General features: G+C 35.2%; 1 long non-coding RNA gene across 1 annotated transcript; it reads right to left on the bottom strand.

Annotated features, from left to right (window-relative positions):
• Nucleotides 1-41,620: 41,620 nt before the first annotated feature.
• LOC138347223 (uncharacterized) lies at nt 41,621-45,438 on the bottom strand. Its single transcript, XR_011219980.1, has 2 exons — nt 45,350-45,438; nt 41,621-41,895 (listed from the first exon to the last, which is right to left on the bottom strand). It is a non-coding gene; the product is annotated as an uncharacterized lncRNA (long non-coding RNA).
• Nucleotides 45,439-72,089: the final 26,651 nt, after the last annotated feature.

The raw sequence follows: 72,089 nt of genomic DNA, 5'->3' as shown, positions 1-72,089 counted from the left end.
TATATTCAGCAAAGAATTACCATTAAATACAGCAGCATTACACCACTTTTACACCTCCTGATTTACACAACCATTCGCACATAAAATTCAACCATAAAAACATATCATTTTTGACATACTTTCGGTTGACATAACTTAACATGCTTAAAATATCTAACACATAATCATTCACACATTGTAACGAAAATTACACTTTATACATAAACTACCATCAAATATATCAAAAATATGATTTCTAACCTACTTCACATTGAGATCAAAGGGATACTATGGACAAGTAGTTCGACAAGAACGGGAACAACCCTCGTTTCAAAATTTGTTAAATTCTTGGGAAAGAAAATTCTCTTGGAGAATGGAGTGCAGGATAGAAACCCATACATGATTTAAATGTTGTTCAACCCATGACTTGGTTTCCAAAATCATTCTCCAAAGTCACGTCTAAATCATGAAACTCCAACACAAATCCGATGGAACTTTGCTTTACGTTTTTTGTTTGCTAGTTTGTTTATATTATTCGTGTAAGTTCTCCTAGCTTGAAGAACTTTTGTATCTTTTCTGTTCATGTATTTTTTTTGGCAGAGAGAACGTTAAATAAAGAGAGACAGAGGCTAATATGAGAGTGGATGAAACGTGAAAAAGACAGAGGTTCCTTAGGATTAGTATTCTAGTTGAGACTTAGTCAAAATAAGGTTTGTTCAAGTGTTAACAATCTGATTTCTTTAATTGAATATTAAATGAACATAATGACCTTACAAAATAAGATTATAAATTTAATTTTAATCCACTTAAATGTTGCTTCCATCGAGGTTCAAACAAGTGACGTACACATCGCGAAAACGGGTCCCTCCGGGTTGACCCAATCCAAACCACCCCATTAATTATTTAATGAATAATAATAATTGTCTGATTTTCCTTTTGTCGTATATCAGAATTTAAATATTATTTAATTAAATTAATTCACCAATTTAAATAATCTAATTAAATCATTGGTCCAACCAAGGATCGAACCCGGGTGGAGCAAGATTTTTTTGAAAAGGAAAATTTCGGCCCTTTATACCATAAATTCTCCCCCACCTAATAAATTAAATAATTAATTACATATTTAGGGTCATTAGGATACTACCCTTAGCCTCGAAAAAACAATTTTACTCCTAGACCGTTCAAACATAGATTTTCTTAAACAAAACAATCCTTAGGAAGAATATATCTAACCCCTTAGATGACATCTTTTTGGCCTTAAGATTTGAAATTATATGGATTTATTTGATTTATACACACCCTGTTCATTTATACCCTATCTCTTTTGGCAACTGAAACATCACTACCCTGGGTTTATAGTCTATGGTAGCATAACACTTACAGAGAAAATCTATACCTATATTATTCAATTCTTTTTGTTGGTAAATATCTTATTCACATATTAGTAGGTTGGTGCACATCCTTGAATCTTACGAGCAGCCTCACATAAATAGACTAAAGAACTCCTTCCTGAAATAGTTACATCAAAGCATACAACATAAATAAACATATAAGTCACATACATCAGCAATAAACATGATGACTCCAACATTTTAACTTCAAACTAGTGCATAAAACCATAAACATGAACAACTAATTGAGGATACGCACCCGAGAAAGCACCAGAGGTGTCTTCCCCTACACCCCTAGTTTTTAGTGCTAACAATCATTGCCTCCTTTGTGACTCTTCACTTGGACTATTCGACTGAACTTTCTCCTTTCCTTTTTCTCAATCTCTCATATATGGACAATTCCTCATCATGTGACAGTTTTCTGCAACTGTAACAAGCGCTAAAGCACTTCATACATCCTCCTCCATGATGTTTTAAATAGTCTCTACAATATGGACTCTCCAGAGGTCTATCTACTTCACTGTTTCTATTAACTCTTGGCTCAGAATCCATATCATAGAGACCCTTGGACGAACTTGACTCCCCTTGGTGCGATAGTCTCTTTGTATACCAAGGCTAATCTTTGAATTCAGTTATACTCTTCGTTGAAAAATTCTCCTTAGCTTGTCTTGATCTGTTCCTTACCCTAGTGTGCTTCCTCTTCCTTATTTTCCCCACTTGTTTGACATGTACCATAAGCCTAGAAAAGTCCATGCTACCATGCAACTTAGCTGGCCTACACTCTTCCTTGAGAACCTTAGCGAACATACATCCAGTGTAAACATGAGTATTTTTCCTGTTGAAGTCCCTGAACATGTTAGCCATGATGCTGGCAGGTGGGTTTTCCATGGAACAACTTATTGCTCCGCCTGGGCTATCATAGCCCGAGCTTGGAAAGTGATGGCTTGGGCCATCTCTACCAAGGTTGTCCTTACTTATCCATCTCTCAACCCACTTGGGTTAACAGGCATCTCTATCCCAGCAGCTGGAGCCTGGCAAGGAACTTGATTTACCCCTGCACCTTCTCCTCCCATATGTCTACCTGCGTTTTTTCTCATATTCATCTTTCTGAATCTCAAGAGTGGATGTTAGATACACTCTTAACACCAAGAAATCATACATTAGATAAGGAACGATAAGATCAGAAGAAGGAAATTTTCCTACGCATCATGAATTCTCTAATTGAGTATAGTGGTGCATTTCACTACCATGAATTAGAAACTACTCAATGTGGTTCCTGTGATCTTATTATCCTTGGATATTTACCTAAGGATCTTATACAAACTTCTTCATGACCGAAGTCTAGACCTAGACGAGACCGGCATCGTTGACCTCTCAGAGGTCACATACAAGACTACCTATGTCATCGTTACTTCATCTAGGTTAATCTTAGAGGAAAATTTGAACTTTTTATTGATTAACATTCATATAAGACATTCTACTTAAACACAGAAACATTCACAATCAACTATCTAATATTAAGATCATCAAATGAAAGAAATAGTTCCATACTACATTATGTGTATACTCGCCCAAATGGTAACAATACATTGTCAGAAATATGATGAGAAAGAAGCGCTAAAATAATGAGGGCAGGTGTCCTCGAAATAATGAGGGACTACCAAATACGGATGAATGCTCCATGTCCAGATAGCTTCATCGTCTATCTGTAAGCCATAACGTCCACCTATGCCTGCACCTCAAAATGTAGAGTTGTATGGGATGACTACATACTTGTAGTAAGTATGGGTATATGCAAGCACACACCAAGGACATGCATGATTAAGAAGAGCTCTTTACTATCGATATGAATTATGGAAAGTCAAGTCAGTGGAGTTGCCAAATATGTTTTAGGAAAGTCATGCTTTGAGAGTAACATACATCATCATACTTATCATTTTGCAAAAAGTACATAACACATTACACATATCATATAACATAATTCACATCATTCTTTCATATGCCATGAGACCTTGGAATCATGGAATTGACATTAGGACTTCCCAAAATGAGGGCTCAACATATGGGACCTCAACTAAGGAGCCTTCTTCTGTAAACAAAGAGTCTGCTTCATTCATTAATACGTACTTTATTTTCATTTTTTCATTTACTAGTAGAGCCACCAGTCATACCTAGGATGTAGTTTAAAAATCTCATCAGGTCAATCGCTCTGCAATGACCAAGAATAACCTAGTGTTATTACTTAAATATATGTCACATCTTGATTATCCTATCTTAACACCTTTCATATCGTTAATATCATTATGTGCATTCATTGAGGTTGGCCTCATTCATTCTTTGGGAACTTTAACCTTAAAAGACATAGATCATATGAGCATTATGAAATCCACTGTGTATTTCCCACTTGAAAAAAAGGTGGAATCACTGGCCAAAATGAACAAAAACATGCTAGTGTATATAGGGAATTTAAAGCTGTTAGATTCCTATATTGGCAGAATAGGTTAAAAGACTAGGAGATATAAGGAGACCCACATCCGGCATGCCGGATAGTCTCACTCATGAGAGTTACTTGAACTTCCGCCCTTCCCAAAGGAAGGCATCACTGCTAATTGCTGGCCTATCGGTGCTCAAAATTAATTTCCATTACATTTAACTCATACATCATGGAAGTTGGATTCTAACATAAGGACATCATAGCTCATTAGATGATTTCTAATCTCATGATTAGTATGGATTATGCATTAACTTCAGTACTTTCATTAGAGTGTTCATAAAGACTTGTCTCTTCATTACCTTTACACTCTCATAGGTGAGTACATTGTGGTAGCATTTACTTACGCTTGTTTGAGATTTCTCTAATCTTCAACATTCGCCTCTTGTCACACTGTCACCTCATTTTCTAACTTTAACACATTTGCTTTTCATAATACTCACCCCTTCACGTGAATGTTCATTGCAATCCATTTTTGTATCAATCTTTTGTTCATTTTTTGTACCATTCATGTAATGATGTCTTGGGTTCATTACTTAGTGATATCACTTAGTTTATATTCATTTTTCATTGTATTTTGTACCACTTTGTTTGGCCGAACACAACCTTCCAAATGATGGATATTTGTTCACTATTTTTGGCTTCTTTTTATCATCATTCATACTTTAATTCTTAAGGCATTTCGTGGATCATTTGGTGCATCTTTAAGTGTACTATTTTTATGATTATATTCAGCGAAGAATTACTATTACATCAAGAAACATTACATCACTTTTACTCCTCATGATTTACACATACATTCACACATAAAATTCAACCATAAAAACATATCATTTTTCACCTATTTTTGGTTGACATAACTTAACTTGCTTTGAATTCTAAACCCATAATCATGCACACATTATCACAAAAATTACACTTCATACATTAACTACCATAAAACATACAAAGAACATGATCTCTGACCTATTTCACATTGAGATCAAAGGAATACTAGGGAAAAGGAGATTGACAAGAACGGGAACAACCCTAGTTTCAAAATTTGTTGAATTCATGGGAAAGAAAATTCCAGAAGATAAACCCATACCTTATTCGATGTTTTCCAATCCATGAATTTCTGTCCAAAAACCTTCTCCAAACTCACGTCCAATTCTCGAAATTCCAACACAAAGTCGACGGAATAGCGCTTTACGTTTTTTATTAGCTTGTTTGTTTATACTATACATGTAAGTTCTTGTATTTTTGTTAGGCAGAGAGAACGTGAAATAAAGAGAGTGAGAGGTAGATCGTGAGAGTTGATGAAACATGAAAAAGAGAGAGGTTCCTTAGGATTAGGATTCGAGTTAAGACTTGGTCAAAATAAAGTTTGTTCAAGTTTGAAATATCTGATTTTTTGAATTACATGTTAAATGGCCATAATGCCCTTAAAAATTAGGTTACAAACCTCAATTTAATCCACTTAAATGTTGCTTCAGTTGAGGTCTGAACCTGTGATTTTCCCATTGCAAAAATGGGTCCCTCCTGCTCGACCCGACCAAAACCGCCCCATTAACTAACTAATTAATAATAATAATCTGATTTCCCTTTTCCTTAAGTCAGCTTTAATTAAATTTCTTCACCAATTTAAATAATTAAGTTAAATCATTGCTCCTACCTAGTTTCGAACCTGGGTGGAGCAAGATTTTGCTCAAAGGTCAATTTCGTCCCTTTCTACTTAAAATGCCTCTACACCTTATTCATTAAAGAATTAATTACATATTTAGGATAATGACGATACTACCCTTAACAAGGAAAAAGACCATTTTATCCCTAGACCCTCCAAACTTAAGATTTCCCCTTTTTAAGTCTAGTAAAGACTCATCCGGGTAAATCTTTATATTTGGGAGCCCTACATGTCTAGAACGAACATTTCGTAGCTCAATTAACTTACCAAGTTAGTTGGCTTGGCTGTGGCAAGGGTTTAGAGGTCTGTTTCTGCGTGCATAAATCTGTGTTAAGCCAGTCTTATCGTTGATATTCTAGATACATTTAGCGTTACTTAGAATAGTAATTTTAGGGTTCTTACAATGAGTCACTAGCAACACAGACGGCAAAGTTGCGATCTAATGTAATGAATTATCTGTCGAGGATCAGGACATGTTAGCCCACAAATAGTTCTCCTCCCGCTCCAGCACGAAATGTGGTCTTAGTACCACAAACAAAGGGTGCTCATCCCAAATCTATGAAAAAACTAAACACGAACGACTAAGGACAATTATCAAGGAGAAGCGTATGTCCATTTGTGAAGTTATTGATAGGTACCGAGAGATAATGAATTTAATAAAGTTGTACAACTTGTAAATATTAACAAAGCCTCAGGGCCTTTACATTCCTAATTCTGCCTTGGAGTTCTCGCTGCTTATGGAGCATTGGTACCACAAAGGAAAGAGTTATGAAGCTACATTAAAGCCATTTGACTATGTAGTTGTCTAGGTAAAGAACATCATATGTGATAGTAAAGATATTAATGATGTGTGATGAATAAAGTATTTAACCTCATCAAAAACACATCATCCGATCTAAGCATCGACGGTCGTTAAGTAGTATATATTCCAACTAAGGGTTGGGGTCAAGTACGAAGCGAGTTGTTCTTTGAGAATTAGTAGCCAACGATAAATTAGTTCATGGTAGTTATAGATAAAATAAATTATCAATTAAAAAAATAAGAGGGGAGTGACACAAGATTCAATTAACAATGTGGTTTTCTAGAAAAATTAGCAACTGAAACCCAAAAAAAAGAGATAAAAATATGGAGAAAAAATTCTTTGGATTTGATACGCATAGGAGCTTTAAAAAATAACATTATATATGATATTACTAGTAAATTGCTGCAAATTTGTGACTAAGCTAGATTTTAGTCAGGGTAAATTCTATCTCGAGAAACTTATCCAAAATTAATTTTGTTTCGCTCGAAGAACGATGTAGCGCTATTATGACCGTCCTTCTCCTTAGAGAATGGACTCTCTCGAGCTGATAGTGTGGGAAAGGAAATATGATTAACTCTATCAAGCTAAACGAACGACAACCCAATAACCATCGACTATTGATTGAGTAGTTTTATTCTAAATACCCTTCTCTCTCACAAGACCATGACACTGACATAAAATCATGTTTTGCTACTATGATGTTTTTATGTTCAAACACAAAAACACAATGAAATCACATTTAAACAACATAATTACTACTTACTAGAAAGACCGACAAGTAAATTCAAATAATATTCACATAATCACACCACTATAATTGGGGTTTTAAATACACATAGGAAAGATAAAGAAATTGATACCATAAGGTGTTTCCAAATGATGCGTATGACTAAACTATCTTTACATGAGCTAAGGATGAAGATTCTTCAATACCCACTTCCAATTTCTTAAAATTCGGAACCTTCAAATCATCAAGGTTCAAGAACAAAGTATACAAAAAACTCTTAGAACTAAAAATCGAGAAAACTATAAATAATTACTATTAAAATACGAAATATTTATAAAAAGATAGAAACAATTATTGAGTATTTATAGTTTTCAAAAAGTTGTGCTCCGAGGACTACTCGTTCTAGTTAGTTGGGATCGTCGATCAGCTCGGCGGTAAACCCCTCGTAAGTTTATCAACTTTCATCACACAACATCTTTGAATCATTTCTATATTAACCTTTTACTTATCAACTTTATGCGTTTCTTTAGTGTTAAACACTTTGGTACATTAGGATAGATTAAGGTTGTAAAGCCCCAAAATGAACTTACGTAAACTTAAGTCTTATGAGTGTTTCTTGATTTAATTTGAAGTTTAAATGAGTTACTTTAGTTTTTTCGTCAATTTTAATGTTTAGTTATGTTCGGAGGTCAAACATCCAAGACGTTCGGAAGATGTGCCTAAGATAGCACTTGTGTGTCTTTAGGTGTTTGAGTGAGTCTTACATATTTATTATTCTTGAAACTAATGTAGAATGTTCTTAATACCATGAAGACTTAGTTTTGGGGTTTAACGTCCCTCACATACCCCACATAGTACCCACATGGGGCCCTAGATGAAGGGCCCAAGACTTGGACCAAACTGCCAAAGCAGTGACCAAACGACGACCCTAAGGACGGTTCGTTGGTCCACCAATGGCCTGTCGACCTAGGCCATCGATTAGCCCTTCAATTTGGAATTTTGCAAGCTCAAAAAGGATATATTTATCAACAAAAGAAACCTCAGCAACTTCTCGTATCTTGACACATGGTTAGTTGGTTTGTCCATTGGTAAGACTTCCCAAAATGTTGTAAGTTTCCTGCCAAGTCTTGGGGTGTTTGGTAAATTCACACCACGTATTTTATGACCCTAGGGTGTTATTTTTTGGTTTTATTAAATATAGTTAAGTGTTCTAAACCCTAAGACCTCATTTTAGACCACTATTTCTAAAACCCTCTTTTTAGACCCCTCTTTATAAAACCCAAAACCCCTCTCTCTTAGAAGACTCTCTCAAGTCTCCATGGAAGATAGAAGTCAAGAAATGCTAGGAGGGATGTTGATGGTTGTTTCTTACTAAATAATCATTGGTATTTCTTCAACTTGAGTATGGCACCCATAGTTCAACTATCTTCTATTAGAGGATTCTGTTCTAATAAATTTTCAAAATGGGTTTTCAACACTAGTTTCTTCTATCTTCAACTCTAAATATGGGTCTTGAATGAAAATTTTTTAATGACTGTATAATTCTATTCCTAATGTTAGTTGATTATTTTAAGGTTAAAACTTTAATGAAATCATGTTAAAGATTTTCACCTAATGTTAGCTAAACAAATGGACTAAATGAGCATGAATTTGTAGTCTTTGAGCTTTGGTTTGTTATTGTTTTTTTTGTTGTTTAGATACAACCTAAAGGTCTTTATTATGGTGATACATATAGAAAAAAATTATAGTTGATGAATACTTGGATTAAAGGGTAAGTTGGTTATGTTATTTAGTTACAATTTCGAAATGCTCTTGAGTGGTATGTTCCACCCTCTTGGTGGCATTGTTTATTTGAATTGTATGAATGTGAAGTTACTTATTTATTGTGAATGAGGTTATAAGTCTTGTTATGTGATGTAAGATGAAAATGATTCTATTATGATTTAATGTTCCTTATGAAGCTATTTTGTGAAATAGACTAGAGAGTATGTTTAAATGAAGTTATTATTGTTGAGTGTTTTAGGAAGGTTGTTATAAGTAGTTTGTTAAGGATTATGTAAAAGATTACTTATATGATTTTTTAAAGCATGTTAAAGTGTGAAGATATTAAAGCAGGCCTAAGTATGTATAGAATCAATTGATTCTTATGTGCAAGGTGTGCTCAAATGTATACACACACTCACACTTAAAAGAGTGTATAAAGCTAAGCTGAGTAAAAAGGGGAGCCTTGGGGTGGACACTCTTCATGAGTTAAGATGAAGTGTCTAGTAGCAGCGTCACTTTTCCTAATAAGCTTTCTAAGATAGGTTGCAGCATGAATGCCTTTCGTGAGTTGAAATGTAGTATTCACTAGCTATCCTTAACGTATAGATTATAATGTTTAGAATCCATTGGGAGTTAGGCTTAGCAAGGAGAGGATAGTGAATTATACTTCGGAAGTTGACATATTTGTAGTTCCAACGTACCTCTAAAGATAAGTACTCCTTGTTAGTAGAGAATCAGTTACTTAGTAGCAATCTCCTTATCTCTGAACTTTGTTCGCACATAGGTGTAGCTATTGGGAAAGCCATGTACAAGCTAAAAATAAATATGTTACTCTAAGCAAGTGAGAATCCATCATCTGTGGGAATTCCATGTGTAGCTCTCATGGTATATGTCCGTTAAGCTAACCCCCCACAAAAGAATTGATTAAACTAAGTCTTCTAAAAGAACGTGCTACTTAGTGTCAGTGGTGGTATGGTACACTTTTTTCTCATTGCACTAGCTAGGACCTTACAAAAGGTAAGACTTGGTGTAAAACCTTCTAAAATAATGTACTACTTAGGGTAGGCTGTGGTATGAGACGCTATCTACTCATTGCACTAAGTATTCGTTACGCAAGGGAAGACTTTGGTGTTTTTTGGGTGTATTTTATGGTCTTGGCATTAATTGAGGGGCTTGTTTTTTCCGAGTTAAATAAGTCGAAAGGGGTAGTCATGAGGATTTCTTTGATGTGTATTATTGAGGCATATGCATACTTCCTTCATGTCTTACCCCTAAGTGAGTCTTAGGATAATCCCGAGGTAGGTAAACTCTTTCGGAATATGAGTTCACTTTCTCTTTCGCTTGGCCTTTGAAGTTCACTCATTTAGAATAGGATGGTTCATTGTAATAGCTCAAGTTGAATACATTGTAAAAACATGAAAATATTTATTGTTAATGATCAAATGGTTTCACTGTAAATTCTTAAGTAATTCACTGTTATGACAAGTTGAGTTCATTGTATGTTTTGGAATTTTACTATATATGGTCTCTTTTGCTTTACAATTATGGAAACTCTTATCTAAACGTTAAATAATGGTTCTTATGATGTTTTGCTTCTAAATTCATAAATTTTTTATTTAATTTACATGAAATTGCATTTTACTAAAATATCCTTTGTGGCATACTAGTTAGACATGATAATTTCCACATTATTCATAATATTCATTTGAGGAAACTACTAATCTCAACCTTGTATAGGAGTAAGAGGAAAAACATGAGTGTAGCGGGATTTCATGTCGGCCTCACCCTCCCATTTTGCACCCTCAACTAACTTGTTCCTCTGTTGAACTTTTACGGAGGAAATGTCATTATTACTAATTTAAGCTGAAAATCCAAGATCTCAACCTTAGACTCTTCGTAAGAAAGGTTATCATTTACCCCTGAACCTTCTAGAGGGAAAATCGACACCAGATCACCTATAGACTTATGGACCATAAAATGATGGAACGCCAGAAGAACCGTAGCCAATTAAACTGGCAACATCAACTCATATGCCACTTATCCAATTCACTTAAGATTTCATAAGGGACCAAATAACAGGGACTTAGTTTCCCCTTCTTCCCAAACTGTATTTTCCCTTATAATGGATGAAATATTAAAATAGATTAAAACTCCTACTACAAATTTGAGGTGTCATTTTCTATGGTCCACATAAGATTTTTGCCAATTATAAGCCGTTTTAAACATGTTTGTTACTAGTGAAACTTTCTCCGTGACCTCATATACTATGTTTGGACAAAGAAGATCAAAATCACCCACATCAAACTTTCATTTTACCGGAGACTGGAACATCCAACCATGAAGTAGTTCAAAAGATGCCATGACGATTCTCGAATAGTAGCTATTGTTATAGGAGAAATAAATCAAAGATAGGTGATCATCTCAATTTCATTGAAATCTATCACACAAGACCTTCAAATATATTAAAGGGTTTGAATGGTGATATCCGCTTCTCCATCCATTTGGGGAAGGAAAGTGGTGCTAAGCATTACTTAAGTGCAATAACCATTTCGGAAAGGTTTCCAAAAATTTAAAGTGAATTGGGTACCCTTATCCGAAATGATTAACTAGGGGGACCCATGCAACTTCAATCACGCCTACTCCTCTGCGGAATAGGAAACTTTAAGGGGAAGAGAATAGGCTGACTTAGTCAATCTGTCCACTATACCCAAATGTAGTCTTGTTGTCAACATGTGTGAGGCAAGCCAACCACAAATTCCATGTTGTAATCTTCCTATTTTAAAGTGGGCATATAAATATCTTGAGTAAGACCTCCTGATCCTTGATGCTCAGCTTTCACATGTTGAAAATTTGATCACCTATCTACAAAATTGGCTACACCTATTTGCATTTCATTCCACAAATATATCTCACAAAAGTCATGATACAGTTTTTTCATTCAAGGATTAATGGAAATGGGGATCCATGAGCCTCTTCCACGATTTTCTCCCTTAAAACATCCACATTTGATATACATATGCTTTCTTTTGTATCAAAGTACCCCATCCACCCCTTTGGAAAAAGACTCATTATTCTTTCTAAGGACTTATTCCTTAAATTCCATCTATAGGGGATCAAGATGTTGCATAGACTTCACATCCACAACTAAAGACGAATCAGAGTTATGACGAACCATAAAACCACTGGTTGAAGTTTCTTTTAATTTGACACCCAACAAGGTCAACATATGGTAACTCAACTTAAAGCATCCGCCACGACATAAGCTTTCCATGGATGGTAAAGGATACTCACGTCATAATCCTTTTTAAATATCTAAATATCATCTTTGGAATAGATTCAATTCTTGTACCCCATAGAGATAGTGTCTCAAAATTTTAAAGGCAAATAGTACGGCAACATGCTCGAGGCCATGAGTTGGTTAATTTTTCTCATAAGACTTGAGTTTCCTATCAGCATACGCTATCAACTTGCCAAGTTTCATAAGGACACATCCTAGTCCTACTCGAGAGGCATCACAATAGACCACAAACCCTTCGGTACCCTTTGGTAAGATTAACAACAGAGCGTAGGTGAGTATATTTTTCAATAATTACAAGCTCTATTCACACGACTTTAACCATTTGAACATGGAATTCTTTTGGGTTAAAAACATGTAATTGAGATGCGATGGACAAATATCCCTAAAAAAACCTCCTATCGTATTCGGACAACCCTATAAAACATCTTTGTAGCCAAAGAAATTAAGGGGAATCCCTAGACAATTTTGTAGCCACCACTTGAGTCAATCAATCAATGGTCTTTATTATCTCCATATTAGTCATAGCCCCTTATTAAATAGGAACTTGAGGGTTTTGAGAATCTTGATGCGGAACCACATCATTCTCGTTCTACTCTCGGGCCTTTTAAACGTTGTTCCTTCTTGTATTCATTTCCTATGAGCACAAGAAAAGGATTTCAAGAAAGGACTAGATAGACCTAAGACTATAAGGTACGACTTAAGATTAACAAAAGAGTGAAAGTTCCTAAAAGTCTCATAGTCTATTATTCATAAGTGTGGCGTGCTACACACCCATGAATAACACCTTACTTGATGTGGTTTAGTGAGACATCAAGTTACGATTTCTCAACTTAATACTCTTATACAAAGTTATTAATAACCCAAAGTATCCTGTAGGCGTTACCGATGTCTTTGTCTTGGAAGAGGACTTTGAGTAGACCCTACATTCATCATAACATATCATAGGTCAAAAATGCGGAATATTTTAAAAAAATTACATATTGAGGTATATATACCACTTACAAATCCTATATGAAGTTTATTTAGATTTCTCGCATATGAATCTTAGATAGACATCTCCTTTAGTCAACATAATCAATTCATACAAATTAATCCAATCCATTGACTCACATAAAATAATCTAAATTAAAGTAAAATATTCAGGTATAGACCTCATAGAAATTCGTATTTGTCACATATAGCACTTACAACAAATGTCTTCAAGAATATGGAAGAAATTAATGTATTTAGATAATGGCAACATTAATAATGTAGAGTAAATTGTACCATCCTCGAAGGGGAGGACTCACCAGCTACTTGGAGAAAAAGTTCAAGTCTTCTTGCAAAGTGGTCAAAAAGGTCAACAATGGCAGGAACCTATAATATTTGGGAATAGGGGAAAAACATATGGGTTAAAACAAACCACATGTACTACGTATGGTTCCTATGAATAAAATCATAAATGCATGAGAAATGACACAATTTTGTCAAAACCATGAATGGTATCAAATAACCTTAACATGAACATATATGAACAATCAAAGTAAACCCAACAAAGTTTCACCCAACACATAAGAAACTCAAGGGTACACTTTTGTAATATTAATAATAGAACCCTATAATCCTATCCAAAGCTTAGTATCACATTAAGTCACTGTTTCATACATATGTCATAACCTCATATTTAATCATACCTTGCTTGATTCATAGGTTCATATATATTTTAACCTATATAGAAGATAATTATCTTAATCATACAAGAACATTACAAAGACTATCCTTGTCATGCCTCGAGCTACCCCGAGTAGCAGAGACGAGACGTAGGACAACAATTGGTCCTAAGTTAACCCTGTTTGCATGATAATAGGCATATTAACAAAAATAACTTATGCGTAAAAACATCATAATTCAAAATGAAAAGATTGGTAAATAACCATATTCTATAAATGAGATATTTGAAATACTGATGAGTTTAATACGAGGAATTTATAAATAGTAAGCTGAAACTATCTACGTCTTAAAATAGCCTCTAAAAAGACTGGAAATTCTGGGACACGCCCCTGCTATGTCAAGCAAAACTTGCAATTAAGGGACTAAATACTAAAAAGAAATTCATGACTATGTCCTTGTATAATGAGGAATCACCACTAAATTTGCTGAACGGAAAATTAGAAATTTATCTACGCACGACTTACATGATAATAACCTGAACCTACATCACGAGACGATGCAGTACATGTATGCGTCAGTACTTGAAGGTATAGAGAATTTAATATAGAGTAAAGCTGAAATAAAACATAAATGAATAAGAACAAACATAAGTATAATAATCAGAACATGATATATATTGAATTTTGACCTAACTAGATGCAATGACAAAATTTATAACATGCTGAGACTGATTACTAACTGATCTGTAAATATGGTCAATGCAAGAGAGTCTGACTAAATTTTGGGAGTTACTAATAACTTGTACTAAAACCACATGAGCTAAATGTGGAGTCCAATTTATACACACCATCGAGAGGACGCAATAAACCTTGTCAGCGGTATAAAGGCATGATCACTAAGCTGCTGCACACAGAGGGGACTTACAACTGACTTGGCTAGTAGTTTGGGACTAATTGAGTACGCTAAATCATAGTCCAACTAGGTATTATGTTATTACCAATTATTTATGTAGTTAATTGAATATGACTGAACTTTTGTAAATACTAGATAGGTCAAAAATGAACATGCGAAGAGAGAATACAATAATTAATCTAATAATGATGCATTAATAATAGAAACATGTATATCTAAAGTAACTGAAATATCTTACCTAGCATATGTTATTCAAAAACTAAATAAATACATTGGTAGGGTTCTAAAATCCATGTGATAAACTCAATAATAACTTCACACTTTGATTTGTAACATATATTTTACTAATTTAAGATTATCTTCTATAATTTTAGAAACCCTAGATTTAATCATGATAAGAGAATCAAGAACTGACTGAAAACTAGGAATTTAATGGGTAAAACAAACCCACTAGTTAAATACCATATACCTTGTCATGAAATCCATTGAGAAATATTTAGAAATTGGGTCTGGAGCTGAGGGAACCTTTCAGCATTCTTGAACTAGGGTTTTCACATTTTTTTCCTTTCTTGCTTATTATTTTCTAAAAAACATTTAATGATTTGACATAGGTATGTTTTTGTTATGTTTCTAGGGTTAAAATAACTAAATTCTAATGATTTAGGGTAAAAACATGTGTCTTAGGGTTTAAATAAATTTGGAAATTACCAAAGACCCCTGAGTTAATTGTTGTTTTACCAAATGACGAGCTCGATAACAGGCCATTATTCAATCGATGGTTTGTCATTTGATTCCATAGGTTGGGTTTGTTTGACAGAACTTCACTAAAACAATCATAACTTTTTACTTAAAGGTAATATTTTATCAAACTCGATAGGTATGGAAACTTAATTCATTTTGTGCTAAGACTTATGATCATTTTTTGTTGACTGCTAATTTTAAACTACGGTTTATAGGTCTGATAAATCATAGTTCATATTAGAGGCTGGGTAAGTAAGGTATTGATCGACAGATAAAGACCACGGATCATAGTCTAACTTACAAACCGCATGTCTATTCATAGATCGACTCTTAGAAAACTATTCTAGGATGCGTCATAGGAGATTTATAGTCACAAAATACGATTGTGCAGTACAAGTCATAGGTCAGGCTATGGTCAGTCGATGGTAATCATCGATTGCACTTGTAGATTTCTGAAAATTTGATTTTTGGTATGTTTGGATACGGGGTATTACATTCTCTCCCACTTGAGAACATTTATCCTCTAATGAATAGTATAATATATAAAATAGGAGGAGGGAGTTGCAATCCCTACTACTTAACACTGAGGACTGAGTTTGTGACACGATTAAGATCCAAGAACATGCAAATACACTGATAATACAAGTACAAACTGAGGGAACATGATTCTATGACTAAATTCATGAATGACGGAAAAGTTAAGAGAAACCTCATGCTGGAGCAGAATTGGAAGGAAATAGGTGACGATACTTGTCTTTCATAACTTCTTCTGCTACCCAAGTAGATAATTCAACATACTGAATCCTCCACAAAACCTTCTCTGAAACAAATGTTTTGTTTCTGAACCATCAACCCTAATAGTCAACAATGTCAATTGGTACATCCTCATCAGAAAGAATATCTTTCACATCCACAATATCTAATGGCACAACAAATGTTTGATTACCTACGCACTTTTTCAAGAGTGAGATGTGGAATACCGGATCACCTGTTGCTAATTCTGCTAACAACTCTAAGTAATATGCAACCATGCCAACTCTTCTCAAGATCTTACATTTTCGTAAGATTTCTAGCGACTCTAGGCTATCTTAAGTCTCTCTATAATGAGTTGCACTTTTCCAGAGCATAAATTACTGAATGGAAGATCCACATCTACGCCTACACAAGTCTTTATAAGGGGCCATCTGAATGTGGGAACGGTAGCTATTGTTAGTGACAAATTCATCAGAGGTAGGTGATCATCCCAACTACCCTTAATATCTATCACACAAGATCTTAACATTTATTGTAGGTTCTAAATAGTAGGCTTTGCATGTCCATCTGTCTATTGATGAACTGTAATGCTAAGGTTAACTTGAGTACCAAGACCTTTCAGAATTGATTTGCAAAAATTAAATGTAAACTAAGGACCTCTATTTGAGATGATAGAAAAAGAAACCCTATGTAACCTCACAATTTCATTAATGTAAAGATAGGCATAGTCCTCTGACGAATCTGTAGTCTTGACTGCTAAAAAAGCGAGAAGACATAGTCATCCTATCAACTGTAACCCAAATGGTGTCATGTTCTCTGTGTGTGTATAGGAAATAACCCTATGATGAAATCCTTATTGATAAAATCCATCTTCAAAGTAAGAATATCGATAGTTTGTGTCATACGTTCTAGTGCTGATGGTAGGTCCAGGAGATTGTTTCACTTATTTTATCTTCTATGAATCCACTTGGATCCCTTCACTAGATATAATGTGACCAAGGAAGGAACGAATTGAACCCAGAACTCACATTCGCTAAGCCTAAAGAATATTTATTGATCCTTTAGAGTGTGTAGAACAATTCTTTCATGATTCGCATGTTCTACCTCAGTCCTAGAGTAAATGGTGATATCATCAATAAAGATAATAACGACCAAGTCCAAGTACTTCTTGTATACCCTTTTTATCAAATAAATGTGTCAGGAGCACTACCTACTCCAAACTTGATAAAATAAACTCATAGTGACCATACCGAGTTATGGAGGCTATTATTGAAATGTCGCTATCTCTGAATCCAAGCTGATGATAACCTGATCTGAGGTCTATCTTTGAGAAGTGACTAGTACCATGATGTTGGTAAAACAATTCATCAATTCTATGGATTGGATAATAATTCTTGGTTGTGACCTTGTTCAACTGTCTATAGTCAATACACATTATGATAGAACCATCTTTCATCTATAGGAACAACATTGGTTCACAACATGGTAAGATACTAGGTCTGATGAATCCCTTATCTAGAAGGTCTTTCAATTCCTTATGCTCTGCTGGAGCCATTCAGTAAGGAAGAATAAAAATAGGCTGGGTATCTAGAAGGAGATAAATTCTAAAGTCGATTTCTCTTTCAAGAGGAACTTCAAGAAGTTCTTCTGGAAATACTTCTAAAAAGTCATAGACTACTCGAAGATGCTTATGATATGGGGTTTCAGAGGTGGAATATTTAGCCCAAACTAGACGATCATGATAACCCTTAGAGAACATCGTTCTAGCTTTAGGTAAGAAAAGAATCGACCCGTTGGTGATAAGATAATATCAATCCACTCTAAGATTGTTTCATTTCAAAACATAAAACCAACAATCGTTGTTATACAGTTTACTAACAAAAACGTAACCAATCCATTCATAGAATGACATCAAAGTCTACCATTTCTTACTCTACGAGATCTTCTGAGGTATTTTTCTAAGAGACTATGAACGACATTTTGTGTATACCCCTCTAGCTATAAGTGGGTCACTGAATGGAGTAGAGACTAAGATCTCATTAGAGCAATTCCAAGTAATTGGAGATGCAATTGTACCCCTATTTTCTTTCCAATGAGTGTACAAAATATGACCAAAATCCTTCAATTGCTATGATGCCAACTAAACTGTATCATTCCCACTGACTTGCATTACCCCAAATATCATCTAGATTCGTCCAAGAAATTTTTGAGGATCGTCATTAGTTTGTGATCCTAAGAACCCAGGGGATTCATCCTAAAAATGTCACGGAACCTTGCTACTGCTGATCCACCATTTGCATTCATAGGAGCATGAATTCGATTATCATAGTTGGTCATACTCTGAGAAATCTTCTTTATGGAATTCCTAAGCAGCATTGAACACTTCATGATCTGGGACTGGAGGATCTATGTTTTCATTCCCTGCGTTAGCTCTATTATGAGGCATGATGTGAAATAGAGAATCTCGACATAAAATTGAATCAGATCAAACGTTACGCAAGATAATAGTAACAACCAATGCAAGTTCTTTTTCCTAAAAAACTTTGTATCATCCCTCTCATTAGATGTAGTGTACTTCACACCCTTTGAAAAGGACTCTACTTCGTGAGAATTTTCACACATCCTAGGACTTTTTAACCTAGTGCTCTCATAAAAAGTTTTTAATGCCCCCAGCTACCCCTAAGATGCAGACATGGGACCTAAAACCACAAGTGATCCCAAGCCAACCCTACTTGCATGATAATGAGCATACTAAAGAAAATAACTGATGCTGAAGATAAATCATAATTTTAAGTAAAAAGATCGGAAAAAACCCATATTTTCTAACTGAGATATATGAAATACACATGAACATGATACAAGGAAGTTAATAACTCAATAGTAAGATGAAATTATGTCTTAAAATAGCCTTTAAACTGACTAAAAATTCATAGCTAGGCCCCACTATGTCTAGAAAAAATCAAAACTAATGGAATAAATACTTAAAAGAAACTCATGACTATTGTCCTCGGATAATGAGGAATCACCACTAAATCTGCTAAAATGGAAATTGTAAATCAACCTAAGTGCGATCTGGATGTTAAGAATCTTAACCTACTTCACAAGAAGATGTAGCACGCTTATGCATGAGTACTTGTAGGTAATAAGCATGTAGAATAGAGTAAAGATGAAATAAATAATAACTGAACAAGCACATAAGGAATTATAATAATCGAAATATGATATATATAGAATTCTAAGCTAACAGGATGCAATAACAGAACTTATAACATACTGAGACTTAATACTAACTGATTTGTAAATATGGTCAACGTAACAGAGTTTGACTGAACTTTGGAAGCTACTAATAACCGATAATAAAACCACATGAGCATAATACCTCTTGTTGTGTCTATAATATGGTATTGATTTAGTTTATAAGAGTTTAGGTGCATTGAAAGATAAACATTAAGGGATGACTAAGACACTCAATGACTAATTTACCTATATTCCTCATATGTGGTTATATGCCTATACGTGTGTTTTATGAGGTAATGATGTCCTTATCTGAGTTATTATAGTGTTTATAGGTGGTGTGTAAAGTTTCGTAAAGTTTGGGTCAAACGTCTAAGAACATCTATGACATTCGAAAGATTTTCTTTGAACGAACCTTGTGTTTCTTAGCATGTTTCGTTATGTTGTACGTGTTCGTTTTTGACAAAATTCGTGTGAGAGGTGAAAAACTCATGTGTGAACATATTAAGGTTTCAAACGTTCTGGTGAATGTCACCGAGGACCAATCACGGGTCTTTGAGGAAGGACCCTTTGCTTGAAGCAAAGACTGCCAAGACAGCCCAAAATTACAGAGGCAGAAGACGGCTCCTGGGATAGTCGACGCCCCATCAATGGGTATCGCGGGTTGACACTTAGGTGTAGGAGAAGTCCAGAAAGGACCAGTCTCAGTCCCAAACCACAGACTAATAGAACGGTCCATTTTTTTGGAGACGGTCCGTTGGTGGCCATCTGTTTGCGAGGTTGTGTCCTGTGTACGTAAATTTTTGGTAAATAGGCTAAGTCAATCCATGTACAAACGGTTTATTACGAGTCTTTTTGATATTTTAAACACTTTTATATCCATCTACATATGTAGTAATGTGAACATATGTGTTATTTCATCAATATTTTTAGGTGAGTATATTAAACTATTACTATGTCTTATGTGTGTGCAGTCTTAGAGTCGATGCATGATTCATCCTACATGACTATACGAGTTGTGATTGTTATATTGGTGATAATATAGTAATGTATAAAATGACCTAAAGAAGATAAGGGTCATTCCTAAGTGCTTCAAAGAATGATATGATATATGTGATAAAGGAAAGTATTTTGTGTCTTGTTTTAGTAGGCTTGTATCCCTTTCTTGATACATGTATGAATGGTACATGAATATTACATTTCTTGAATAGGTAAGCTTAGTGAACCCTTGTCATGTATGGATGATCATATGTGAGACCTCAAATAATGATAAGAAGGTCATGTACGTGGAACCTTAAAACTATTGGTAAACTTGTGTAATGAATTCGAAGTCGAGAGTCGTACTGGTATCCTTCATGTAAAGGATAATGGACTTAGGGTCAATTCGCTGGAACGACATAATATAATGCTCTAAAAGACATGATGAACTATCTAATTCGTCATTGTAAGGTAGCCCGAGTGGACCTCTTTAGTAGGATAAATGTGATATATTAAATAGATAAGAAACATTTTCATGTGATTCTTTAATGTAAATGACTCAATGAGAACAAAGACTAGCAGCGAGTGATTTGAGAGGTTGCTCTACTTTAGAAGGAGAATAGAGTACATTGTATATCTACTTATGAATAAGACTAGACTTCATAAATAGCCCTTCACATTTCCTTAAACATGTTCGTACATGGGATTTGTCCTAGTTCTACTGTTGGCAAATAGAACACCCTCATCGATGTATGTTAGAACAACGGATTCCATGATTATATACCTTGGTATATGTAATTTATTACATATTCTCATCATATGGGATACCTAATATCATTAGAGAAGTTATATAAAGTTTAGATACTTATATGAGACTCTATCTAGACATTGAAAATAGGCATAGAAGGTGCTAGTTAGAGTCCCTAGGTGTTTGTAAATACCATTACCTTAATGCCTCATATGTAATGAATGAGTCTTAGTTAAACTAATGAATTTAATGGCTTAAATTATGAAATTATGTTAAATGAATAAGTACTTATCTAGAGTTATTAAGAGTTGTCTAGTTATGGTGTGAAGGGGACATAGGAATGGTTACTTTGTATCTTACCTAGATTAGTCTTAAGAATGACTCTAGTTAGGGAAGATGATTTATTATGTGGACATGATCTAAGCCTTAGGTAATTTAAAGCATTATTTAGGTAATCTTGAAGAGGTAATTCATGGATATTATCTTCTTTATTTACTTAAGTTTTTTGACAGCCTTCGGAATTAGAATGTCATATGATCTATATTTTGATGTGTTAAGTGAGAATGATTCTATCTTAGGTAGTCTATAGGATCTATTAGTTATGTGTATAAGGGATTTTATAGGTACTCGCTTCACAACTCACTCAAGTGAGACGTAGAATCACCTTTAATAGATTAATCTCATGTTCATATGTTTTGTGTCTTGTAAGTGTGTGTTGATCTCATTATAGGTGGTCTTAGGGATCATTTAAGTGTGTCTAGAATGATTGTATAAGTGGTCTCTCTTTGTCTTACTTGTGTGTGTCATAGGATATTTTTTACTGAGTAAATTGCATGCTAGAGAGTATCCAAGGTAAAATTAATAGGCTTCACTATAACAGTTAAGGAATTCACGTAATAATGAATATAGTTCAATGTAACTTGACATGAAATACTTTGATGTTGCTAAAAACATTCTAAATTTTTTAAGTGCTTTTTTATGTGTTTCTGAGGTGCTAAATGTTGTTCTTATGATTATATATGTAATGTTTTAATAAAAAAGATTTGTATTTCTATTAAGTATTTGTTTTCATGATTTTATGCATTATGCCATACCTAGTACGTGTTTTTTTTACAAATTCCAAGTTTTTATCTATCTCTAAAGTGATTTTTATGTTATGGTTCTTTCGGACAGATAACCTTGGATAAAAGATCATTCAAGCAACTGGAAGTATGTCATCAATTGACTCGAGGGTATAGATGTCTTTTATGTCTCTTATTGATGATTTATAATAGACTAAGTATTTCTATATTCGGACTGTATGGGCCGTCTCCCAAAGTATTCTCGTCTCTATGATTTGATTAAATGACACTAAGTATGTCCTATGCGTTTTATATGAAAAATATAAAGACTTATAGAATTTTTATCGATATTTTTAATTCTGCACTACTTTCCATATGTGTATATGCGATGAACAATACGGAACGGCTTATACAAGACTTCTGAGCGGTCAAATATGCTGATTACATTCCGAGAATGCCATATCTTCTACGTTGTTGTTTGGGATAGGACAAGTTTGATATTAGAGCAGAGGTTATGAAAGTGGTCTTAGGAGTAAAAAAGTCTCAGCAAGTCACGTTTAGTAGAGTGTTCACCATCGGCATGAGTCGCGACACATCTATGGGAGAGAGGCTATAGGACGATAGAGTTTCCTTCTTTTCTACTTCTATGTCATTCTGTAGAGAAAAAGTTATGTGTACTCTTTTCTTATTGTAGTCCTTCTGTTTCTAGGAAGATGAATACAAGGAGGACACCGGCTAGGAGAGTTTAGGACAATGATGTGAATGAGGACATTACTCTTCAAGTTGATCAAGTTGAGAAATTTGATGAAGATTCTCAAGGTGATTAAGTCTCTATTGTGGGTTGAGGTAATGAAATCCGGAGGTTTCCCTGGAAATGACCAATGATGAGATTAAAGAGGCTTTGCATAATTTATCACGAGCTATCACTACCTATGTCAATATGGGTCTTGCGCCTAGAATGAATGTTGTGAAGAGGCCTACGAAATATTGATGAGAGACTTTCTTAGAATGAAATCCTCTTATTTTTCTTGGCTCTATGGTGGAAGAGGATCCCCAAGAGTTTCTAGATGAGTTGTATAAGATTGTGCATGCTATGGGTGTGACTTCTAGGGATAAAGATGTGTAGGCTTCATATTGATTGTAAGATTTTTCTCAAGTGTGGTACACACAATGGAAAGGCAATAGAAGGTTGAGTCGGGTCCTATTGAGTGGGAAGAATTTAAGAAAGTTTTTCTTTGAAAGTACTCTCCTGGTAATAGGAGGGAGGTTAAGGTAGATGAGTTTGTAAATCTCAAGCAAGAGAGTATGATTATTGAGGTATACTCTTTGAAGTTGTCTATGTCGTCTAAATATGCATTATCTCTTGTGTCTAACACTAGGGAGGGGATGAGTAGTGTCGCCGATCTAGTGAGTGAAAAATGTTGTACGGACATTCTACATGATGATATGACCCTAGCTAGACTCAGGGTGTATGCTCAATCCATAGAGTAGTCCAAAGTTTAGAGGATGTCTAGATAATTGAAAATGAGTGATTCAAATGATCAACATAACCCGAGGTTCAAAAACAGGTCTCAAACACAAAATGGACCTAGTGCTCATAAGAAGAAATTTGAGAAAGGTATGGTTCTCAAATGGCAAACCTACACGCACAACTTGTGGAAAGAGATATTATGTGAAATGTCTAACCGGTACTAGTGGTTGCGTTAGTTTTGGGGAGGTTGATCATCAGGTGAGCGATTGTCCTACCATTGCGGCTAGAAGAAGAGAGGCTAAGCAAGTTCCTCCAAATGGCAGATTATGATGATAATGAATGATGGTAAGTCCTTGCATTTTTCTTTAGTCTTATGAGTTCCTTCCAAGTGGGTGAGTATGGTGAGTAAAGGATTTTTGATTGATTGTCTCATCTCTCATATTATACTCAAGCTTGAGAGCTGAATTTTATAGAAGTATATTGCATGTGCATTGTGTTTAGGGGTCTTGTTGAAATTGAATTTCATTGATTCCTTGCATTGTGCATTTTATGAAGTTATGATTATGTGGTGAGAAGTGTTTATGTGGTTCTACGTTGCATATTAGCATGTTTCAATCATGAATTGCGTAATATTTGAATTTCTGAAAAATGTAAAAAATTCCCTCTAAAGGCTGCCAATTACTGTAAATTTTTGTGAAATTGACTAATTCATTATGTAGTCCAAAATTTTTGCAGAATTGTTACAACAGATGAATATGAGCATTATATTGAATATAGAATGAGTATTTGCTATTTGGAATTAAGGATGTAAGTTTTATGGCATGATGACTTTTAGAATTAATTTTTGCTTCTTGTTGTGTTGGAATGCTCTTTATCATGTGATATTGATGTTTATGTTTAATAATGTGTTATATGGTATGGACATGTGCTTTTAAGTTGAATCTTATTATTGGATGTGGGAGTGGAAAGTGTCATTCAAGGATGAATGTTATCCAAGGTGAGGATGTTGTAATACCTAGAAAATGAATTAGGTGAAGCTATAACGTCCAAAAGTAGTCTATAATATGTTATTGAGGCAGTTTCTAACATTTTAGGTGAATTGGAAGCCAAACATCAGGGGATGACTAAGACGTTCCACGACTAAGTCACCAATGTGCCTCATGTGTGGTTTTACCTCTATATATGGGTTTTATGAGATAATTAGGTCCTTATATGAGTTATTATAGTGTTTATAGGCAGTGTGTTAATTTTGTGAAGTTTTTCGGTCAAACAAAAAAGAACGTTCATGACGTTTGAAAGGTTTACCTTGAAATGACCTTGTGTGTCTTGGCATGATTCATCCAGTTTTATGTGTTTGTTTTTGATGAAATTCATGTGAGAGGTCCTCAACTCGTATACAAACAAATTCGGGTTGGAAACATCCGATAGAAAATCCACAAGGAACAACAAAGGGTCCCTGAAGAAGGACCCTTTCCTTGAAGCCAAGACTACAAAGGACAGCCCAAATAACGGAGGTAGAAGACGACGCGTGGGCTAGTCGACGCAGCTTCAATGGGTGTCATGGGTTTGAACATAGGAGTTGGAGAAGGACAGACGAGGACCAGCCTTAGTCCCAAACCACAGACCAACAAAATGGTCTGTTGGTTGGGAGACGATCCGTTGGTGGCCATCCGTTTGTGAGGATGTGTCCTTCGCAGGTCACATTTAAGTCATGGGGTGAATATATAATTCAACCAGACGTCAAAATAAGATAAAGAGTTGTAGATTAGGGGTATCTTGTATATTTTAAACATGTTTATAATTCTTAATATTTAGAAAAATTCATTCTTCAAAATAGAAACTCAAATTCCCTTAGAAATTCTCTAGAACTTCATTGGAGCCAAAACTAAACGAAGGGCTTAGATTGGAGATTTCAGTAGTGATTCTTAAATAAATTGGAGTATTAGGTTTATTGAGGTATGGTTTTTTATTCTTGCAACTCTATTCATCAAAGAGCCCAAATTCCAAAAATTTCTCGAAAACATTTCAAAGATGAATTGTCAAATTTCATGATCTATACATGGGTTCTTGCATTAATAGTTTTCAAGAATTGTATATTGATTTAATTGTTTTTAATTAGATTTTTTGACTACTTTATGGGTTAAGTTATAGAGACTTAATGCTTATGATTTGTTGTGTAGTTTTCTATGGGGTATTTATTGATATAATAATTGTATTGAATTTTTATCTAGGATGTCTCATATTTATGAATATATATTGAATTTACCTAGCTTCATTGAACATTATAGTTTATGTGAGGAATTATTTGTTATTGCCATGGATAAGGGTCTTATGATATTGAATTGGATGATTTACCTATGGATTGACGTGGTGAGATTTGATTGGTGGTACACTGCCCTAATTTTATTTATTTTATTTTTAATAAACTTCAAATATGTTTAGAATTGTATGGTTCACTTGTTGTTGCGGTCCTATGTGCTTTACTTGTAATTGATGTGGCCTTGTTGGCATTACATTATTTATTATGATGATAATGGCATTGGCGGCACTACTTGAAGTACTATGATGATTTGTGTTGTTGAGTTATGATAAGTATGACCATATCTATCTATATGTTAAGTAATGTGAAGGTATGCGTTCTTTCATTAATGTTGTTAGGTGATTATATTAGACTATGGCTATGTCTTGTGTGTGTGTAGTCTTAGAGTTGATGCATAATTGTTCCTACTTGACAATATGAGTTTTGATGGTTAAATTTATGATGATATAGTAATGTATAGGATTACATAAATATGATAAGGTTCATTTCTAAGTTCTTCGAACAATGATATGCTATATGTTATAAAGTAAATGATGTTGTCTCTTGTTTTGATGGACTAATGTCCCTTGATAATTGTATGAATGATACATGAATATGAATGAAAATGAATGAAACTGCAAAGGAGCATTTTGTCATTGTGACAACCAATCCATTAGAGTTCTCTCTGAAGAATGCAGAAATCCTTTGATTCTTTATAATCTCTTGAAATTATCCTAGTTATTATCTTGTATAATATACTTTGTTAATTTTGACAAAAATCTCTGACTTAAGGATTTGGGTAGCCTAATGGTAGATCATTGTAAGTCCAGTAAGACCCAGGAAGGGCAGGTAGCCGATCTTATGGTGATCTGTTCTACATTAAGACTTGCCAAAGACTTGTAAAATCCAACATACGTAATAATAGTTAAGTAACATCCAAAGCCTATTTAATTGTTTAAGTCATTGTTAACTTTTGTATTATTTAGATGATCATTGTTTTAATTTCTAAAGATTTTAAAGACCAATTGTAATCTTTCATTAGACAGATAGTCTTTGTTAAAATTATTTCTAACATATTTCTTATCCTTGAAGTTCTTTCATGCCTAAAGACAACTGTTTATTCTCATGAATAGCAACAATGTAGTTAACTCTGTTAATTGCTCTATATCTAAAGAAGATATGCATTTACAAAATTGGTCTATTCCTAAAGAACCTGTTAATAAGATTTACCAGATAGGTAATTTCAGTTTATTTAAAAGTTTTAATATTAAAACTTGTGAATCTACTTCTGCAATTAATAATTCTTTAGAAACTAATAAATTACTTATGGCTGCTGATTTTGACAGGTATATAAAGGAGTTTAAATTTCTTTATATTAGTCTTGTTCAAGTTGCAGTTAAACCTCTTTTCCGTAAAGGCCTTAATATTCCTATTTGTTTAATGCTTAGAGATGCTAGACTTCTCAATGTTGAAGATTATCTCCTACGAATCGTAGAAAGTAACCTTGCTCAGGGACAAGTTTACTTCAATTGCTATTGCAATTTCTCTATAGAAATAGACGATCCAAATATTCTTGATACTTTGACCCTTAATGTCAAAACAAAGAATATGAATAGCAAGCTAGGAACCAGAGATCTAGCTATAATATATCGGGTATATTACAAGCTGATGAAGACCACTATTGCCCCAAAGGCAATTAACTCTAGTCCTAAAGGTGTTACTATGCTTATGGAATCAAACCAAGAGCATCACACTACTTTTGTTCCTAGAATGTTAAAGTGGAATGAGATCCTTTCTGATGAAAGTTGAAAATTTGAACTATCACAGAACCCCTTCCAATTCAACCTTCTTGGTCTTCTATTGAAAGTATCCTTCAGTTTTCAGATGGATCTATTAACCTAAAGTTTCTCTAATCTAATTCTTTCAATATTGAGTCTTCAAGTAAGAGAATGTCTATTTCTAGGCCTTCTTCTTCAAAAACCTGGGAAGGAGATGAAGAATTGTATGAATTTTTAGAACAACATGGTATGTTTCGGGGGTAGACTTCACCCAAACCATCCCCAAAGTTTATAATGGCTCTTCTTTTGCAGGTAGTCCTACTCCTAGCGAAATGAAAGCTCCTTCTCATAAGAAGAAAGATTCCATTGGAACCATTAAGTCAGTCAACAAATTTACTCCTGACTTAAAAAGGATCAATAAATGGTGGGGTAGCCCAAAGCACGCTTTAAAAAAGGCTTGGTATGTGGATACATATACTAAAGAACAGAGAGTCTTGTTCAAAGACAAATGGTTTAAAGATACGGAGAGAGTCAAAACGGAAATTGATTTCTTCAAATGGTTTGAAACAACAGGTCAGATCAGTGAAAATAGTTCATCGCTTCAAGCCCTTGTTAACAGATGGCACACCAAAGACAAAGTTGTCGAAAGTGTTACTCCGCCTCTTGAAGGATTTAAAATCCCTTATAGGAAAGATGTTCTTAAGGAAGCTCCTTTTAAAAAGCCCTCAGTACCTAAAGAAAAGGACTTTGTTACTGTTGAAGAGATAAACAAAGTTTTGGAACAGAATAATTATACTAACCAAGTCCTTCATGTTATTTCGAAACAAATAGAGGAATCAAAGTATAATTACAATGGTACCAGCCAAATTGGTAATAAACCCAGTTCTTCCAAAGCAGGTTTCAATCTAGAAACCAATCCTATATTCAAAATCCATAAATTTTCCCCAGAAGATTTTCCTAAGCCAACCAGTGAATTTAATAACTCCCCTGAGATCCTTGAAAGGATTAGTGATGAACTTAAGAGAATTAGGATTTCTCTGGGTGATAAGGTGTGAGCCATTAAAGATAAACTTCCTCATTCCAAGAATTTTTATCCTAGACCTTCTCTTCCGGACATCCAGTTTAAGGAAAATTATATGCACCCCCAGAGTGTTGCAGATGATACATGTATAACAGAATGGAATATAGATAGTATGGCTGATGGCCAAATCTATAACAAACTACAATAAATGGGTATGAATGTTACAGCTTACAAGTGGAAAGGTACCACTGACAAGCATGCAGCTAATAGGATAGTTGCGGGTTTTACTGGTACTTTAAGAAATTGGTTGGACAATTATCTCACAGATCTTAACAGGAATGATATTCTTAATGCAGTTGCAAGCAATAATGTTGTTAAGACTGAAGACGAACATACTACTACTACTTTAGAGGTACTAGAATATGCTACAACCACCCTTCTCTACAGCATTGCAAAACATTTCGTAGGGGAACCACGACTTTTCCAAGATAGAAGTTTGGAAATATTAAACAATCTTTACTGCAAGAAATTAACCGATTTAAGATGGTATAAAGATATTTTTATAACTAAGGTCATGCTAAGAGATGATTGTAAGAATGATTATTGGAAAGAAAGATTCCTTACTTGATTACCTCCTCAGTTTGCAGAATAAGTTCGATCCAAAATAAGAGATCGATGTGAAGGAAAAATCCCATATTCAGAAATGACTTATGGTAATCTTTCAAGCTTGATTCACTTCGTAGCTATGGAGCTATGTACCGACCTAAATCTAAAAGAACAGCTTAAGAAGGACCAAAAATTTTCAAGTAACATGCTTGGAAGTTTTTTTCAAGAATTTGGTTTCCCTAGTCTAAAACTCCCTTCTGCAAAAAGGCTTCCAAAAATTGAACGAACAAAAAATTCGTCTCCTGAGAAAAAGTCCTCTAAAAGTAAAGGAACTTCTAGAGGTAAGAGAAGCTAGAAGGCTTCTCACAATACATCAGATGAATGTTGGACTTCTGGAAAGTCAGGACACAAGTCTCCTGATTGTCCTAGAAACAAGAAAAAGAGAAAGAAGATCAATCTTCTTCAAATAGACGAAGAAACTAAAGAAAAGTTTCTAACTATTTTAAACGAAGAAGAAACAGAGTCAGAATTATCTTCAGAAGAAGAAAAGGAAGAAACTGAGGATGAAGAATTTCTCAATGTTGCTCATGATGATATAAATAATAGTGAAAATTAATGCAACTGCGAAGGAGCATTTTGTCATTGTGACAACCAATCCATTAGAGTTCTCTCTGAAGACTCTGCAGAAATCCTCTTTGCTACCATCGAGCACATTGAAAATGATGATGCTCTAAGAAGCTATCTTTTAGAACTCCATATGCTTGTTATCAAACAAAAGGATAAAGAGATTTCAAAGAATGTAACCCCTTTTAGCATGAAACAAATCATTCAAAGATACTCATATAAGAAGGAAGAACCTTCTATTAGTGATCTTTGAGCAGAAGTAAACCTCCTCAAAGAAGAAGTTCGTGAAATAAAGTCCACACTTCAAAAAATTGAAATTGATGCTCTAGCAAAACACTTTCTAAGAAATAATGAATTCTCTCTTAAAGGAAAAGAGATTGCTACCTCAGAAGAAGAAGAATCCTCTGATCAATCAGCCCCTTCTTCACCAAAAGGTATTAATGATGCTGACATAAATATGACCTCTAAAGTAAGACCTCAGAGTTCTAACATTATGATCAAACTTGTTATTAGTTGTAATTTTGTACTTAACAAAATTACTTTGTTAGACAGTGGTGCAGATCGTAATTGCATTGTTGAAGGACTTATTCCTACCAAGTACCTCCAAAAAGGAACTACTAAATTGTACAGCGCGACCGGTGAGCGTATCTGTATAAATTATAAACTTTCCAATGGTAATATCTGCAATGATTGTATCTGCCTTGCTAATGATTTTGTCATAACAAAAAATATTAACGAGGAAATTATTTTGGGTATACCTTTTATTACCAAAATTAAACCTTATATTTCAGATTTTGATTCAATAAAAACAAAGATTTTAGGAAAACAAATTTCCTTTCCTTTTATCAAAACACTTTCTCTTGAAGAAAGTAAATTTTTACATCAACAAACAGCTTTCAAAATCAACCAAATTTGTTTTTTGAAAGATGATATTAAAATTAAGAAAGTTGAGCAAATTTTAAAAATCTCGGAGATGAAATTACCAGTCTTCAAAAGTATTTTGAAAAAGAAATTTGCTCAGAATTTCCAAACAGTTTTTGTGATAGAAAATGTCATATTATAGATTTACCATATATTGATGGATTTGATGAAAATTCCATCTCCACAAAAGCTAGGCCTATTTAAATGAACCATGAATTAATGGAAATCTGTAAAAGAGAAATTCATACCCTCTTAAATAATAAAATTATTCGTACTTCCAAATAACCTAGGAGTTGTTCAGCTTTCTATGTTAACAATGCAGCTGAACAAGAACGAGGTTCACCCAGACTTGTTATTAACTATAAACCTTTAAACTCCGTTTTAAAATGGATTCGTTACCCGATTCATAACAAAAGGGATCTTTTAAAAAGTACTTTTAAAGCAAATATTTATAGCAAATTTTATTTAAAACCTGGTTTTTGGCAAATTCAAATTGCCGAAAAGGATAAATATAAGACAACTTTCAATGTCCCATTTGGAAAATATGAATGGAATGTCATGCCTTTTGGGCTTAAAAATGCCCCTTTAGAATTTCAAAATATTATGAATTCCATTTTCAATCATATTAGTCATATGTCAATTGTTTACATTGACGATGTATTAATCTTCTCCGAGGACATTGATTCTCATTTAAACATTTAAATTTTTTTTTAAATTATTAAGCACAATGGTTTACTCATTAGTTCTAAGAAAATAAAATTATTTCAAACAACAATCAGATTTTTAGGGCATGGTCTTTATCAAGGTACTTACAAACTTATTTGCAGATCTATTGAGTTTTCTGACAATTTCCCCAATGTCATTTTGGATAAAACTCAGTTGCAAAGATTTCTTGGGAGACTTAATTATGTAGCTGACTTTATTCCAAAAGTTAGGCACATTTGCAAACCTACCTTTGATAGGTTAAAGAAGAATCCTTCGCCTTGGAATGATGAACATTCTAAGGCTGTAATCGTTCTTAAGAATATGGTTAAGAACCTCCCTTGTATAGGTATCTCTAACCCTGATTTCTTTATGATCGTTGAAACTGATGCTTCAGACATTGGGCATGGTGGTATTCTTAAATAAAGAAAAAATCCCGATTCTCCTGAATAATTTGTTCGTTATTCCTCGGGAATCTGGAATTTCGCACAAAGAAATTATAGCACGGTCAAAAAGGAAATCCTTGATATTGTTCTTTGTATTACTATGTTTCCAGACGACTTAGTCAATAATGAATTTTTGGTTAGAGTAGATTGCAAATCTGCTAAACAAATCCTCCAGAAGGATGTTAAAAATATTGTTTCTAAACAAATCTTTGCCAGATGGAAAGCCTTATTATCAATTTTCCATTTTCAAATCGAATTTATTAAAAGAGAAAATAATTCTTTGCCAGATTATCTAACCAGAGAATTTTTGCAGGGAAAATATGAGGCCACAAATCAGGCCCATAGCGGGCAAGCAACCAGCTAGGTCCAGCTCAAGCGACCCAACTAGAACAGGCCCATTTGCAAGAAAGCCTGAGTTGAATCCAACAAGACCTGATCCAAACATGTATTCAGCCTTGGCGTGCTTACCGCCAATCAATCCTTTAGAACTTCCCAGAGTTTTTCAACAGGGATGCTGGAAAAGAAGACTTTTTCAAAACACCTAGAACCCGGCACTTCCTCTTCACCAAGCGGAGAACTCAGATTCTCTCAGAAGCAAACAAGCGACTACTATAAAATGAAGCAGCCTCAGAGTTTTGCTGAAGCAGTTACTCCAAATAGCGCAAAGCAAGCTCCCAAAGAGAGAAAAATTTGAAATCATTTCTCTGAATGTTTTCCCGGTCCTTGCCTTAGTCAAGGAATATGAAAGTTATGATATAAAACATCTCTTAAAACCTATCTATACAAATAGGAATTATGTCGACACTAATAATTACTTGAAAACCAGAAGGTATTTTGTGTTCATCCTTGTAGATACCGGATCATTAGAAATTGAACATGAATTGGCTTACAAGTCTGATCCACATAGTATTGCCTACTCAAAATGCACCATCAAGAAGATTTTATCTCCTTACAATTGTCCCGTAGATAACCTACAGACTCCAATTAATCTCTCTAAGAGGTTTAATCCACAAACCTACAATTGGTTCGACTACAAGAATGCATGGCTAAATTTCCTATGTGTTAGACCAACCACTCATACATGGTTTGTGAAGTATTGTCCACAGGTTGCAACCTCTATTATACCAAGATGGTTCTACGAATGGTGGAGATTCTTTGGTGGAATTAAACAAGTTATGCCTCGACAATTTGCTGAAAAGTACTCTCAATTTCAAATCGATGAAGGCATATCAACCCTCCTAGAGAATATTAAACTCTGTAAGTATTTTGTTAAAAAACGTTTATCTTATATTATAAGTTGGACGTTTGTTATCGCAGATTTTGACAGAATCAAATTTCATTCCAAAGAAATCCGAGTTAAAGGATGGTCTCCTGCTAAGAAGGAGACAACTACATCTTAAGGTTAGAAGATAGTACAAAATGCTTCACCCTCAAAGAGTCAATTATAAAAGAGACTTGAGAGGGATCTTTCAGAACTTAATAACAATCTAGATGAGGTTGCTATTAATCAACTCCTCGAGGAAGCATCCTCGCAAAGTGACGACAATGATGAAATGCTAAATCCAAAGGCTTTAGCAAATTCATATTTAAATCCTTTTGATTAATGTTCTAATTGAGGTTGTTAAAAACTAGAATAATTAGTATTTCTGATAGAGATCTAAAAGATCGGAATTATCAAAGAAAGAAGCAAAAGAGTCTCAAAGAAGACGGAATCTTTGTTAACATAATCAGGATGAAATGAATTCATCACCAAAAGTAAAAGCAACTGTCATTTCTCTTTTCAAAAGAAGTGGAGTAGAATAAAAGATGAATTATTATTGCTGACAAAATGGTATACACAACTTTATCAAAAGATAAAAGATAAAGATGCTTTTCAAAAGAAGACAAGATACTTTGCTTTATCAAAAGCAACAGACGAAAATCAACAACCAATCAAAAGAAGAGCTTTTAGATTTTCTTATCCCTTTGTCTCAACCCTTTTGCCTATTTAAGGCATTATATTTTATTAATGTAAGCATCAGAAAATTTAGTCTACAATTTTTCTTGAATGCTTCCTTTCTCTATGTAAACACTATGCTTATGATTGAATAAAGTCTTCTTTATTAATAAGTTCTTCATTTGCTTCTTCTTTATTTTACTTCAAGGATCTCAGGGGAGTTATTAAACTCACTGGTTGGCTAAGGAAAATCTTCTGGGGAAAATTTATGGATTTTGAATATAGGATTGGTTTATAGATTGAAACCTGATTTGGAAGAACTGGGTTTATTACCAATTTGGCTGGTACCACTGTAATTATACTTTGATTCCTCTATTTGTTTCGAAACAACATGAAGGACTTGGTTGGTATATTTATACCGTTCAAAAACCTTGTTTATCTCTTCAACAGTAACAAAGTCCTTTTCTTTGTGTACTTAGGGCTTTTTAAAAGGAGCTGCCTTATGAACATCCTTCCTATAAGGGACGTTTAAGCCTTCAATAGGCGGAGTAACACTGTCACGACCCAAATCCGGGCCGCGACTGGCACCCACACTTACCCTCCTATGTGAGAGAACCAACCAATCTAAACCTTAACATTTCAATATAATATAAACAGAAAGTAATGCGGAAGACTTAAACTCATAAGTAAAATCAATAATCAACTTCTATAACTCAAAAACTTATCATTATCGCCAGAATCTGGAAGTCATCATCACAAGAACATCTCTAATCAAATTACTAAACTAAGAGTATTCTAAGAAGCTAAAAAATACATAAGAAGCTAGTCCATGCCGGAAGTTCAAGGCATCATGACTTGAAGAAGAAGATCCAGTCCAAGCTAGAAACGTTAGCTAACCCTGAATTTCTGATGTAGTAAGACTGGCTTGAATTACTGTTTAGTCGAAGATGACGGCACGTTTGCTACACTCCACAAATAAATAAGAAGAAAACAATAAAAGTAGGGGTCAGTACAATACACGGGTACTGAGTAGATATCATTGGTCAACTCAAAATAGAGAACAGTATGTATCAAGTAATGTCATAAATCAACTATAAAACTAAACATGTAGCAACAAAAAGTACTATAATCATCAATAAGTACCATCAAGTTCATCCATCAGGGCTCAAGACTCAATACCACACTCGTTTGGAAATTAAGTTTATTAAATTGAGTATATTAATATCCTTCAAGATTCTTTATCTTTATTCCCCTCGTGTCGGTACGTGACACTCCGATCCTCATATACTATCCTGGTACCGGAATGTGGCACCCGATCCATATTCTATCCTTGTGTCGGAACGTGACACTCCGATCCTCATATTCTATCCTGGTACCGGAACTTGGCACCCGATCCATATTCAATCTTGGTGTCGGAACGTGACACTCCGATCCTCATATACTATCCTGGTACCAGAACGTGGCACCCAATCCATATTCTATCCTGGTGTCGGAACGTGACACTCTGATCCTCATATACTATCCTGGTACCGGAACGTGGCACCCAATCCCCTAATCTCACTACTTTCATTCATCAAGCCTTCTTTTATACCAAGGCATCATCATTAACAAAGTAGATTAGGGTTTCTTTTCAAGATTTGGGATTCAATAGCTTCATCATGCTCATTTATTCATAATTACATAATCACATCATTCATGCAAGCATACAATTAAGCATATAGAATGGTTTGCAATACTACTCACACATATCATTCACTATTAAGAGTTTACTACGAATAGCATGAAAACCATAACCTACCTCTACCGAAGAATTGAGATCAAGCAAGTTAATCCTCAAAGCTTGGTGTTTTCCTCTTCTTCTCGATCGTTTCTCTCTCCCTTCTTGTTCTTTCTATTTTCTTTATTCAAACCCCCTTTCTTTTACCCTAATTAGTATATAATTAAGAATAAAAGATGGCAATAATACCCCACTAATTAACTTAGGGTTACCTCTTTTAACCCCTCAAGAATTTTAGTTATTAATATAACCCCACGAAATCTATAATTAAGGAAAGAATAGTCCAAAAACGTCCCTTAAAACTTCACCAGAAATCCGACTCTGCCTGGGATTTGCGCAACCTGTGACAGGTCGTCGTGCCTGCGACGGTCCGTCCTGCAGGTCGTCGCAAAGTTCAGAGAATGGATTTTCACTGAAGTCTTCGTGACGGTCCGTCACGCCTGTGATGGTCCGTTCTGTCATTCCGTCACGAAGTTCAGCGAGTCGATTTTCAGTACCCAATTTCAGATTTTCTAAGTGTTTTGAAACGAGACCCTGCGACGGTCCGTCGTTCCCTTGACGGTCCGTCGTGGGGTCCGTCGCTTCTGCCAGTTTTTCCAGAATTGAAGTCTGTTGCTCAAAACGACTAAACAGGTCGTTACAATAGATACCAATTTTTCTCGCATATCTGCCTCCTTCTCTCAAGTGGCTTCTTCAACGGGTCGATTCTTCCATTGCACCTTGATGGATGCAATCTCTCTTGACCTCAACTTGTGAACTTCTCTATTTAAAATCGCAACAGGCTCCTTCTCACAAGACAAGTTCTCATCAAGCAAAATTGAATCCCAACGGATGATATAGTTTCCATCCCCATGGTATCTTTTCAACATAGACACATGGAATACCGGATGCACTCCGGACAGCCCTGGAGGCAAGGCTAACTCATAAGCCACCTCTCCTACTCGCTTAAGTACTTCAAATGGTCCAATGTACCTTGGACTTAGTTTACCCCTTTTACCAAACCGCATCACCCCTTTCATGGGTGAAACTTTCAGCAAGACTTGTTCACCCTCCATGAACTCTAAGTCTCTAACCTTTCGATCTGCATATTCTTTTTGTCTACTTTGCGCCGCTAGAAGCTTATCTTGAATAGACTTCACCTTTTCCATCGAATCCCTCAAGAGATCAGTACCCCAAGGTCTAACCTCGAACGCATCAAACCAACCGATGGGAGACCTACATCTCCTACCATACAATGCTTCAAATGGAGCCATATCAATGCTTGAGTGATATATATTATTGTATGAGAACTCCGCTAAGGGTAAGAAGCTATCTCAATGGCCACCAAATTCTATCACACACGCACGAAGCATATCCTCCAACACTTGAATCGTTCGCTCAGACTGACCATCGGTCTGGGGATGGAACACAGTACTAAGGTCCAACCTAGTACCCAATTCAGCATGCAATGTTTTCCAAAACTTAGAAGTAAACTGCGTACCTCTATCTGATATGATGGATAGTGGAACCCCATGCAATCGCACCACTTCCGAGATGTAAAGTTCGACTAACTTTTCTGCATTGTAAGTCACCTTGACCGGAATGAAATGAGCAGATTTAGTTAACCTATCAACAATCACCCAAATGGAGTCATACTTACCCATTGTCTTCGGAAGACCAACCACAAAATCCATTGCAATCCTTTCCCACATCCAATCCGGAATGGGCATTCTCTGAAGTGTTCCTCCGGGCCTTTGGTGTTCATACTTTACTTGTTGACAGTTTGGACATTTGGCAATAAAATCCACAATGTCACGCTTCATTCTACTCCACCAAAAGTGTTGTTTTAGGTCACGATACATCTTGGTTGCACCCGGATGTATAGAATACCTTGAACTATGAGCCTCTGTCAGAATAGTGTTGATCAAATCATCGACGCGGGGTACACATACCCTTCCCTTGATTCTCAAAACACCTTCCTCATCGATTTGTGCTTCCTTAGCCTCCCCTCGCAATACTTTATATTGGATTCGCCTTAGTGTCTCATCATCAAACTCTTTTCCCTTAATTTTGTCAAGAAAAGAAGATCTTGACTCCACACTAGCCAACAATCCTCCCTTCTCATTTACTTCTAATCTCATCAAGTCATTAGCTAGAGTCTGAACCTCTCTAGCCAATGGGCGTCTAGAAGCTTGCAAGTGAGCTAGACTCCCATGCTTCCCGCCTTCCTACTTAAAGCATCCGCCACAACATTCGCCTTCCCCGGATGATACAAGATAGTGATATCGTAGTCCTTTAGTAACTCCATCCATCTCCTCTGCCTTAAGTTCAAATCTTTCTGAGTAAAGACACACAGTAGGCTACGATGATCCGTATAGATCTCACACTTAACCCCATATAAATAGTGTCTCCATTGTTTTAATGCAAACACTACCGCAGCCAATTCCAAATCTTGGGTTGGATAGTTACGTTCATGCACCTTTAATTGCCTTGAAGCATGAGCAATCACACTCTTCTCTTGCATTAGTACTGCACCCAAACCAGAATAGGATGCATCACAATAAACAATGAAGTTCTTTCCCCTTACTGGCAAGGTAAGGATAGGTGCGGTAGTCAACAAAGTCTTGAGCTTCTGAAAGCTTTCCTCACATTCATCCGATCATGCAAATGGGACATTCTGCTTAGTCAAGTTTGTCAATTGGGAGGCGATAGAAGAGAATCCCTTGACGAATCGGCGGTAGTAGCTAGCTAACCCAACAAAGCTCCTTATTTCTGACACATTAGTAGGTCTTACCCAATTCTTCACTGTCTCAATCTAAGAAGGATCCACCATGACTCCATTCTTAGAAACCATGTGTCCCAAGAAGGACACTGCATCTAGCCAAAACTCACACTTAGAGAACTTGGCATAAAGCTTTTTCTCCCTTAGCATTTCCAATACCATTCTCAAATGCTCTTCATGTTCCTTCTTGCTCTTTGAGTATACCAATATATCATCAATAAATACGATTACGAAGAGATCCAAATGTGGCTTAAAAATCCCGTTCATCAAGCTCATGAACGCAGCAGGGGCATTCGTAAGACCAAAGGACATCACTACAAATTCGTAATGCCCATACCTCGTTCGAAAAGCAGTCTTTGGCACATCCATTGCCCGTATTTTCAATTGATGATAACCGGATGTCAAGTCAATCTTAGAGAAGACACAAGCACCTTGTAACTGATCAAACAAGTCATCAATGCGAGGAAGAGGGTACTTGTTCTTTATGGTTACCTTATTCAGTTGTCTGTAGTCTATGCACATTCGAAAACTGCCATCCTTTTTCTTTACAAACAAAACCGGAGCACCCCAAGGAGATGCACTTGGTCTAATGAAGTCTTTGTTCAATAACTCTTGAAGTTGTGATTTTAACTCTCTTAACTCCGCGGGAGCCATTCTATAAGGGGGTATAGAAATGGGGCGAGTACTGGGTTCAAGATCAATACGGAAGTCAATATCCCTATCCGGTGGCATACCAGGAAGATCTGCAGGGAACACATCCAGAAACTCACGAACTACTGAAACCGACTCAATCGAAGGTACTTGGGTAGTGTCATCCTTGAGATGTGCCAAGAAAGCTAAACACCCTTTACTAATCATTTTCTTAGCACGAAGAAAGGAGACGATGCGGACCGGATTGGAAGTGTATTCACCCTCCCACACTAACGGGTCTATCCCATGCTTGGCTAACGTCACCGTTTTAGCATTACAATCCAAGATTGCAACTTGCGGAGAAAGCCATGTCATACCCAGAATCACATCAAAATCATCCATTTCTAAGATAACCAAATCTACGTAAGTGTTGCTCCCCACAAAGTTTACCAAACAAGACCTATATACCTTTTCAACTACCAGAGACTCACCCACCGGAGTAGATACACGAATAGGCATATCAAGTAATTCACAATGTAAATTTAGACCATTAGCAAATGAGGAAGATACATAAGAAAATGTGGATCCAGGATCAAACAAAACAGAAGCCATGTGATCACAAACCAAAAGATTACCTTTGATGACAGCATCAGATGCCTCCGCTTCAGACCACCCAGGGAAAGCGTAACAATGGGCCCTATCGTTCATCTGTCCGTTGCCCCTACCTTGTGGTGATGTAGTGGCTCCAGTTTGCCCATCACCTCGGCCGTTTTAGTGACCAGCATTTCCTCGACCACCACGTCCTCCAGAATAACGGCCTCTGCCATGACCACCTCTGCCTCTAACATTTGGAGGTCTGTAACTCTGTTTTGGACAATATCTCTTAATATGTCCAATCTCCCCACATCCATAGCACTCTCTGGGTTCATGCATAGGTCTCTCAGAGAAGTGTTGACCGGTCGGAGGTGGACCCCCAACTACAGTCTGTAGTGAAGACTGAATGGGTCGAACTGCGTAACTTCCCGAACCCTGTCCTTTAGTGTAAGAACCACTAAACTCATCTCCCTTTCGAAACCTTTTTGATGTCGATGTTGTGGTGAAGTCGTCTGGCTTCACTCCTTCCACTTCTATCACAAAGTCTACCACTTCTTGGAAGGATTTTGCCGTTGCCGCTATCTGTAAGGCCGAAATCCGCAATTTTGACCTCAACCCCTACACAAACCGGCGAATCCGCTCTTGAAGACTGAAACAGAGTTGAGTGGCATATCTGGATAGTGCACGAAACTTAGCCTCATAAGCATTAACCGACATCGTACCTTGCTCTAGGCTCTAGAACTCATCCCTTTTCCTATCCCTCAAAGTCCGGGGGATATACTTCTCCATAAACAAACTAGAGAATGAGGCCCAAGTCATAGGTGGTGCCTCTATTGGTTGACACTCGATATGTGACCGCCACCACATTTTGGCGTTCCCTTGAAACTAATAACTCACGAACTCAACACCAAACTGTTCTACTATACCCATCTTGTGTAGTAGCTCGTGACAGTCAACCAGAAAATCATAAGCGTCCTGCGATTCAGCACCCTTGAAGACCGGAGGTTTAAATTTCAAGAACTTACTGAAAAGTTCATGCTGATCATTTGTCATTATAGGCCCAGTAGTCAGACGTGGAAATGCGCCTATGTCCAATGGAACATCCATGCGGGGAGCCATAGTAGCCGCATGTTGTACTTCTGAAACCGGAGGTGTTGGCACAGAAACCACTGGAGGTGCCTGACCTTGATCAGATAACCCGCTAAGATAAGCCAGAACCTGAGTGATCATCTCTGGGGTAGGTTGGGGTGGCATTTCCTCATTTTGCACTTGTTCGGTTTCCCCATCCTCCCCTTCTCTTATTACTTCCTCAGTCGGTGGAAAAGTCACTGCCCTAGTACCAGATGGGCTACGTGTTCGTCCTCTTCCCCTAGAGGACGTCCTCCCACGACCTCTTCCACGGCCCCTCGCCGCTGTTCTTCCTCGAGCCACAGCCCCAGTGGCTGGCTCAGTTGTTTCTTGTCTTGCCGGTGTCAGTGTTGACGTAGTCGTTGCTCTAGTTCTAACCATCTGCGAAAGAGAGTGAAGATGGTCAGATACCAATTCGTATCGCCTAGATACCAATTGGAATCAAGTAGTAGCACGAAAGAATGAATGAAAGAGTGAATTTTTCCTAATGTCTTATAGCCTCTCAAGGAAAAGTAAAGGCGTCCCTCTACCGTTCCTTAAGACTCTACTAGACCTGTTCTGGTGTGATGAGACCAACGAACCTAATGCTCTGATACCAAGTTTGTCACGACCCAAATCCGGGCCGCGACTGGCACCCACACTTACCCTCCTATGTGAGTGAACCAACCAATCTAAACCTTAACATTTCAATATAATATAAACAGAAAGTAATGCGGAAGACTTAAACTCATAAGTAAAATCAATAATCAACTTCTATAACTCAAAAACTTATCATTATCCCCAGAATCTGGAAGTCATCATCACAAGAACATCTATAATCAAATTACTAAACTAAGAGTATTCTAAGAAGCTAAAAAATACATAAGAAGCTAGTCCATGTCGGAAGTTCAAGGCATTATGACTTGAAGAAGAAGATCCAGTCCAAGCTAGAAGTGTTAGCTCACCCTGAATTTCCGATGTAGTAAGACTGGCTTGAATTACTGTTGAGTCGAAGATGACGGCACGTTTGCTACACTCCGCAAATAGATAAGAAGAAAACAATAAAAGTACGGGTCAGTACAAAACACGGGTACTGAGTAGATATCATCGATCAACTCAAAATAGAGAACAGTATGTATCAAGTAATGTCATAAATAAACTATAAAACTCAACATGTAGCAACAAAAAGTACTATAATCATCAATAAGTACCATCAAGTTCATCCATGAGGGCTCAAGCCTCAATACCATACTCGTTTGGGAATTAAGTTTATTAGATTGAGTATATTAATATCCTTCAAGATTCTTTATCTTTATTCCCCTCGTGTCGGAACGTGACACTCCAATCCTCAAATACTATCCTGGTACCGGAACGTGGCACCCGATCCATATTCTATCCTGGTGTCGGAACGTGACACTCTGATCCTCATATTCTATCCTGGTACCGGAACGTGGCACCTGATCCATATTCTATCCTGGTGTCGGAACGTGACACTATGATCCTCATATACTATCCTGGTACCGGAACGTGGCACCCGATCCATATTCTATCCTAGTGTCGGAACGTGACACTCTGATCCTCATATACTATCCTGGTACCGGAACGTGGCACCCGATCCTCTAATCTCACTACTTTCATTCATCAAGCCTTCTTTTATACCAAGGCATCATCATTAACAAAGTAGATTAGGGTTTCTTTTAAAGATTTGAGATTCAATAGCTTCATCATGCTCATTTATTCATAATTACTTAATCACATCATTCATGCAAGCATACAATTAAGCATATAGAAGGGTTTACAATACTACGAACACATATCATTCACTATTAAGAGTTTACTACGAATAGCATGAAAACCATAACCTACCTCTACCGAAGAATTGAGATCAAGCAAGTTAATCCTCAAAGCTTGGTGTTTTCCTCTTCTTCTCGATCGTTTCTCTCTCCCTTCTTGTTCTTTCTATTTTCTTTATTCGAACCCCCTTTCTTTTACCCTAATTAGTATATAATTAAGAATAAAAGATGGCAATAATACCCCACTAATTAACTTAGGGTTACCTCTTTTAACCCCTCAAGAATTTTAGTTATTAATATAACCACACGAAATCTATAATTAAGGAAAGAGTAGTCCAAAAATGCCCCTTAAAACTTCACCAGAAATCCGACTCTGCCTGGGATTTGCGCAACCTGTGACGGGCCATCGTGCCTGCAACGGTTTGTCCTGCAGGTCATCGCAAAGTTCAGAGAATGGATTTTCACTGAAGTCTCCGTGACGGTCCGTCACGCCTGTGACGGTCCGTTCTGCCATTCCGTCACGAAGTTCAGAGAGTCGATTTTCAGTACCCAATTTCAGATTTTCTAAGTGTTTTGAAACGAGACCCTGCGACGGTCCATCGTGCCCTTGACGATCCGTCGTGGGGTCCGTCACTTCTGCTAGTTTTTCCAGAATTGAAGTCTGTTGCTCAAAATGACTAAACAGGTCGTTACAACCACTTTCGATAACTTTGTCTTTGGTGTGCCATCTGTTAACAAGGACATGAAGCGTTGAACTGTTTTCACCGATCTGACCTGTTGCTTGAACCATTTGAAGAATTCAATTTCTGTTTTAAATCTCTTCATATCTTTAAACCATTTGTCTTTGAACAAGACTCCATTCTTTAGTGTATGTATCCACATACCAAGCCTTTTTTAAAGCATGCTTTGGGCTACCCCACTATTTATTGATCCTTTTTAAGTCAGGAGTAAATTTGTCGACTGACTTAATGGTTCCAATAGAATCTTTCTTCTTATGATAAGGGGCTTTCATTTCGCTAGGAGTAGGACTACCTGCAAAAGAAGAGTCATAATAAACTTTGGGGATGGTTTGGGTGAAGTCTACCCCACGAAACATACCATGTTGTTTTGAAATTTCATACAATTCTTCATATCCCTCCCGGTTTTTTGAAGTAGAAGGTCTAGAAATAGACATTCTCTTACTGGAAGACTCAATATTGAAAGAATTAGATCTGAGAAACTTTAGGTTAACAGATCCATATGAAAACTGAAGGATACTTTCAATAGAAGACTTGGAAGGTTGAATTGGAAGAGGTTTTGTGATGGATTGAAATTTCCAACATTCGTCGGAAAGGATCTCATTACATTTTAACATTATAGGCACAAAAGTAGTGCAATGCTCTTGGTTTGATTCCATAAGCATAGTAACACCTTTGGGACTAGAGTTAATTGCCTTTGGGGCAATAGTGGTCTTCATCACCTTGTAATATACCCGATATATTACAGCTAGATCTCTGGTTCCTAGCTTGCTATTCATATTCTTGGTTTTGACATTGAGGGTCAAAGTATCAAGAATATTTGGATCATCTATTTCTATTGAGAAATTGGGATAGCAATTGAAGTAAACTGGTCCCTGAGCAAGGTTACTTTCTAAGATTCCTAGGAGAGAATCTTCAACATTGAGAAGTCTAGCATCTCTAAGCATTAAACAAAAAGGAATATTAAGGCCTTTACAGAAAAGATGTTTAACCGCAACCTTAACAAGACCAATATGAAGGAATTTAAACTCCTTTCTATACCTATCAAAATTAGCAGCAATAAGCAATTTAATAGTTTCTAAAGAATTATTAACTGCAGAAGTAGATTCACAAGTTTTTATACTAAAACTTTTAAATAAACTGAAATTACCTATCTGGTAAATCTTATTAACAGGTTCTTTAGGAATAGACCAATTTTGTAAACGCATATCTTCTTTAGATATAGAGCTATTAACAGAGTTAACAACATTGTTGCTATTCATGAGAACAAACAGTTATCTTTAGGCATGAAAGAACTTCAAGGATAAGAAATATGTTAGAAATAATTTTAACAAAGACTATCTAACTAATGAAAGATTACAATTGGTCTTTAAAATCTTTAGAAATTAAAACAGTTATTATCTAAATAATACAAAAGTTTACAATGACTTAAACAATTAAATAGGCTTTGGATTTTACTTAACTATTATCACTTATGTTGGATTTTACAAGTCTTTGGCAAGTCTTAATGTAGAACGGATCACCATACGATCGGCTGCCTGCCCTTCCTTGGTCTTACTGGACATAGAATGATCTACCATTAGGCTACCCAAATCTTTAAGCCGGAGATTAATCGGCATACACAGACTTATGCAGAGACAAAACCTCAACATGATAATAGGAAACCTTAGCATATAATTTTAGTCAAAATTAACAATGTATATTATATAAGAAAATAACAAGGATAATTTCAAGAGATTATAAAGAATCAAATACAATAATCCATTAGAAAGATAATAGCAAAGTTAAGATTATTTCATTATCTATCTTCTCACATGGTTTCTATCAGCCAAGACAACCAAAGGGTTTAGCCACCCATGCTAACAATGGGTGCCATTAACATGGCTGTGATACCATTTTGGTCATCGGGGAAAGTTCGGAAGTAAAATAAAGAAGAAGAAAATGAAGAACTTACTAATAAAAAAGACTTTATTCCATTATAAGCATATTGTTTACATAGAGAAAGGAAGCATTCAAGAAAAATTGTAGTGTAAATTTTTTGATGCTTACATCAATAAAACGTAATGCCTTAAATAGGCAAAGGGTTGAGACAAAGGGATATGAAAATCTAAAAGTTCTTCTTTTGATTGGCTGTTGATTTTCATCCGTTGCTTTTGATAAAGCAAAGTATCTTGTCTTCTTTTGAAAAGCATCTTTATCTTTTTCTTTTGATAAAGTTGTGTCTACCATTTTGTCGACAATAATAATTCATCGTTAATTCTGCTCCACTTCTTTTGAAAAGAGAAATGACAGTTGCTTTTACTTTTGGTGATGAATTCATTTCATCCTGATTATGGTAACAAAGATTCTGTCTTCTTTGAGACTCCTTTGCTTCTTTCTTTGATAATTTCGATCTTTTAGATCTCTACCAGAAAGACTAATTATTCTGGTTTTTAACAACCTCAATTAGATCATTAATCAAAAGGATTTAAATATTAATTTTCTAAAGACTTTGGATTTCACATATCACCATTGTCGTCACTTTGCGAGGATGCTTCCCCGAGGAGTTGATTAATAGCAACCTCATCTGGATTGTTATCCTGTTTTGAAAGAGACCTCTGAAGTCTCTTTTTTGATTCACTCTTTGAGGGTGAACCATTTTGTACTATCTTCTTACCTGAAGATGTAATTGTCTCCTTTTTAGAAGGAGACCATCCTTTAACTCGAATTTCTTTGGAAATAAATTTGATTTTGTCAAAATCTGCGATAACAAACGTCCAACTTATAATATAAGATAAACATTTTTTAATAAAATACTTACAGAGATTAATATTCTCTGGGAGGGTTGAAATGCCTTCATCGATTTGAAATTGAGAGTACTTTTCAGCAAACTGTCGAGGCATAACTTGTTTATTTCCACCAAAGAAGCTCCACCATTCGTAGAACCATCTTTGTATCATAGAGGTTGCAACCTCTGGACAATACTTCACAAACCATGTATGAGTAGTTTGTCTAACATACAGGAAATTTAGCCATGTATTCTTGTAGTCGAACCAATTGTAGGTTTGTGGATTAAACCTCTTAGAGAGATTATTTTGAGTCTGTAGGTGATCTACAGGCCAGTTGTAAGGACATAAAATCTTCTTCATGGTGAATTTTGAGTAGGCAATACTATCTGGATCAGACTTGTCAGCCAATTCATGTTCAATTTCTAATAATCCGGTATCTACAAGGATGAACTCAAAATACCTTCTGGTTTTCAAGGAATTATCAGCGTCGACGTAATTCCTATTTGTATTGATAGGTTTTAAGAGATGTTTTATCTCACAACTTTCATATTCCTTGTCTAAGGCAAGGACCGGGAAAACATTCATAGAAATAATTTCAAATTTCTCTCTCTCTTTGGCAGCTTGCTTTGCGCTATTTGGAGTAACTGCTGCAGCAAAACACTGAGGCTGCTTCATTGTATAGCACTCGCTTGTTTGCTTTTGAGAGAATCTGAGTTCTCCGCTTGGTGAAGAGGAAGTGATGAGTTCTTGATCTTTTGAAAAAGGCTTCTTTACCAGCATCCTTGTTGAACAACTCTGGGGAAGTTCTAAAGGAATGATTGGCGGTAAGAACAACAAGGCTGAATACCTGTTTGGATCAGGTCTTGTTGGATTCAACTCAGGCTTTCTTGCAAATGGGCCTGTTGTAGTTGGGTCGCTTGAGCTGGACCTAGCTCGTTGCTTGCCCACTATGGGCCTGATTAGTGGCCTCATATTTTCCCTGCAAAAATTCTCTTGTTATATAATCTCGCAAAGAATTATTTTCTCCTTTAATAAATTCGATTTGAAAATCGAAACTTTATAATAAGGCTTGCCATCTGGCAAAGATTTGTTTAGAAACAATATTTTTAATATCCTTCTGGAGGATTTCTTTAGCAGATTTACAATCTACTCTAAGCAAAAATTCTTTATTGACTAAGTCGTCTTGAAACATAGTAATACAAAAAACAATAGCAAGGATTTCCTTTTTGACTGTGCTATAATTTCTTTGTGCGGAATTCCAGATTCCTGAGGAATAACTAACTAATTGTTCAGGAGAATTGAGATTTTTTCTTTGTTTAAGAATACCACCATATCCAATGTCTAAAGCATCAGTTTCAACGATCATAAAGAAATCAGGCTTAGAGGAGGTTGTAAACCATATTCTTAAGAAGGATTACAGCCTTAGTACGTTCATCATTCCAAGGCGAAGGATTCTTCTTTAACCTGTGAAAGAGAGGTTTGCAAATGTGTCTTACATTTGGAATAAAGTTAGCTACATAATTAAGACTTCCAAAAAATCTTTGCAACTGAGTTTTATCCAAAATTACATTGGGGAATTCTTCAGAAAACTCAATAGATCTGCAAATAGGTCTGTAAGTACCTTGATAAACATCATGCCCTAAAAATCTGATTTTTGTTTGAAATAATTTTATTTTCTTAGAACTAATGACTAAACCATTGTGCTTAATAATTTTTTTTTAAAAAATATTTAAATGTTTAAAATGAGAATCAATGTCCTCGGAGAAGATTAATACATCGTCAATGTAAACAATTGACATATGACTAATATGATTGAAAATGGAATTCATAATATTTTGAAATTCTTAAGGGGCATTTTTAAGCCGAAAAGGCATGACATTCCATTCATATTGTCCAAATGAGACATTGAAAGCTGTCTTATATTTATCCTTTTCGGCAATTTGAATTTGCCAAAAACCATATTTTAAATAAAATTTGCTATAAATATTTGCTTTAAAAGTACTTTTTAAAAGATCCCTTTTGTTAGGAATCGGGTAACGAATCCATTTTAAAATGTAGTTTAAAGGTTTATAGTTAATAATCAGTCTGGGTGAACCTCGTTCTTGTTCAGCTGCATTGTTAACATAGAAAGATGAACAACTCCAAGGAGATTTGGAAGGCCGAATAATTTTATTATTTAAGAGGGTATGAATTTCTCTTTTACAGATTTTCATTAATTCATGGTTGATTTGAATAGGCCTAGATTTTGTGGAGATGGCCTTTTCATCAAAATCCATCAATATGTGGTAATTTTATAATACGAGATTTTCTATCCCAAAAACTGTTTGGAAATTCTGAGCAAATTTCTTTTTCAAAATTCTTTTGAAGACTGGTAATTTTAGTAACCATCTCTGGGTTTTTAAAATTTGCTCAATTTTCTTAATTTTAATATTATCTTTCAAAAAGCAAATTTGGTTTATTTTGAAAGCAGTTTGTTGATGTAAAAATTTACTTTCTTCAAGAGAAAGATTTTTGATAAAAGGAAAGAAAATATGTTTTCTTTGTTTTTATTGAATAAAAATCTTAAATATAAGGTTTAATTTGGGTAATAAAAGGTATACCAAAAATAATTTCCTCGTTAATTTTTTTTGTTATAACAAAATCATTAGCAAGGCAGATACCATCATTGCAGATATGACCATTAGAAAGTTTATAATTTATACAGATACGCTCACCAGTCGCACTGTACAATTTAGTAGTTCCTTTTTGGAGGTACTTGGTAGGAATAAGTCCTTCAACAATGCAATTACGATCTGCACCACTGTCTAACAAAGCAATTTTGTTAAGTACAAAATTAGAATGAATAACAAGTTTGATCATAATGTGAGAACTCTGAGGTCTTACTAATACCTTTTAGTGAAGAAGGGGTTGTTTGATCAGAGGATTCTTCTTCCTCTGAGGTAGCAATCTCTTTTCCTTTAACAGACTTCATTATTTTTGAGAAATTGTTTTTCTAGAGAATCAATTTCAATTTTGTGAAGTCTGGACTTTACTTCACGAACTTCTTCTTTGAGAAGGTTTACTTCTGCTCGAAGATCACTAATAGAAGGTTCTTCCTTCTTAGTTAAGTATCTTTGGATGATTTGATTCATGCTAAAAGGGGTTAAATTCTTTGTAATGTCTTTATCCTTTTGTTTGATAACAAGCTTCTGGAGTTCTAAAAGATAGCTTCTTCGAGCATCATCATACTTAATGTGCTCGATAGTAGCAAAGAGGATTTCTACAGAGTCTTCAGAGAGAACTCTAACGGATTGGTTGTCACAATGACAAAATGCTCCTTCGCAGTTGCATTCATTTTCACTGTTATTTGTATCATCCTGAGCAACATCGAGAAATTCTTCGTCCTCAATTTCTTCCTTTTCTTCTTCTAAAGATAATTCTGACTATGTTTCTTGTTCGTTTAAAATAGTTAGAAACTTTTCTTTAGTTTCTTTTTCTCTTTGAAGAAGATTGATCTTCTTTCTCTTTTTCTTGTTTCTACGACAATCAGGAGACTTGTGTCCTGACTTTCCACAAGTCCAACATTCATCTGATGTTTTGTGAGAAGCCTTCTTGCTTCTCTTGCCTCTAGAAGTTCCTTTTCTTTTACAGAACTTCTTCTCAGGAGACGAATTTTTTGTTCGTTCAATTTTTGGAAGCCTTTTTGAAGAAGGGGATTTTAGACTAGGGAAACCAAAGTCTTGACAAAAACTTCCGAGCTCGTTACTAGAAAAATTTTGGTCCTTGTTAAGCTGTTCATGTAGCTTTAGGTCGGTACATAGCTCCATAGCTACGAAGTCAATCACGCTGGTAAGATCACAATGAGTCATTTCTTAATATGGGATTTTTCCTTCACATCAATCTTTTATTTTGGATCGAACTTTTTCTGCAAAATGAGGAGGTAATCCTCTAAGGAATCTTTCTTTCCAATAGTCATTGTTACAGTCATCTCTTAGCATGACCTTAGTTATAAACATATCTTTATACCACCTGAAATCGGTTAATTTCTTGCAGTAAAGATTTTTTAATATTTCCAAACTTGTGCCTTGGAAAAGTCATCCCCACGAAATGTTTTGCTATGCTGTAGAGAAGGGTGGCAGTAGCATCTTCTTCTACCTCTAAAGTAGTAATAGTATGTTCTCCTTCAGTCTTAACAACATTCTTTCTTGCCACTACATTAAGAATATCATTCCTGTTAAGATCTGTGAGATAATTGTCCCACTAATTTCTTAAAGTACTGGTAAAACCCGCAACTATCCTATTAGCTGCATGCTTATAAGTTGTACCTTTCCACTTGTAAGCTGTAACATTCATACCCATTTCTTGGAGTTTGTTATATATTTGGCCATCAGCCATACCATCTATATTCCATTCTTTTATACCTGTACCATCTGCAACACTCTGGTGGTGCATATTATTTTTCTCGAACTGGATGTCCGGAAAAGAAGGTCTTGGATAAAAATTCTTGGAATGAGGAAGTGTATCTTTAATGGCTCCCACCTTATCACCATGAGAAATCTTAATTCTCTTAAGTTGATCAATAATCCTTTCAAGGATCTCAGGGGAGTTATTAAATTCACTGGTCGGCTAAGGAAAATCTTCTAGGGAAAATTTATGGATTTTGAATATAGGATTGGTTTCTAGATTGAAACCTGATTTGGAAGAACTGGGTTTATTACCAATTTGGCTGGTACCACTGTAATTATACTTTGATTCCTCTATTTGTTTTGAATTAACATGAAGGACTTGGGTTGTATAGTTATTCTGTTCGAAAACCTTGTTTATCTCTTCAACAGTAACAAAGTCCTTTTCTTTGGGTACTTAGGGGCTTTTTAAAAGGAGCTGCCTTAAGAACATCCTTCCTATAAGGGATGTTTAAGCCTTCAAGAGGCGGAGTAACACTTTCGACAACTTTGTCTTTGGTGTGCCATCTGTTAATAAGGACTTGAAGCGATGAACTGTTTTCACCGATCTGACCTGTTGCTTCAAACCATTTGAAGAATTCAATTTCCGTTTTGAATCACTTTATATCTTTAAACCATTTGTCTTTGAACAAGACTCTTTGTTCTTTAGTGTATGTATCCACATACCAAGCCTTTTTTAAAGCGTGCTTTTGGCTACCCCACCATTTATTGATCCTTTTTAAGTAAGGAGTAAATTTGTCGACTAACTTAATGGTTCCAATGGAAACTATCTTCTTATGGTAAGGGGCATTCATTTCGCTAGGAGTAGGACTACCTGCAAAAAAAGAGTCATAATAAACTTAGGGGATGGTTTGGGTGATGTCTACCCCACGAAACCTACCATGTTGTTCTAAAACCTCCGTAGTTTCATACAATTCTTCATCTCCCTCCTTAGTTTTTGAAGTAGAAGGTCTAGAAATAGACATTCTCTTACTGGAAGACCCAATATTGAAAGAATTAGATCTCAGAAACTTTAGGTTAACAGATCCATATGAAAACTGAAGGATACTTTCAATAGAAGACCTGGAAGGTTGAATTTGAAGGGGTTCTGTGATGGATTAAAATTTCCAACTTTCGTCGGAAAGGATCTCATTCCACTTTAACATTATAGGCACAAAAGTAGTGCTATTATCTTGGTTTGATTCCATAAGCACAGTAACACCTTAGGGACTAGAGTTTATTTCCTTTTGGACATTAGTGGTCTTCATAAGCTTGTAATATAGCCGATATATTACATCTAGATCTATGGTTCCTAGCTTGCTATTCATATTCTTGGTTTTGACATTGAGGGTCAAAGTATCAAGAATATTTAGATCATCTATTTCTATAGAGAAATTGGGATAGCAATTGAAGTAAACTTGTCCCTGAGCAAGGTTACTTTCTAAGATTCCTAGGAGAGAATCTTCAACATTAACAAGTCTAGCATCTCTAAGTATTAAGCAAATAGGAATATTAAGGCCTTTATGGAAAAGAGGTTTAACTGCAACCTGAAAAAGACCAATATGAAGGAATTTAAACTCCTTTCTATACCCATCAAAATCACCAGCAATAAGCAATTTAATAGTTTTTAAAGAATTATTAATTGCAGAAATAGATTCACAAGTTTTTATATTAAAACGTTTAAATAAACTGAAATTACCTATCTCGTAAATCTTATTAACAGGTTCTTTAAGAATAGACCAATTTTGTAAATGCATATTTTCTTTAGATATAGAGCAATTAACAGAGTTAACAACATTGTTGCTATTCATGAGAACAAACAGTTATCATTAGGCATGAAAGAACTTCAAGGATAAGAAATATGTTAGAAACAATTTTAACAAAGACTATCTGACTAATGAAAGATTACAATTGGTCTTTAAAATCTTTAAAAATTAAAAAAGTGATTATCTAAATAATACAAAAGTTAACAATGACTTAAACAATTAAATAGGCTTTGGATGTTACTTCACTATTATCATGTATGCTACATTTTACAGGTCTTTGGCAACTCTTAATGTAGAACGGATCACCATAATATCGGCTTCCTGCCCCTCCTGGGTCTTACTGGACTTACAATGATCTACCATTAGGCTACCCAAATCCTTATGCCAGAGATTAATCGGCATACACAGACTTATAAAGAGACAAAACCTCAACATGATAATAGGAAACCTTAGCCTATAAATTTAGTCAAAATTAACAAAGGGTTTAGCCACTAATGCTAACAATGGGTGCCATTAACATGGCTCTGATACCATTTTGGTGATCTGGGAAAGTGCGGAAGTAAAATAAAGAAGAAGCAAATGAAGAACATACTAATAAAGAAGACTTTATTCCATCATAAGCATAGTGTTTACATAGAGAAAGGAAGCATTCAAGAAAAATTGTAGTGTAAATTTTCTGATGCTTACATCAATAAAATATAATCCCTTAAATAGGAAAAAGGGTTGAGACAAAGGGATAAGAAAATCTAAAAGTTCTTCCTTTGATTGGCTGTTGATTTTTGTCCGTTGCTTTTGATAAAGCAAAGTATCTTGTCTTCCTTTGAAAAGCATCATTATCTTTATCTTTTGATAAAGTTGTGTCTACCATTTTGTCAGCAATAATAATTCATCTTTAATTCTGCTCCACTTCTTTTGAAAAGACAAATGACATTTGCTTTTACTTTTGGTGATGAGTTCATTTCATCCTGATTATGTTAACAAAGATTCTGTCTTCTTTGAGACACCTTTGCTTCTTTCATTCATAATTCTGATCTTTTAGATCTCTATCAAAAAGACTAATTATTCTTGTTTTTAACAACCTCAATTATAACATTAATCAAAAGGATTTAAATATGAATTTGCTAAAGCCTTTGGATTTAGCATATCACCATTGTCGTCATTTTGCGAGGATGCTTCCTCGAGGAGTTGATTAATAGCAACCTCATCTGGATTGTTATCCAGTTCTTAAAGATCCCTCTCAAGTATCTTTTTTAATTAACTCTTTGAGGGTGAAGAATTTTTTACTATCTGCTTACCTGAAGATATAGTTGTCTCCTTCTTAGCAGGAGACCATCCTTTAACTCGGATTTTTTTGGAAAGAAATTTGATTCTTTCAAAATCTGCGATAACAACCGTCCAACTTATAATATAAGATAAATGGGTTTTTAATAAAATACTTACAGAGTTTAATATTCTCTGGAAGGGTTGATATGCCTTCATCGATTTGAAATTTAGAGTACTTTTCAGCAAACTGTCGAGGCATAACATGTTTATTTCAACCAAAGAAGCTCCACCATTCGTAGAACCATCTTGGTATAATAGAGGTTGCAACCTCTAGACAATACTTCACAAATCATGTATGAGTGGTTGGTCTAACATACAGCAAATTTAGGCATGCATTCTTGTAGTCGAACCAATTGTAAGTTTGTGGATTAAACCTCTTAGAGAGATTAATTGGAGTCTGTAGGTGATCTACAGGCCAGTTGTAAGGAGATAAAATATTCTTGATGGTGAATTTTGAGTAGGCAATACTATCTTGATCAGACTTGTCAGCCAATTCATGTTCAATTTCTAATGATCCGGTATCTAAAAGGTTGAACTGAAAATACCTTCAGGTTTTCAAGGATTTATCAGTGTCGACGTAATTTCTACTTGTATATAAAGGTTTTAAGAGATTTTTTATCTCATAACTTTAATATTCCTTGTCTAAGGCAAGGACCGGGAAAACATTCAGAGAAATCATTTCAAATTTTTCTCTCTCTTTGGGAGCTTGCTTAGCGCTATTTTGAGTAACTTCTTCCGCAAAACTCTGAGGCTGCCTCATTGTATAGCAGTCGCTTGTTTGCTTCTGAGAGAATCTGAGTTCTCCTCTTGGTGAAGAGGAAGTGCTGGGTTCTGGGTCTTTTGAAAAAGGCTTCTTTAAGACCAGCATCCCTGTTGAACAACTCTGGGGAAGTTCTAATGGATTGATTGGCGGTAAGCACGCCAAGGCTGAATACCTGTTTGGATCAGGTCTTGTTGGATTCAACTCAGGCTCTCTTGCAAATGGGCCTATTCTAGTTGGGTCGCTTGAGCTAGACCTAGCTGGTTGCTTGCCCGCTATGGGCCTGATTTGTGGCCTCATATTTTCCCTGCAAAAATTCTCTTGTTAGATAATCTGGCAAAGAATTATTTTCTCCTTTAATAAATTCGATTTGAAAATCGAAACTTGATAATAAGGCTTGCCATCTGGCAAAGATTTGTTTAGAAACAATATTTTTAACATCCTTCTGGAGAATTTCTTTCGCAGATTTGCAATCTATTCTAAGCAAAAATTCTTTATTGACTAAGTCGTCTTGAAACTTAGTAATACAAAGAACAATAGCAAGGATTTCGTTTTTGACTGTGCTATAATTTCTTTGTGCGGAATTCCAGATTCCCGAGGAATAACGAACTAATTGTTCAGGAGAATCGGGATTTTTTCTTTGTTTAAGAATACCACCATATCAATGTCTGAAGCATCAGTTTCAACGATCATAAAGAAATCAGGGTAGAGATACCTAGACAAGGGAGGTTCTTAACCATATTCTTAAGAAAGATTACAACATTAGTATGTTCATCATTCCAAGGCGAAGGATTCTTCTTTAATATGTCAAAGAGAGGTTTGCAAATGTGCGTTACTTTTGGAATAAAGTCAGCTACATAGTTAAGACTTCCAAGAAATCTTTGCAACTGAGTTTTATCCAAAATGACATTGGGGAATTTGTCGAAAACTCAATAGATATGTAAATAGGTTTGTAAGTACCTTGATAAAGATCTTTCCCTGAAAATCTGATTTTTGTTTGAAATAATTTTAGTTTCTTAGCACTAATGACTAAACCATTGTGCTTAATAATTTTTAAAAAAATATTTAAATGTTTAAAATGAGAATCAATGTCCTCGGAGAAGATTAATACATCGTCAATGTAAACAATTGACATATGACTAATATGATTGAAAATGGAATTCATAATGTTTTGAAATTCTGAAGGGGCATTTTTAAGTCCAAAAGGGATGACATTCCATTAATATTGTCCAAATGGGACATTGAAAGTTGTCTTATATTTATCCTTTTCGGCAATTTGAATTTGCCAAAAACCAGATTTTAAAACAAATTTGCTATAAGTATTTGCTTTAAAAGTTCTTTTTAATAGATCCCTTTTGTTAGGAATCGGGTAATGAATCCATTTTAAAACGGAGTTTAAAGGTTTATAGTTAATAACCAGTCTGGGTAAACCTCGTTCTTGTTCAACTGCATTGTTAACATAGAAAGCTGAACAACTCCAAGGAGATTTGGAAGGACGAATAATTTTATTATTTAAGAGGGTATGAATTTCTCTTTTACAGATTTCCATTAATTCATGGTTCATTTGTGATCGGGGAAAGTGCGGAAGTAAAATAAAGAAGAAGCAAATGAAGAACTTACTAATAAAGAAGAATTTATTCCATCATAAGCATAGTATTTTGTCATGTATGAATGAATGATATGTGAGACCGTAAAGACCTTTATCAGCTTTATGTCACCCTACATTCATGCATCAACTCTAAGACTACACATATAAGCACATAGTCATAGCCTAACATGATCACCTACCTAACATCAATAGAACACATATACTTTCACATTTCTTAACATGTAGATATATACCATCATATTTCACAGAATCAACTACACAAATAGAAATATTACATCAAGTAGTGCCTACAAGCCCATGATGATCATATTGCACAAATTAACGCCGAGAATGCCGCATCAACTGCAAGTAAAGCACATATAGCCACTACCATAAGTGGACCATAATAATCACAACATAATTGATGTACAAACAACATCAAAATAAAGGGAATAGCGAAACATATAACCAAAACATCCTCAATAGTTCAACTTGATGCTAAATCATCCATTTCAATAAATAAGACCCTTACCTATGGCCATGAACAATAATCCAATTTAGAAACTATGATAATCAATTAAACTAGGTGAATTCAATAGAGATTTATAAATATGAGACACCTAGATATCAACTAAACATAATTCTTACATCATTAGAAAGCCTTTAAAAATCTACACGATAATTCAATAAGATTAGGTAAAATTAATTAACCCATAACATTATCAAAATCTAGGGTTCATCAAATTCATAGGTTCATAGGTCATTTTGGTCAAAATCATCAATACAATATCAATTAATTCCCTATTTAACGATTAGAAATCATTAATGCAAGAACCAATGGTAGAATCATGAAATTAAACAATTCAACTTTAAAACTTCATAAAACATTTTAAGAATTGGGGCTCCTTGGTGAAATGAGTTTCATGGATCATAATCCATACAATGATGAAGCAAATTATTCACTTTCATGAAGAATCTCCTCTCAATTCGACACACCAAGATCTTCTTTGGCGTTGCACTTCAATGGAGTCTTAAGGAGTTTCTAAGGGATTTTGGGGTTTTTATTTGGAAGAATGAAATATTCTAAGTGCTAAACACTTATATGCATGTTTAAGATATCAAAAAGACCCCTAATAAACGACCAATATTCTTATGTGGAAGTGGGGTTAGATTACAACATCACCCCTCAAGATAACGTGAAGTTGCGTGCCGACAGACCACCATAGATGATTGTCCTTCGAGGGGGTGTAGGTCCATGCACGACCGTCCTGGCCTTCGTCGATGTGTTTAGAGAACTGGAACTAGTAGCTTATCTCTTAAGGCTAAATATAAAACGACACCCACCATCTACAGGGCGTCGACCAGGCCACTGGCCATTGATTGCCATCCGTAGATGGACTGCTTTGGGTAGTTTCAGCCACCAACATGGGTCCTTCCTCAAGGAACCTTGGTTGGTCCTTGGGGTTGTTTTTCCGGATTTTTCCAACCTAAAAATGATTTTATACTATTTTATAACCTATCACATGAATTTCCTCAAAAATGAACAATTAAAACTCGAAGAAACAAGCCTAGACACACAAGGTCATTTCTACGCAAACTTTTTAAACGTCACCGACGTTCTTTGAGGTTTGACCTCCAAACTTCATGAAACTTGACATAATACCTATATATGCTTTAATGTCTCCTTTAAAGACCTTAAAACCTCATGAATTCCACATAAACACAAAAAACCACGTATGAAGCACATAGGTGACTTCGTCATGGAACATCTTGGTCGTCCCTTGACGTTTGACTTCCAATTCACCTAAACTCCTAGACACGGCCTCGTTAACGCATAATAGAGATATTTAGGACATTAAACTATCAATAGAAACATGTGAGTCTCTATTTAACATAAGTCATTTTCAGGATCTTACAATCTCCCCCACTTGAACAACATTCGTCCTTAGATGACACGTGCCACTCTTCGAACACTTTCAAGAATAGAGATTTAAATAGAAACTCTTGAACATATCATATAACACATAATAAAGAAGAAAACATCAACTTCACATAGTCAAGTTATTTACAATACAACGAGAAACTAGAAGAAAATTCTATAACTCATTGTGCTTCAAAACTCATATGCTTCATTCTAAATAGCGAAAACTTATTTTATATTCAATATCATACTCATATACATAAGTTGTAACCACATATTACAATTCTATGGCAGATAATAAATTAGCCAATTTCTAAAAAATCTAACAGTGAACTTCCAGCACCATTATAGTGAATTCAACAATTTTTACTAAAATCCATCTTTTAGAAAATTCATGATATAAACATTCTATTATGTAAAGTAACATCACATAAAAACATCTTACAACATAATCATGGCTTCACAAAACAGACAATGCAAAAAGTTGATGAAATTCAATTTCAACAAAACTCCTAAACACCATGCACATATAACATGCTTTTATATCATTCAATCCCATCTTTTAACAAGACTCCCCCACTTACAAGGAACTCATATCTCTAAAATGAAATGAAAGGACATACACTCATAATAATCATCATCATTATCTTCTCTCGTCTTATCCGGAGTGCATAGAAACGCCTCTTTGATTGAACATCATTCTTTAGAGTTCCAGGAGAAACTTGCTTACTCTCTCTTTCTCTAGACGCAATGATAGGACAATTTCTCACCCTATGATCATCTTTACCACAACCATAGAAACTACTAGTACCGGGTAGACACTTCCAATATTGCCTCTTTCAAAAAGTGACACATGTCATGTTTTCAGTTTGCAAACCACCTCCTTTATCAGATTTCACCTTAGCACTCTTAGGTTCTTCTTATGTTTGAGCCCTCTTCTTAACCCTAGTTTGATCATGATCTCTAGAACCACCCCATTTTAATTTTCTAGCTATCCTCTTAAGTTTTGGCTCTACAATTTAATGTGCATACACCATGAACTTCCAAGAGTATTCCTCACCACTCATATTGCCTTGCTTGAGATTGATAAAATCCTCTAGCTTAACTTGGATCATCTCACGGGGAACGTACTTAGCAAGAAAAACATCCCAAAATTCTTCCACTCAATTGGACTCGACTTCTCTAGCATATTGCCTTTCAGTTGTGTGTACCACACTTGAGCCACATCTTTTAATTGATACGAAGTCAAATCCGCCTTCTCCTTATATGTCCCTCCCATTGCGTGCACTATCTTATACACCTCACAACAGGGAATTTATCACCTTGAGTACTTTCAACAACTTAAGAAACTTGCTCCACTTCCTAAACTTGAGGAGGGATCTCTTGTTGCACCTTATTCTCTTCAACTCTCCTAGCTTGTGTACTCCTCGTATTCATATTCCTAGGAACACAAGGAAAACCATAAGAAAAGATTACTCATAACTTTTACTCTACGACATGAAATAGGAGTAGAAAATAAGGAAAACTATATCTTCCTATAGCCTTTCGCCTATAGATGTGTCACAACTGACATTGATGGTAAAGACTCTACAGTACGTGTCTTAATGTGACTTTTCAATTCCTACTACTACTTTCACAACCTAACTCTGATACAAAGCTTGTCACATCTAGAAACCACACCACAGAATTTAGGGGCAATCTCAGTTTACAACCGACGTACTTGACCTCGCAGAGGTCTTGTACAATCCCTTACATATCAATCATCGCATAAACATAGTGAAAAGTAGTGTGGAATTAAAACTTTTCAATAAAAATATCATAGTCTTTTAAAAATGCTTTCATTTAAGGCAACAGGAAATACTGAGTCTCAATCTCATCATCTTAAGACATAAGAATATATGGGACACGTTTCATACTTCAATACTAATATAGAAATACTTAGTCTATTACAATACTTTAAATAAAAACATAAAAGTTATATATGCCCTTGATTCAAATGAGGACATACTTCAACATATCTTAAACGATGCGATTATCAAAGTCTGCACTTCCCAGAAGCTACTCACCTACAAAGATTTATGGATATAGACCACATGTACTAAGTATGACATTCTGCATAAAAATTATAAAAATTGACATTTATTTGAAATATGCATCTTTCTTTAAATAATCATAAAATAATCATAATAACAACATTTTTACATTTAGAAACAGAGAAGGATACATTTACACTGAATATCATATTTCTTAAGAGTCACTTTACAGTGAGTCCATTCACTTATATAGTGATGTCTCTTCATTGTACAGTGAAATTTCCTTCATTCAATTAAGACACCTTATAGCCTGTAATTATCCCCACTCAAATCTATCTTAAGATTCACTTAAGTCACACAAAGAGAGAGCGCCCATAAAACATCCCTAAGCATACCTAAATGACCCTCATGAACACTTATAATGAGTCAGATACACACTTCAAGACATCAAACATATCAACGCATAGACCTTATAACAATTGCTCATCAAAGGCTACAAAAAGACTTACTTAAGTAAATCAAGAAGATAACGTCCATGATTTACCTCTTCATGACTACCTAAACAATCCTTAAGACTTACTATGTTCAGTTCATGTCCACATAATTAACATCTTCCCTAACTAGAGTTATTCTTAAGAATCATCTAAGTAAGATACAAAGTGACCGTTCCTACGCACTCTTTACACCATAACTAGATAACCCTTAACTACTTTAGATAAGTACTTATTCCATTAACATACTTCATAAAGTAAGTTATTAGTTCATTAGTTCATTAATACACATACATCACATAAAAGACATTCATGCAATGGTCCAAGACAAGAGTAGGGGCTCTAACTAACACCTTTAAAACCTATTGTGCAATGTATAGATAGCATCCATACTACTACCTAATATTCATAGAACTTCACTAATGCTAGTAAGTATCCCACATGATGAGAATAGGTAGTAACCAACATAGACGATGATAGCTACACATGTAATCTAGAGTTCTAACTTTGTTCGATGAGGGTGTTATAGTTGCCAAGTGTAGAACTAGGACACATCCAATGTAGGCACATCGTTAAGGACTATGAAGGGCTTTTATGCACTCTAGTCTCATTCTCAAATAGAGGTACGTTGCACTCTAGTATCATTATTATGTAAAGGTACTTCCCATAACATAATCACTCGGTGCTAGACTTGGTTGTAATAGAGTAGTTGACACTAAAGGATCACATGAAGAAGTTCCTTATCTAGATAATAACTAATCACATTCACCTTACAAAAAAGGTCCACCAGGGGTACTTTTCAATGGCGACTAAGATAGATCATTATGAGTTTCCTAAGGAATAATATGATGTCATTCCAGCAAATTAACCTTTTGTCCACCATTATCTTACATGAAGGATCCCATTACGGCTCTCAACTTCATCATTCATAACATAACATTTACCATGTACATGACCTTCTTAACATCCTCCAAGGTCTCACATATCTTTCATTCACATATGAAATGGGTGCACTAAGCCTACCTAGTGAAAAACATATAATAATATCATAACCTTCATTCATATATGAAGTAAGAGACACAAGTTTACCAAAAAAGACATTGTATTCTTTCACCTGATCACATATAGTATATCATTCCTTAAACACTTAGGATGACCTTATCATATGTATTTTGCCTTATACATTACTATAATATCATAAATATAACCATTATAGACTCATAAACTCAAGTAGGAACAATTATGCATCAACTCTAAGACTATACATATAAGCACATAGTCATAGCCTACCATTATCACCTACATAACATCAGTAGACCGCATATACTTTCAAATTGATTAACATGTAGATAGATATCATAATACTTCATATAATAAACTAGAAAAATAAAAACATTACTTCATTTAGTGCCGACAAGTGATGATCATCATATTGCATAAAGTAACGACGACAAGGCCATACCAATTGCAAGTAAAACACATGACACCGCTACCATATGTGGACCATACCTATCAAAATATAACTGAAGCATAAACAACATCAAAATAAAGGGAATAGGTCAGTTTAACACAAGAACATCCTCAACACCTCAACGTGATGCTAAATCATCCATTTGAATAAATAAGGCCCTTACCAATTGCCATGAACAATATTCCAATGTAGAAACTATTATAATCAATGAAACTAGGTCAATTAAATAGAGATTCATCAATCTACTACAACCTAGATATCAATTGAACATACTTCTTACATCATTAGAAAGCCCACATAAATGTAAAGCATACAACAACATTAAGTCAATATGAAGTAACACATAACATAGTAAAAAATATAGGGTTCATCCAATTCATGGATTCATAAGTAATTTAGGTTTAAATAATAAATACATTATCAATAAAATCCTTATTCAATGTTTAGAAATCATTAATGCAAGAACCCATGGTAGAATCATGAAATTGAAAAATTCAACTTCAAAAATATAGAAAACATCTTGAGAATTCGGTATCCTTGATGAAAGGTGTTTCAACGATAAAAATACATACCTTTATGAATCTAATTCTTCACTATTATGAATAATATCCACTCAATTGCAACAGTTAGCTCTTCTTTGACTTTTGACTTTAATGGAGTCTTAAGGAGTTTCTAAGGAATTTTAGGGTATGAGTTGGAAAAATAAAATAGTGTAAGTGCTAAGCAAATATATACATGTTTAAAATACCTAAAAGACAACAAATAAACATCCAATACTCTTATTTTGTAGTGGGGTAAAATTGCAACATCACCCCGTAACTTGCAGTGAAGTTGCGTGCAGACAGACCACCATCGACGGTTGCCCATCGACTTGGCGTACGTCAATCCACGGGCCTTCCACGACATCATCGATTGGTTAATAGACCTGGAACTAGTAGATAATATTCTCAAGTTAAGTACCAAATGAATCCCACAATCTACGGGGCGTTGACGAGGCCACTGGCTGTCGAATGCCATTCATAGGTGGACTGCCTCTTGCAGTTTTTGCCACAGCCATGGGTCCTACCTCAATGACCCTTGGTTGGTCCTTGTGGATGTTTTCCAAGAATTTTCCAATACAAAAATTATAATATACGAGTTTATCACTTCTCACATGACTTTCATGCAAAACAAACACATAAAAGACTATGAAACATGTCTTGAGACACAAGGTCGCTTGTAGGTAAACCTTTTGAACGTCATAGATGATGTTGAACCTTTACTCTCCAACAAAACATAACACACTTCCTATATATGCTATAATAACTCATTTGAAGACCTTACAATCACATGAATCAGACATAAACACATAAAATTACATATGAGGCACATGTTTCTCCTTAGAACCTTTACATAGGACAAGTCTTTATTCCTCTATTTCATAACTTAACAATCTAGAATTTTCACCTGAACCTCTTCATAGAAAAGTTCCTCATGTACAGAAAGACTAGAAAGAGTAAGTACGGATACAGGATCACCAATGCACTTCTGAAGACAAGAAACGTGGAATAGCAGATGAACAAAAGCTAGTTCACTAGGTAACCTCAACTTGTATGCCACCTTTAGGAACCTTTGCAAAAGATCATAGGGACACATATACACCAGGGGCATGACTTCCCCATTGTACTGAATCTCATCTCCCATTTCATAGGTTAAATCTTTAAATACACCTTATCAGCCACTTTGAATTGAAGGTCACTTCTCCTATTGTTTGCATAGGACCTTTACCGACTATAAGACGTTTTCAACATATCCCTTATAAAACGAAATTTCTCCAAAGATTCATAAACTATTTTGGCACGGAGGATTGAAGACTCAACAACCTCAAACAACCCAATCAGAGATCTACATCTCCTAGTATAATGTTCTTTGAATGGAGACATCAAAATACTCGAATGATAATTATTATTATAGGGGAACTCAATCAATGACAAGTTATTGTCCTAATTACTTTTGAAGTTTTTCAAACAAGCTCTTAATATGTCCTTTAGGTTTTGAATAGTACGCTCCTCTTGACCATCCATTCAGTCATTTTTTGAAAGATCTCTACAAAATAGATGTCAATCGAGAACCTCTATCGGATACCATCGACAATGGTATACCATGAAGACTCATAGTCTCATCTATATAGATCCTTGGATAATCCTCCGCCGTATAACTAGACTTGATGAGTATAAATTGAGTGGATCTCATTTATCTATCTACAATAACCCTAATTGTTTCATTTTGCCTCCGGAGTTGAGGCAACCCAACAACGAACTCCATATTAATTCCTCCAACTATCAAGTAGGAACACCGATCACTTTAATTAGACCACTAGTCTTTACATGCTCGACTTAATGTTTTTGGTAATTCGAACAAATGGCTACAAACTAAGTTATGTTTCTTTTTAAGCCATCCCACCAATATACCTCTCTAATATCACAATACATTTTGGTGAAACTTTGATAGGTAGAATATCGGGAACCATGAACTTTTTTTAGAAACCTATTCGTCAAAGCATCAACATCTGGTGCACACAATCTATTTTTGTACCTTAGCAGACGTTCCTCGTGTTAGAATGACTCTTTTAGCTTACTAAGAACCGATTTCTTCAACTCCCTTAATAGTTTATCAATATGTTGTTTAAACTTCACCTTAACCACTAAGAATGTCTAGGAGTTATTATGTACCAAAAATCCACCATTAGAAGAATCTTCCAACTGAACACCCAATCTAGCCAACCCTTGAACATCCTTCAGTAGGTCTTTCTTGCCTTCTTCCACATGAGACCGCTACCCATGGTCATATAACTTAAAGCATCAACCACCACATTAGCTTTTCCGTGGTGGTACATAACACTCATGTAATATATTTCAATCGCTCTAGCCATTTTCTTTGACAGAAATTCAACTCCTTTTCTGTTAACACATATTGGAGGCTCTTGTGGTCGGTACACATATCCACATGAACGCCATAAAATTTATTCCTCCTTTTTTCAAATAAAAAATCATGACCTCTAATTCAAGGTCTTGAGTTGGATAATTTTTCTCACGCACCTTCAGTTGTCTAGAGGTATAGGCTACTACCTTCCCCTGTTGCATAAAAACATACCCAAATGACACTCGGGACTCATCACAATATACCACAAAAACCATGGTAACCCTTGATAGAGTAAATATCGGATAGGAGGTAAGCCTACTTTTCAACACTTGGAAGATTCTTTCACAAGCCTCCGACAATTCAAATATCACATTGTTTTGGGTCAAGATAGTCAAAGGAGAAGAAATGGATGTAAATCCATCCATAAACCTCTTATTGTACCTGACTAAACCAAAGAAAATTCTAATGTCGATCGGGTAAATAGTCACTGATAATTCTGAACCTGCTCGATCTTCTTTGGATCAACCTCAATACCCTCACTAGAAATCATATCACCAAGAAACGCAACCGATCTGAACTAAAACTCACATTTGCTAAATTTAGCAAATAGTTGGTGTTTTATAAGGACTTGTAATACCACCCTCAAATGGTTCATGTGTTTACCCTCAATCTTCGTATATACAAAGATATCTTCTGTAAAAACAATGACAATAGAATCTAGGTAATTTCAGAATACCCTATTCATTAGAAACATAAAACCAACAAGGGCTATTGTGAGACAAAATGACATCACCAAGAACTCATAGTTCCCATATCTAGTTAAATATAACGTTTTAGGCACATCCTTATCAATCACCCCAAGTTGGTGATAAGACGACCTTAAATCAATCTCAGAAAAAGTAGCTAGCCCCTTTGAGTTAAAAAAAAGATATCAGTCCAAGGGAGAAGATATATTTTCTAAATGGTGACTTTATTTAGTTGGTGATAGTCAAAGCACATCTTAAGGGAACCATCCATCTTCTCAACAAACAATATCAGAGCACCCCATGCAGAAATACAAGGTTGAATGAAACCTATATCTACTAAATACTGGAGTTAATCCTTTATCTCTTTCGATTCGGCAAGAGTTATCCGATAAAAAGAAACTGAAATGCGATCTGTATCTGATAATTAGTCAATACCAAAATAATTTTCCGATTCTGGAGGAATTATTGGAAAATCATTACGAAAGACTTTCGGAAATTCCTTCACTATTGGGACCAACTTAATAGGTGAGGGGTAGGATTAAAGATACATTACTTCTGCGATATGGTAAAAACACCCTTTCGAGATCATTTACAAAGCTTTTAAATAAGAAATTATGCGACTTCTAGGAATGGAGCTACCCACCTTCAACTCTAAGACAGGTTCATGTTTAAATTTGAAATTGGCTACCTTTGTTTTACAATAAACGAAAGCAAAACAAGCATGCAACAAATCCATTCAAAATATAACATCATATTAAACCATATCAACTTCTACAAAATCCACCCATTTACTCTATTTGGAAAATATATTGGAGAACTGCTAAAGACACTTCTAGACACAAAAGAGTCACCCACAGGGTAGTAACCACAAACGGTTCAATCAACACATCGGGTTAAACATCAAAATTTCTAGGTACTAGGGGAGTTAAATGAGAAATTAACATCGAGATCTTGTAAAGCACAAACATCAATATAGAATACTTGTAACATATGTTTGACTACATTGGGAGACTTTTCTTTCTCATCTCTAGGCCGGAGAGCATAGAAGTGGTTCATCTTTTTAGCCTCAAAACTAGTACCACTAGCTTCAACTTGACCACTCCCTTTATCTTGACCTCTTATATTAGGGTAATCCCTAACCTTATGGCAAATCTTACCACACCCAAAGCAATTCTGCATCCCAACTAGACACTCACCCCAATACTTGTTACCACACTTGGAACAAGTCAGTTTCTTTCTAGGTGAAGTCCAACATCTTTCCTTTTGAGACATAGGGTTAGATACCCTATACTTCTTAGCCCTGGTAATATTGGAAGGATTTCTATTGGAAACCCTCTTTGTGAACTCGGTCTGTCTTTAATTTCAAGCCTACTCTTGGAAGTACCTCCTTAATAAGACTTCTCCCTCTTTAAGTCTTTATTCTTCCTTTTGAGTTGAGTTTTGTTAAATTGTTGAGCATATTCGATCAACCTAGATATATCCATATTTTCATGGTGCATTGCCAAAATAAACTCGTCAACCAAATCATTGAACAGTCCAATGATAAAAGGACTCCTCTCATCCCTTGGGTTAGACACCAACGAAGGTGCATACATGGACAATTTGGTGAACTTCAAGGATTAATTTTGCACAGTCATATCACTATGAAGAAGGTTGATGAATTCCACTACTTTAGCCTTCCATTTCTCCTTAGAGAAGAACCAATCAAGGAAATCCCTTCTAAACTCCTCCCAAGTGATAGATCCATTCTAAAAGGCCTATTGTCTCTCCATTGGCGTATTATGTCTAACTTCATCCTTATGTTGATAGGAAGGTAACTCGTCATTTTCATTCGATGTCAAACCCATTGCATAAAGAATCCTGTAGACCTCATAAATGAATTCATGGGGTCTTTATTGACTTCTAACCCAAAGAACATATGAGGGTTTATCTTTGTGAAGTCCCTCAGGAAGGAAGTTGTGGTACTAGCGTTTTATTTAACATAGTAACATACCTCCCTATTAGCTTGAGCCGCCATGGCTTGAGCTTGAGTAGATACTGCTTGTGCATTGGTATTCCTGGCTTGAGGCAATGTAAAAAATCCGCCCTTATCGCTGAAATATTCATTTGTGGAGGAATGACCGGAGATTTGTCATTTTGAGGAGCTTGCATATCATGAGGAGGAACTTTTAGGTCTTATGGAGGACCTTGGTTTTCTTTGTGGAGGAACTCCCCCATTAGCCAAACCTTTCTTCGCTATCCCTGCAGCTGCAGGTCTTGTGGTCATATCCTTTATTAACAAGAAAGGGATTAGAAGAAAAAGGACATGATGCGACTTTCAAGATTAACACTGAGTGAGAATTCCTAAGCATCGCATAGTCGCTCATAAGTGTGGCGCGCTTCACACCCATAAACAAGACTCTATGTAAAAATAGTTCAATTAGATATCAATCCTAAGATTTCTTTAATTTCATTCTCTAATACCATGTTTATCATGATCAGGGAGCACCCCTTACACATAAACTAACATCGTTGTCCTCAACGAGGACTAAGACTAGCCTATTAGTTTTTGTCATTACATTTCGTAGGTTAAAAAGGAAGAAGAATTACAAATTTTCATATAAATATATATATATATATTTAGTTTTACATAGACAACTTCTATATTACAAATTAGAGTTTACTTAAACTCCTCGCATATGAAGATTACACAAACTTCTCATTTAAACATCATTAACGATACATAAGAATTACTGTTATATTTTTTCTCATATTAAACCATGTAATCGAGTAGACATATTGGACATAGACAATGCAAAGACAATATTCCATTATATGCTTATATCAAAATTCAAATATCAAATGAATGAACAATATCATTATGACAATACAACTGGAAAGCTATAGCATAGAAAAAGTAATATCCCCGAAACATACGAACCTACTAACACTTGCAAAAAAAAGTCCAAGTCTTCTTTAATTGGCCTTCTAGGAATGTACAGAACCAACATATTCATAAAAAACATAGAGACACGGGCTAGTATACACCTTTTACTAGGTATGGAAACATATGCACATAAAACATTGAAATCATGCTTGAAGGGACATTTGTTCAACACCATGCTACGTTATTTTGAAAAGCCTTTGTGCAAAATCAAGAACACATATAAAGCAATGATCACATATTCCTCATGACAAGAGATATATATTACATGACAAACATCGTCAAGCAAAGTCAAGTCAACATATATAGTACCATATTAGATCACATAACCAAAGCAACTTCTGCATAATGTCAGAACAAAAAAACATGTATAAGAGTTCACAATATTTCAACATATGCATAACTCTTACTCATAACCCATTACAAATCATACAAGTGCAATAATCAAGTGAAGTCCCGTAACCCCACACAACCAAGTAAACCAAATAAAAGATCACAAGTAATGTCTAAATTCACATAAGATATAATCATGAGTTGTCATCATCATAGTTACAAATATAGACAAATAATATGTTCATAAGTGAAACTAACATCATATAGGATCATCAACATGTAATGTGAACATATGAATACCATTTACTTTATAATAACGTAAGAACAACCTCCTAGGACTTCCATCAATGCCAATTGTTATTATTTATAGGTAGAGTCCCCTACCCCTATATAGATGAAGTCAAACCCCTTAAGTCACCCTAGGTGGTTCTCTCTTTACTACCCAATTTTACTTTTAACAATTGCTTTAAGTGATATAGACCACATGAGCTAAATATGGAATCCGTTGTCATTAAATCCTACACCGCATGAAGGTAGTATACTTGAAAAGGTAGTATCATAATATTAACATAGCATTCTAGGCGGATCCCCAAACTAGTAATCCTGTGGGGATAACATAGTTCATGAACTAGGAGACATATTTGAGATCTAGTTGATGCACAACTGTGTTGTATTCTCTATCTTGTGAGAACCATTATTAAACAACCTTCCCACCTTTGAAAGGGACACCTTTCATAACTAGTTCACTCGGTGGTAAGCTAAAGTCCCTTGTTTCAAATGTCTTTAAGCCTTTGTTAATCATCATAGCTTAGTATAGTTCATACAAAACTAACCGCTTCTATATCATAATAATTATCTAATTTTCAATTGCAAGGGAACTTCCTTTTAACACAACCGTCATATGTCAGACTAAGACATTATCATCAACATGTCATAGTGAGGCACACAAGTTATCTACAATAAACAATATATCATCATACCTTAAAAATAGTCTCACAATCCATATAATTCATAAAAAATAATTATATTCATCATATCATCACTTACCGAATCTAATAATATTTAATACTTAATTTAACATCATCATCATCAACAAGCCATCACAATTGATGTAAGGATTCAATATCATAGTTCCCACCTGTAATACTCGAAAAGGAGTTATGTTTAACTAGAGCCTAACATGGTTTACACAAGGTTAGAAGGACTTAAAATGGTTTATAGTGTGGTATTGAGGCAGTTTCTAAGATTTTAGGTGCATTGGAAGTTAAACGTCAAGCGATGTCTATGATATTCGACGAGTAAGTCAAGTAAGTGCCTCACGTGTTTTTATTTTACTATTTCTGTGTCATATGAGTTAATGACGTACTTATATGAGTATTAAAGTGGTTAAAGTCAGTGTGTAAAATTTCATGAAGTTTTGATATCAAACGCTCAAGAACGTCCATGGCATTCGAAAGCTTTGCCTTGAAACGAACTTGTGTCATAGCATTTTTCGTAGAGTTTTACATGTTCGTTTTCAATGAAATTCATGTGGGAGGTACTACACTCATACCCAAACATATTCGAATTACAAAAGTCTGGGTTGAACTCCCCAATGACCAAGTAAGCGTCCTTGACGAATGACCGTTTCCTTGAAGCAAAGACTGCAAAAACAGCCCTAAACGACGGAGGCAATAGACGGCTCATGGACCACTCAATGCCCCATAGATGGGTGTTTTGAGTCATTAATTAGACGTGGGAGAATTACAACGAAAGTACCAACCTCAGTCAAAAACCAAGGACCAATAGAAGTGTCCATTTGTTGGAAGACATTCCATTGGTTGCCATCCATCGATGGTGCGGTCAACCTGCGCGGTTACTATTAATTTTAAGATACAAATTGGTAAATTCACCCAACTTCCAAATAATAAATTGGGAGTTTATTAAAGATTCTTTTGGGTATTTTTATCATGTTTATAAGTCTTTAACACTGCGAGGAATTCATTTTCAAAAATCAAAATCCAAATTCCATTACCAATTCTCTAAAACTCCATTGGAGCAAAAACTCAATGAAGGTCTTGGATTTGAGATTTAAGTGGGGATTATTCAGCAAATTGGTTGAATCACATCAGTGGGTTATGGCTTTTTATCCTTGAAACTCTTTTCATCAAGGCGCCAAACAATGAAAAAGTTTCATAATGTTTTCAAGGATGAACTTGTCTAATGTGATGATCTATCTTATTAAAAGATTTAGAGCATTGTGTATTGATTAAATTTTTGATAATTAGAAGATCATAAACCAATTACCCTATGAACCCATGTAGTTAATGAACCCTAGTTTTCACTACTTTATGGGTTAAGTGATGTTGACTTAATGCCCATGAATTCTAGTGTAGTTTCTTATGGACAATTGAATGATGTATGAATTGTATTGAGTTTATGTATAGGTTGTACTATATTGATAAGTATACATTTAATTGATCTAATTTCACTGAATATCTTAGTTTATGTATTGAATTATTAGTTATGGTTGTGGGTATGGGCCTATCGTATTAAATTGGATGATTTACCTATGGATTGAAGTGGTGAGAATAGATTGGTGGTTCACTGTCCAATTATCATGGTTGTGATTTGCCTTACATGCAATTGTTGTTGCCTTGTCGACGTTACTTTATGTACTATAATGATCATGGCCTTGTCGGCACTACTTAAAGTATTATGATGAAGTTGTATTGTTTACTTATATTAAGTATTAGTATATATATATTGCATGTTATTAAGTGAATGTATGTGTTTTTTAATTTATGTTGTTAGGTGATCATGTTCGACTATGACTATATCTTATGTGCGTAGTATTAGCGTTGATGCACGATTATTTCTAAATTGACTTTATGAGTCTATGATTGTTATATTCATGTTTATATAATAATGTGTAGGATGAAATAAGTATGATAAGGTTCATTCATATGTTCTTCCAAAATTGATATGCTAGATGTAATAAAGGAATATATGTTGTGTCTTGTTTTGGTAGACTTGTGTCTCTTACTTGATACATGTATGAATGATATGTGGATATGAGATGTATTGACTTGGTAGGATTAGTGAAACCTTTTCATGTATGAAATAATGATATAAAAGACTTTAAAAGATGCTAAAAAAGTCATGTACATGGAATATTAACCCTAGTGGTAAGGTTATGCTATGAACTTGTAGCCGAGAGTTGTAAAGGTATACTTCTTGTAATGAATGATGGGATTATGGTTGAATGGA

This window comes from Solanum lycopersicum, chromosome 3 (assembly GCF_036512215.1).
Source record: "Solanum lycopersicum chromosome 3, SLM_r2.1".
Lineage (NCBI taxonomy): Eukaryota > Viridiplantae > Streptophyta > Magnoliopsida > Solanales > Solanaceae > Solanum > Solanum lycopersicum.
This window is presented reverse-complemented; position numbering and strand designations above follow the sequence as displayed.